General features: G+C 47.8%; 7 protein-coding genes and 1 long non-coding RNA gene across 9 annotated transcripts; 4 read left to right on the top strand and 4 right to left on the bottom strand.

Annotated features, from left to right (window-relative positions):
- Positions 1 to 823: 823 nt before the first annotated feature.
- On the top strand, positions 824 to 4,801 carry LOC101766659 (ketol-acid reductoisomerase, chloroplastic). Its single transcript, XM_004969278.3, has 10 exons — positions 824 to 1,166; positions 1,266 to 1,358; positions 2,049 to 2,114; positions 2,360 to 2,500; positions 2,936 to 3,163; positions 3,303 to 3,420; positions 3,487 to 3,626; positions 3,709 to 3,876; positions 4,000 to 4,155; positions 4,248 to 4,801. Exons 1-10 carry the CDS (start codon positions 897 to 899, stop codon positions 4,611 to 4,613), a joined length of 1,746 nt encoding a protein of 581 aa, XP_004969335.1. The 5' UTR covers positions 824 to 896; the 3' UTR covers positions 4,614 to 4,801.
- Positions 4,802 to 5,010: 209 nt separating this feature from the next.
- On the top strand, positions 5,011 to 6,013 carry LOC101767073. The gene has a single exon (XM_004969279.4). It carries the CDS (start codon positions 5,422 to 5,424, stop codon positions 5,830 to 5,832), a length of 411 nt encoding a protein of 136 aa, XP_004969336.1. The 5' UTR covers positions 5,011 to 5,421; the 3' UTR covers positions 5,833 to 6,013.
- Positions 6,014 to 7,673: 1,660 nt separating this feature from the next.
- On the bottom strand, positions 7,674 to 9,460 carry LOC101767478 (protein trichome birefringence-like 19). The gene is made up of 2 exons (XM_004969280.4): positions 8,722 to 9,460; positions 7,674 to 8,589 (listed from the first exon to the last, which is right to left on the bottom strand). The coding sequence occupies exons 1-2, from the start codon at positions 9,169 to 9,171 to the stop codon at positions 7,822 to 7,824; spliced, it is 1,218 nt and encodes a 405-aa protein (XP_004969337.1). The 5' UTR covers positions 9,172 to 9,460; the 3' UTR covers positions 7,674 to 7,821.
- A 6,036-nt stretch (positions 9,461 to 15,496) lies between these two features.
- Positions 15,497 to 17,195, bottom strand: LOC111257278. The gene is made up of 2 exons (XR_002677703.1): positions 16,882 to 17,195; positions 15,497 to 16,376 (listed from the first exon to the last, which is right to left on the bottom strand). It is a non-coding gene; the product is annotated as an uncharacterized LOC111257278 (long non-coding RNA).
- Positions 17,196 to 17,383: 188 nt separating this feature from the next.
- Positions 17,384 to 19,006, bottom strand: LOC101767878 (protein trichome birefringence-like 19). The gene is made up of 2 exons (XM_004969281.2): positions 18,445 to 19,006; positions 17,384 to 18,350 (listed from the first exon to the last, which is right to left on the bottom strand). The coding sequence occupies exons 1-2, from the start codon at positions 18,883 to 18,885 to the stop codon at positions 17,595 to 17,597; spliced, it is 1,197 nt and encodes a 398-aa protein (XP_004969338.1). The 5' UTR covers positions 18,886 to 19,006; the 3' UTR covers positions 17,384 to 17,594.
- A 16,492-nt stretch (positions 19,007 to 35,498) lies between these two features.
- Positions 35,499 to 37,258, top strand: LOC101768285 (D-inositol 3-phosphate glycosyltransferase). Its single transcript, XM_004969282.2, has one exon. The coding sequence runs from the start codon at positions 35,585 to 35,587 to the stop codon at positions 37,085 to 37,087; it is 1,503 nt and encodes a 500-aa protein (XP_004969339.1). The 5' UTR covers positions 35,499 to 35,584; the 3' UTR covers positions 37,088 to 37,258.
- Positions 37,259 to 39,527: 2,269 nt separating this feature from the next.
- On the bottom strand, positions 39,528 to 52,107 carry LOC101769092. 2 transcript variants are annotated; one of them, XM_012846317.2, is made up of 21 exons: positions 51,796 to 52,107; positions 51,596 to 51,677; positions 50,880 to 50,919; positions 50,540 to 50,778; positions 49,465 to 49,564; positions 49,311 to 49,385; positions 49,004 to 49,102; positions 48,748 to 48,864; positions 48,552 to 48,667; positions 48,351 to 48,450; positions 47,078 to 47,436; positions 45,919 to 46,249; positions 44,906 to 45,102; positions 44,478 to 44,696; positions 43,796 to 43,982; positions 42,468 to 42,715; positions 42,226 to 42,318; positions 42,049 to 42,150; positions 41,498 to 41,876; positions 40,789 to 40,926; positions 39,528 to 40,570 (listed from the first exon to the last, which is right to left on the bottom strand). In XM_012846317.2, the coding sequence occupies exons 4-21, from the start codon at positions 50,590 to 50,592 to the stop codon at positions 39,791 to 39,793; spliced, it is 3,693 nt and encodes a 1,230-aa protein (XP_012701771.1). In that variant the 5' UTR covers positions 50,593 to 50,778; positions 50,880 to 50,919; positions 51,596 to 51,677; positions 51,796 to 52,107; the 3' UTR covers positions 39,528 to 39,790. The 2 variants fall into 2 exon arrangements, with proteins under 2 accessions (XP_012701771.1, XP_004969341.1); XM_004969284.3 differs by having other exon boundaries at positions 50,540 to 50,788.
- A 191-nt stretch (positions 52,108 to 52,298) lies between these two features.
- On the top strand, positions 52,299 to 53,710 carry LOC101763148 (oryzain alpha chain-like). The gene is made up of 2 exons (XM_012846015.1): positions 52,299 to 52,901; positions 53,672 to 53,710. Exons 1-2 carry the CDS (start codon positions 52,299 to 52,301, stop codon positions 53,708 to 53,710), a joined length of 642 nt encoding a protein of 213 aa, XP_012701469.1.
- Positions 53,711 to 60,948: the final 7,238 nt, after the last annotated feature.

Genomic DNA, 60,948 nt, shown 5'->3' on the forward strand with positions numbered 1-60,948 from the left:
AGTGTACAGTCAAATACTCCAATCGATGTTGTTGGAAATAAAATAAATAAATATAATCATCGACTCTAGCTTAGGTTTTTTTCTTCATACATTATTGTTTCATTTTAATGAGAGGAAGGTTCTGCCAATCATACCATTTCTACATAGGAGGGTGTGATCATATAATTTTTTATCCACATTTGTGTTGTGCCGCCAAGGGCATATAGAACAGCAAAAGAGCATCTACCCTAGTGGTTGGAGCACCTGAGTAGCACTCAGCAAGTTTGGATTCGACTTACTGTGAAAGCTAATTAAATAGGTCTGGAATAAAAAATTACACAAAAAATAGGTAGAAGCTTCCCCTGCTGACTTTGGTAAAAAAAAGACATATAGAAACAGTTTTATACATTTAATCATAGATATTGCATATGAATACAATACTAGCATTAAAACTTTCGCCAACACACACACAGTTTACATACGGCTTCAACGAAAAGTTACAAGATATGCCGGGATCTTTACTCTTTGCAGAACAATGCATATAATATTGATTTCTCACTGAATTTTTAAAACATGCCGGGGTAGCTGCCCGACTAGAATAAATAATTTTAGAGCACAACACTTACATAGTAATATTTCTAGGAAGAAATCTCCATTACAATAATCAATGGAATGTTTGACGGGAACAAATGGATTTTACTCCCCAAAATGGAATTTTTTTTAGATCGCTAAAACAACCATCATGCTGACTTGTCGGTAGCCATAGCAATAGCGATGCGACTTTCCTACTGTCGCCACCTTTCAGCCCTACAGACCCACACATAAAAAGCCCACAGACGCATCTCCAAGAATCCCCTCTTTCCAGCCACCCTCACGCAGTCACGCTTCACCCTAGTCCCTCCCTCCCAAGTCCCAAAATGGCGGCGGCCACCTCCTCCACCACCTACCTCGCCATCACCCGCAAAACCCTAAACCCCGCCGCCTCCGGAGCCCCAGGCGCCGCCGCTGCCTCCGTCTCCTTCCCCACCGCGCAGGCCCCATGCCCCCTCGCCGCCTCCGCGGGCCGCCGCCGCGCCATGACCGCGAAGGTTTCGTCGCCGTCGGTCGTCGGCACCGCCATGCCCTCGCTCGACTTCGAGACCTCCGTCTTCAAGAAGGAGAAGGTGTCCCTTGCGGGCCATGAGGAGGTCTGATTTGTGCCCCGTGCTGTTGTCTTCCGTAGTCCTTCTGTGATTGGTTCGTGCGAACCCGCACCTGGTGCTGATTTTGGGGGCTTTATGTTGCAGTATATTGTGAGAGGTGGGAGGGATCTGTTCCCGCTGCTGCCAACGGCGTTCAAGGGGATCAAACAGATCGGTGTGATCGGCTGGGGCTCGCAGGTTAAAATTCTGCAAACTCTGTTCTCTGACGGAATGAACCTCGTTGCCACCTTCGTTTATTTCTGTTGTCTGTATTGGGATATTCTGCTTGAATATAGATAGAATTCGTTATAAGTGCCCAAGTGATTGTGTATCCTTGGAGACAACATCCCTGCTGCCTGATGGCATATTTAGATTAAGTCTGTTAATATTTTTGGCCGAGCGCTCCTTGGTCAGCAGATGAAAAATGGTAGGGCCAATTTGCTTGATGGTGTTTTTCACTTTGGGCAAATAGTAGCCTAGTATTACTTGCTTCCAATTACTAATGTCAGGCTGACACATCACCACAGCACACATGATCTGACTTGGCCCCTGCTTTTGGGCTCCAGTGTTGCAGGGATACTGTTATAGTGTTAGTGCTACTCAATATTAGATATAGTTTGGTTTAGTATGAAGAAATATTGATGTTGCTATGTTTGTTGGAGTGGGATGCAGCGAATGCCTCTGTTACAGAAAGAAGACAGGAGCATCAATAGAATTATCCACTTTGCCACTTTGCGTAGATGTTAATGCACAATCTCTATTTGCTTGATATTTCCTGTTTATAAGTAGATTTCCCCATCAAGATTTTTCCTACTGACCTTTGTACATGATCTTTTCCATCAATAAAACAATGTGCAGGCAATAACATAGCTGATGTATATTTTGCAGGGTCCAGCACAAGCTCAGAACTTGAGAGACTCACTTGTTGAGGCAAAGTCAGACATTGTTGTTAAGGTTAGGCCTTGTGCATTCTGCCAGTACAGCATATCTTAGCCCTGATAGATAAGGTTAAATGTTCTCACGGACCTTAGCTCTAAATCATTGCTTGAATGGTCCATCAAATGTTCTTTCATTTCTTCTTGACTCAACTGTCATGGTGGCTAAAATATCTGCTGGTCTGTTCCCTTGGGATTATGGGTTTATCAAAAGTACTTAAGTACTAAGCACTACTTACCTCTCTGATTCTGTTTTGATTTCAGATTGGTCTCCGGAAAGGTTCCAAATCTTTCGAAGAAGCCCGTGCAGCTGGATTCACTGAAGAGAGTGGGACACTGGGTGATATATGGGAGACTGTATCAGGCAGTGATCTTGTGCTGCTTCTGATATCAGATTCTGCTCAGGTTTGCTTCTGGTGATTCATATGCTTATATACGTACTTTCTATGATCATTCACTGGCGTAGTGTTGTACCTTGTATTGATTTAAACTATTATTATTTAACTTATATTACTTTGAAATGAGACCAGTTCTAGTTATTCATACTCTTATCTGTTTGAGATTGTTAGTGTGTTTGAAAGAGTTGTGCAGTGGCATAAATTCCTATATGACAAGCCATATTCAACGTGACATTCTCCAGCTAATTTTATGGTTCACAGTCATTTTGTCTTAACAGTGCCTTTTTTGTTTCTTCAAAAGTGATTGTTTTTGTTAGTTTATGCATATATTTTATACTTGTTTCTTTTGTTCTTGTTCCAGCAAATTTGTGCGTCCTTTTTCATTTTCATATGCAGTTTTGCTGTGAAATTTGATTCATGGTGTTTCAATGCTCTGTTACAGGCTGATAACTATGGGAAAATTTTCTCACACATGAAACCCAACAGTATTCTTGGTTTGTCTCACGGATTTCTCCTTGGACATTTGCAATCCCTGGGCCTTGATTTCCCTAAAAACATCAGTGTGATTGCTGTCTGCCCCAAGGGAATGGGCCCATCAGTTAGAAGGCTTTATGTTCAGGGCAAAGAGATAAATGGTGCTGGTATCAATGCTAGCTTTGCTGTTCACCAGGTATGCTACACATGGTATTGCCTAAACAGTTTACTATTTAACTTTTTTACTTTCATCAAGGCACATGTTTTTTTTTTCATTTTTTTTCAAGTATGTATTTTTGAATTTCTCTTGACATCCTTGTGTACTTTGTACTTAGGATGTTGATGGAAGGGCTACGGATGTAGCTTTGGGGTGGTCAGTTGCTCTAGGTTCTCCTTTCACATTTGCTACTACTCTAGAGCAGGAGTACCGGAGCGATATTTTTGGAGAGCGAGGTGATCTACTTTCCTGTTTGCCTTAATAAAGTTTTGTAGAGTGCGTGGCTAATTTTTATTATGCAGGTATTTTGCTCGGTGCTGTTCATGGCATGGTGGAGGCTCTTTTCAGGCGATACACAGAACAAGGAATGGATGAGGATTCAGCATATAAGAACACTGTGGAGAGTATCACTGGAATCATCTCTAAAACTATTTCGAAGAAGGTACCTAGAGCTTTTCTTGTCTTTCTAATGTCTCTTTTCATCTTTTCTGCTTTACACATTGCATATCTTCCCATGTTATCAGGGGATGCTTGAAGTGTACAACTCTTTGACCGAAGAGGGAAAGAAGCAGTTCCTTGAGGCGTATAGTGCGGCATATTACCCATGCATGGACATTTTGTACGAGTGCTATGAAGATGTTTCTTCTGGAAGTGAGATTAGAAGCGTAGTGTTGGCTGGGAGGAGATTTTATGTATGCTTTCCTACCCACTTAAAAATGCTAAATCATATTTCTTTCATGGAGTTTTCAAAAAAAATATTTCTACCAATGAAACAATAAAATATCTGACTCATCTTATTTTATTCCTGTTAATAGGAAAAGGAAGGGCTTCCTGCTTTCCCCATGGGCAAAATTGATCAAACACGTATGTGGAAGGTGGGTGAAAGGGTGCGTTCAACCAGGCCACAAGGTGATCTTGGACCGTTGCATCCCTTCACTGCTGGAGTGTATGTTGCATTAATGATGGCTCAGGTTGGATCCTGTACCCAAAAATGGAAAATAAGAATTGATTTTTTTTATTTGTTAGTGAAATGTTACAATTTCTTCTATTTGTGCGCTTGCAGATTGAGGTGCTTAGAAAGAAAGGCCACAGTTACTCTGAGATCATCAATGAGAGCCTGATTGAGTCTGTAGACTCATTGAACCCATTCATGCATGCTCGCGGGGTGGCCTTCATGGTTGATAACTGCTCCACTACTGCTCGCCTGGGATCAAGGAAGTGGGCGCCCCGTTTTGACTACATCCTGACTCAACAAGCTTTTGTTACTATTGATAAGAAGGCACCAATCAACCAAGACCTCATTAGCAACTTCATGTCTGATCCCGTCCATGGTGCCATTGAAGTATGTGCTCAGCTGAGGCCCACCGTTGACATCTCAGTCACTGCTGATGCAGACTTTGTGCGCCCAGAGCTGCGACAGTCTTCCTAAAGCTCATATCGATCTGCAGTGCATTAACAGCGGTTAGGTTTTAAGAAGTACTAAGTGTGGGCGTTTGAACTCTTAGGCCATGTATCGCTGCTGTTTGAGAAGAACAGTGAACTCTTGAGTGTAGGACTGGTGTGTGATGGCACTGAACTTATATTTGGCAAGAATAAAAATAAGTGGTTTGATCTAAATGTGTGTTTTGCTATGCCCGTTTCAATGTCGATGCTGTAGTAGAGCTGATGGCTGAAAGCTCGTGATCTGTCAGCTTCTGAATATCATCACGAACCCAGTCCAGGCAATTCCTGACAACCATTTCTGACTTTGGTTTCTAAGTTGAGCTGTGCTATTTGAATTCTGATGAAGCAAGGGTACATGTGGTCTAAGGTACTTTTCTATAACAATATCGGTGATAATTTTGTGACATTCTTTCATCGCTTCCAGTTGTGACGGAAGGGAAGCCTGAACTATTTGTCAACGATCACTGCAAGCTTTTCTTGGGAGCGACATGGACAAAGCATTGTACTGGCGACATTGCCGGCCTTCCGGACTAGGCTATGCAAATCCTGCGCCACGCTACCGACATGTAGCATCGCTCGGTCATCCCGTCGTCGAGAATCCGCATGCTAAGCTCCTAAAAACCCAACGATCAATTCGAGGCCTGCATCCTTCAAAAGAAAAAAAAATTCGTTTGGCGTTTCCTGATTCGCCTGCTTATATAAGCTCCCAACAAGCACTCGCAAATCACACCGCGCCAAGCGATCCAATCCATCATCTCAGCAGGTAACTGAGCTACCGAGCCGATCAACAACTGATGGCGGACAGGGAGGGCGCCGTGGTGAAGAAGGGGCACGAGGAGGGCCTGAAGATGGCGGTGTCGCTGCTGGAGGAGTTCGGGCTGCCGCTGGGCCTGCTGCCGCTGGCGGACGTGATCGAGGTCGGGTTCGTGCGCGCCACGGGGTACATGTGGATCAACCAGCGCAAGAAGGTGGAGCACCAGTTCAAGCTGGTGAGCAAGCAGGTGAGCTACGACGTGGAGGTCACCGGGTACGTCCAGGCCAAGAGGATCAAGAAGCTCAAGGGCGTCAAGGCCAAGGAGCTCATGCTGTGGCCGCCCGTCAACGAGATCATCGTCGACGACCCGCCCACGGGAAAGATCCACTTCAAGAGCCTCGCCGGCGTCACCAAGACCTTCCCCGTCGAGGCGTTCGCCGCGGGGCAGTAAGCCGCCGCGCGCGCACGAGCACGACGTTACGTGCCCTGCAGCTTGCATTGATTTGCCGCATAATTAAGAGCGCGCCGGACGGCCGGAGATAGCGCCACAAAGAAAGACGTATTTGTACTGTTTCATGAATGTCCTGCGAGGATGGATTTGGATTTGCTATACGAACTTGTTTGAGAATTGAGATGGTGTGTCATCGTGAACACTCTGCATCTGATCATCTGATGTTTCTCGCAGCCGCTTCTTCGTCGGTCGGGGAATGGATCATCCTAGGCCCATTAAGATAAGTTGGGCCTATGTGGGCTATTTATATGCAACGAGGTATGGGATCGGAGGCGCAAACAGTTCCATCCAAGAACTGACTTTGCGTGCTCCTGCAAACCGTCGTCGTGGCCCGGCAGATGATCATCATCATTAACCGAGCCGCGTGTAGTGATTAGACTCGGCGCCCGGCGCCAGTAAAGTGCCGGCCAAAAGCGTCGGTGCGCGGCAAAACCGCACATCGAGCGGACGCGAGCACTACACGGGGCGGTCCCTGCTCCTCCCACTAGCTCCATCCGGCTGCCTGCCCCGAAATGACGGAGCTAGCCCCCGCAATCGTCTCCTGCCACCAGCACCACTAGCGTCTACCGCCATGAGTCCACGACACTCTTGCTCTCGAAGTCATCGATCCATCCATTCATCCAATTATGCCACGAGCAGTACGTACTCCTGCAGGAGTAAAATCTTCAGGTTGCCCATCCTGCACTCTTTTACGCTGGCTTCTCCCTCCGTTTCTGTCGTGCACCCCAGAACCAAAATGGTCCATCCGACTTTGGCAGCCAGTGGGCCCCGATCCATCGCCGCCCATTGTGGGCAATGATCTTACATGTAGCGAGGACCCCACGCCTGTCGGCGTGTGTATGTTTTGAAATCGAGAGATCCGGAGCTGCCACTCTGAAAGGAATGGAGCGGCAGGACTCAGGAGTACGGGCTAGCCTCCGCTTGATTTGATTTTGTAGGTGGCACGTCAGCCGCCGAGAGTAGACAGACGATCGGAGCCGGTCGTGCGTCCCCCGCCGTGAGAACTGAGAAGCGATCCTGCCAGGCCTGCTTCTAGAACGCCGCCGGACAGCAGCGGCCAGCACTGGGCTGTGGGCTGTGCCTCAGTGCGGCGTGCGGGCGTCACCCATCACTGGCATGCACACGCGCACGGCACGCCAACCAACCCACCCCCGCACATCCTCGCTCAGGACTCAGGAGCAGTCAGGAGTCACACGGCTCACGCGCACCCCATTCACTGTCTCCAGCCAGCAGCGTGGGGCGTGCGGTGGTCGTCGCTCCGCTCGCTAGCCACCAGCCACCCTTGCGGGCGTCGCGCTAGGCTGGGGTCCTCTTTCGCGTCGTGCCGTCGTGCGGTCCAGGAGCCATCAGTGCTGCGATCCACCGCTCCCTACTCCCGGTCCCAGATGCGGACGCCGTACACCATCACCACCGCACCGCCGCGACGCGATGGAGGAAGGGTTACGCCGCGCGGCGCTTTTACTCCCTGGTCTCGTACGCGCCCCAGATCTGGAACTGCGACGGTGGCAGGAACCCGATCCGGCACCCGGACGTGATGTTTTTAAAGGCGGGCGGGAGTAGCTTTGGTTTCAATTGGATTCGAATATGGCCGTGTGCCTTTTCGACCGCTTGCGTGCGCCAGCCATGTACAGAATCAGAGGCGCGCACCAGCACTCCCACTTCTGGTCTGCTGCTGCGGCCTTCTCTTTCTCGATTGTTCCTTTTCACGGCGCCGACCGACGAAGAGGAGAGGGGAAAAAAAAATCACGCCGACCGACAACACAGGAAGACAGACAGAGAGGTGCGATCTCGGCTTCCGGGAGGAACGAAAATCCTTTGCTTGTCAAAATTTTCCCCTTTTTTTAAACAAAAACAGAGCAAAACAAAACGAATCTGTGCACGGTTACCGGCGATTTTGAGATGTCCATCTTGCTATGCTGCCTGCGCTAGCTAGGCGAGGAGCATCTGGAAGAGCATGTCGTTCCAGATGTCGATGGGCCCGGGCAGGCACCAGTGGATGCAGTCGTTGTAGAGCTGCACCTTCTCGTTGGGCCAGTGCCCGTACCGGCTGGGGTGGCCGTCGGGCCGCATCAACATGGCCGCCGTCGCGTCCATGAGCATCAGCCGCCGCCCCTTCTCCCGGGCGGCCTTCTCCGCCGCGCGGAACTCCTCCATCTGCGCGGTGTAGAAGTGCAGGTCCCGCCCCTCCATGGCCGTTTCGTTCGCCCGCAGCGGCTGCGTGCGCCGGCAGTCGCCGCCCTGGTCCCACGTCCCGTTCTCGAAGTGCGACATCGGGGAGAGCATCCGCACGATGACGCGCCCGCGGAGGTGCTCCAGGTCGTTGATGGCGCGCAGCGCCACGCGCCACGCGCGGCGCTGCGAGTAGTAGAGCGTCAGGTCTGGGACGCCGTACTGCCGGCTGCAGAAGCTGCACCCGATCAGCCGCCGCTTCTCGTAGAAGAGGGAGGGGCGGGAGAACCAGTTGGCCGCCGACACCAGCACGTAGTCGAAGCGGGAGATCTGGGACACCCAGCTCTCGTCGGGCTCGTCGAGGTAGAGGCTCCAGTGCCCCATGTGCGCCGGCCCGTCGTTGTCCGGCGCCCGCGTGCGCACCAGGAACGGCGACCAGAACATGCTGATGGTGAAGTTGTACGCCCGGTAGTGGTACACCTTGTTCTGGTCCGTCGGGTTCGCCGACACGTCCTTGGGATACGCCACCTGCGGATATACAGGTGGTTCTTTAGCGAATTCAGTCGCTGCTGTTGCGAATTCTATCTAATCCCAAAGAGGATGAGAGGAAATTGAAATCGGGAAAACCACCACAAGTCCACAATACGATACAAGACGCACCTGGGAGAGGAGGCAGAGCAGCGACTGCATGTGGTTCCTGGCGAGCGAGTCCCCGACGAAGGCGAGCGACTTGCCGCGGGCGAACTGCAGGAACTGGAGCGGGTCGAAGCGCGGGAGCTCGCAGCCGGAGGGCCGCCACCGCCACTTGAGGAACCCGAGGTCGGGGCGCCCGTACTTGAGGCAGTTCTGGTGCTCCTGGATCATGTGGCACGTCTTGTGGTTGTAGTAGGGCGCCTCCGTGTCCGGCACCCACTCCCCGCGGAAGATGTCGCAGTACTTCATGACGCTCACCACGGGGGTGGTGGAGGCGAGCTTGGCGGCGCGCGGCGCCACGCCGACGCCCACCAGCCCGAAGTACTGCGCGTTGGTGAGCACGATGAGGATGGCCAGCGCCGAGAAGTAGACCGGCACCGGCCCGAACAGGAACCGCAGCATCCAGTGGAGCTTCATCCTAACAGTCCCAATCTATCCGCCAGAGCTGAGCCCTCCAACTCAATCGATCCCCTCCAATATATCTTCTAGCTACTACCTGCTAGCAATCTCTCATGCGCCCGCTCTCCGTTAGCAATCCTGCAGGGAGCAGGACGAGCATCGGCACGCCGGCAAGCAAGAAGAGGACGACGGCCCCCGGCGCCGCTCCCTTTGCTATCTGAACGCGCTATCCATCCACGCCGAGGCCGAGGCCCCTTTTGCTCCTCTTGAATACGGCGGTGGGCACGCGAAAGCGAGTAGGTGCGCGGCCGGTTTCAATAATACTGCCAAGTGGGGCTGGCTCGCAAGCGAACATGTCTGTCCCTGTCAAATATTTATCGCCTGCCTAGGCTAAGCATAAGCACCCCCCGCATGACCTCTGTTAGAGTGGGTCCATCTCCCGCCACTTGCCGAGCTGTAATGTAATCGAGCTGTCTTTCGACGAGAGTGATCGGGTCGTGCCCCTGCACCAACACGGCACCGGGGCCTGCAGATCTGAAAACGATTGTGTTATACGCGGCTTCGTTTTATAAGCGTTTTTGGTTGTACAACCGCAGAGGAATCGACGAATGGGAACCCAACGTTTTGAGGTCGATAAACAAAGGGAGAAGAACAGTGGTCGATGATGCGCACGCCCACCGATGAAAAACAGCGGTTAGTTTTTGTGTTTACGGGACTACGGGAGTGGGCGCCATGCGCGCGCGCGCGGTTTGAGAGGCATGTAGTAGCATGTTTGTCCGGGTGGAGTTTGAGGGAGATGCTTCCGGTCGGCCGCGGCCTGGGCTACCGACCACAACAGAAAGAGTGGTAATCGGCGCCGTGACACGCGATTAGCTCCGAGCTGCCATCACGGGGACGCGCGTCGCCATCCGTTCCGTTGCAAGCCGGCCGGCTGTTTAGTTCGGCGCGGTAGCGGACGTCGCCATGTGGAGGCGAGGCATGGAGCAAGCGATCAGCTCCGCGAGCTGTGTTGTTGCTTGGAATGGGCGGAACCAGATGAGCAACCGTGCATGTGCTGATCAAGCTGATGTGCAAGTTTGTGCAACGGCAAAAACCGTGTGAGATGGGAGCAACCACTCCACACCGGAAAGAGTGACGCGGGACGAGAGGAGCAAGTATCACATGCCCTAGGCTAAAGGTAAAAACACAAAGACAAACACACATCCGTCGGAGAAAGGGAAATGGCTCCTCCTGCGCCGTGCTCACGACGCCTCGCCGAGATTGTTTGGCGGAACTATGCAACGAGACAAGGCTACGTGGCGTGGGTAGCCGGAACAGCTGTCGCCCGGGACCTGCCCACGGGCCGGGACCACGGGCCGGCGTCCGTCGTCCGGGCGCGTGAAACCGCCCAAGGAAGAAATTATCCCCCGCCCCCGTGAAAGAGCAGGGTGGATTCGTAGATTTGGTAACGTAAGAGCAACTCCCGTATATTATCTAAACTGGACACAATACCTAAAAAATAGTAAAAAAATTGTTTCAAAAAAATCAGCAAAAAGTTGCTTGAGCAGCAGACCTACATGGTTTGCTGTACCTAAATTTTTTAGACTACGATCTAAATTTCTCTCTCCTATATTCTCCACGCGGGAGAGGCCAACTACCCACGCACGGACATTTCCGTGCCTGTCCCGCCGCAGCACTCTCCCCCAACCGCGCCTCCCTCGGTCGTCGGATCTCGTCGCCACCATCCCCACCCCTCTGCCTCTTGGATTGACGGTCGTCGGACCTCGTCGCCGCCATCCGCATTTGTGTGCCGGTGCTCGCTTGCCCGCCCCATCGCTGGGCTGGCGGAGGTCGCTCCCATGGTGGCAAGCGCTGCTCGTCTTGTGGCTAGACCAGCGAAGCTCGCTCGCGCGGCGACGCTCGTCATCCGTCCTGTGGCTATACCGACAAAGCTCCCCGCGCGGCGATGCTTGCCCGGCCACCCCGTAGCAAGGCTGCCGGAGTTTGCCGCACGTGCTCGAGCCTCGGGAAGGAGGGGGAGAAGCGGCGAGGAGGCCAAATCGACGAGCAACGGCCCCCTCGAGCTCCTTGGGCAACCAAATCGACGAGCCGCCACTCACTCAAGCTCCCTTCGTGGCTGAATCGACGAGTGGTGGAGAGGGCGGTTGCTAGAGCTTGGGAAGAAATTCGGCAAGGGGAGCGGCGGAGCTCGCTAAGGTCGGGTCGGAGCCCGCGCGGCGGCGCTTACCCGTCATCTAGACAAGTGAGCGTTGCCGGGCGACCAGAGGGTGGCGGGGGAGGGAGCAGGGCGGTGAGGGTGGGAGTGGAGGGCGGCGTAGGGTGAGGGGAAGGAGCGGAGAAGATGAGTGAATTTTGTAGATTGACCCTATAAATAAAGTTTTACTCACAAATTAGTCCTTAAGAGAAATATAGGTCATTGGTTTTAGGTACGCTGCCGGAGAAGAGTCAAATTTGCCAATCTTTCTCTCTCCTATACCTAAAATCAGTTTTAGTTTTAGGTATTCAAATATTACAACTCTACTAAGGTGCTCTGACAGGGCCGGCCGGGTCAGCGACTCGTTTCTTGCATGCACGCTCCGTAGGGACGGCGAGGGCAGGAGCTGCCGCTGCAGGGCGGCACATGGCCGCGTGCGACCATGATGAAGATGAAGATGAACACGCACCACACGGCCCGCGCGCGCAACGCTCGCGTCGTACCATTGGATCCAGCGGTGTTTACGCCTGATAATGTTTCCACCGAGGGCTCCACGGCGATGTCGACGGCGGTGATGGTAACGCGACAAGGCGGCAGGGGGGAGCAGGTAAGTTGGTGTTCGTCGACAGGGCGGCACATGGCAGAAAAGCTGGGATCGATCGAGTCGCGGGTTGGGCAAGGGAGATCCGCTGCATCCGAAGCCGGTTCCATCGAGTGCTCCCCATTTCGGCCGGCCCAATAATTAGTGGTAGCAGCAGCAAGCAGGAAGGTGGTGAGCGGGGTAGAAAGCTCAAGGAACAAATTACCATTTCCGCCAGGGAGTGACCGAGAGGCACGTTTGATCTCCACTGGGCTGCTGGCTGCTGCGGAGTTGCTGTACAGGGGCACGGCCTAGCGAGTCCGCAGTTCTATGCGTGATCGACACCATCAATGGCTCTCGTGGGGATGTTTGTACATGGCACATGGGGGCCGGGATTCGGCAGGTGCGACATGCGTGCATGGTTGCAAAGCTAAACAATGCACATGAGCAGGAGCTAAAAATTAAAATAATCGATGATCCAACCTGTGCATGCCGAGTTTTCACTCTACGAGAGATGGGATAATCCTGCTGCTCTTTCTTCTTTTTGTTTTTGTTAATCCTAAGCAGGATCTAGATCGGGATATAAAGCCTTTAAACCCCAGAGCACCGACGATCGTGCATCAGTACAGTACGAAGCTGGCGTGGGTTTATGCTCACGAACGGTTGGGTCAAGTCAAGTGGGACGCAATGGTGAGACGAGATTCCATTGAATTGAAGTAAAATGTTCCGGTAGATTTGAAGGGAAGATAAAATTGAGGGGCCACGAGACACGCGCGTGTTACAGTAAGTGCTTAGTAGTATGCTTCTTCCACAAAGTGGAAAGGCATTGGTCACTTGGTGCAGTACTAGTGGAGTTCAGCACTTCAGCTCAATAGGGCCATTCAAAGAATAAAAAAGGGGAAAGCGAAACAAAGGGAGAAAAAAGATGATGCTCCGGGCCATCCCTGGATGTTTGAATTTCGATGGTTGGGGCGGTTGCAGCTAGCTGCCCCGGCCGGCAGCGGCGTAAATTTCCGAGCTGCTACTGTCATTGGTCACCACATGGGGGCCGCGCCCGGGGATAACTGTTCCTGCACGTGGAAGGAGGCTCCCAAGATCTGCCCACTCCTAAAGCACGGGTAAAAGGTAAACTAATCAAGTGATTAAAATTGTTAGCTTTGATGCTGTCGTCCGTACTCGTCAAGTGTGAGCACTGAGCTGAGCTGAGCTGAGCTTCACCCTGATCCACTGATCCACCCACTTGCGCGGCCGTGCCCCCCTGTTCCGAGAGCAGCCATGGCCCAGCAGCATGATCGCCCGGGCCAGCTTCCGATCCAAGAAACGGCAAGCATCGATTAACCATGATTATCTCTTACTGTTTGGTAAATATAGAAAAATATATCCAGACAACCCGCCTGAGATGTGCGTCCAAAAGAGATCGTACGTGGTGTCGCCTAGCACAGTGTGGCGCACCGACACCCTATGCGGCTATGCTGGGCCGGGTAGATTTGGAGGATGAGCCTGGCCGCCTGGCGCTGACACTGCCACGCTTGGGGTAATTGGCTCGTAGTCGCAGGATCTGGGGTAGTCTGGTAGAGTCGGGAAGTACTTACCGGTAGCAAACAAAAAAGCCCTGGACGGCTGGACCAGCACGACTGCACGAGACGAGACCGTGATTGTTCCTGTCGCATCGGCGGTGGAAACGGAGGTGGTAAAACCGAGCGGTGAAACAAAAAGCCTGAAAAAGTGACTGCCCCGGCGGCTGCATGCGGCAGAGAATGAACAGGCACCACCACTGCATGCGGCTGCCCGGCCGTGAACAAGACGATTGGCCTTGGCGTCCGCGGCCGCCGGCCGGCGTGGTGGAGCGCACGAAGTGCAGTGGTCGTTGGCGCGTTAAAAAGTCAACTGGGATGTACTGCGTCTGCGTGCAGGTGATCCTCCCGTGGCGTGTTGAACATGGGCACGCGATCGCGGTGTAATGGAGCTCAGCTGGCCTGTGACGACGACGCTGCTGCCTCCGTTGGTCAAGGCACACATCCGGCTGCTTTTCCGGATTTTAGTTAGTTGCCGCACCCCGCAGCCGATGGATAACGCAGATTTTGCGTTTGCGATTATTGGGACGTATGGGGCCGGTTTTCGAGCGCAATCCAATCATTTGTCCAACGTGGTTTCTATGATAGCGGTCGAGCGTGGTGCGGCGAGACTGGAGATGACGATCAAACCTAGACACTGCCTGGTTCCGAACGGCAGGCAACGGAAGCAAAGGTTCGTCCTACCTACCTGCCCGCTGTCCTGAGAAGTCGTGGCGTGCGACTTGAGCTCCACGAGAGGGACACGATCCCTGGCGGTGGCAGCCAGCTGTTGGTTTCATCTGGAATCTTACTGGAGTCATTGTATTGTTTGCAGTGTTTCAGACCATGCAGGGTTTATCCTCAAGCCTCTGACTGTCCCCTCGTTGAAATCGGAAGGGACAATACAATACTTGCTAATAACGCTTGGAACAGCCATTGACGTCTCCTACCATCATCATGCGTAGAGATTATGATTGAATGAACTTGTGAACGGAACAAAACTATCAAGAGACTCGGAACAGCCCACCAACAGCCCACGGACCCTATACCGCCCAACTTGGCGTAACCAATGCGGCCCACATAATCATATGGGCTGCGATCAGCTTCGCTATGCACCAGAGATCCCTGTACAAGGTTTAGCTGGATCTGGAGGTTTAAAAACGTTTGAAAGATGCTATTACAGAGAATTGTGCAGCTGAAACTGAAATGAACTCACTACAGCGTCGACCAAATGCTTAAATTGCATTAAGCAGCGCACATAACATATGTTGATATGTGGCACTGCAGGTACGGGTAATGGAGAAAAACAAAGATAAGCAACATAATAACCGGAGCAACGGAGCAGGCCAAATCATGAAACTAACTTCCAAGCAAAATTTCTGTTTATCGGAGCAAAACATTTAGCGGATGGTAGACAGGATACTGTTCACTGCAGGAAAACAATTTGGAACAGCTAACAGCATCAGCCAGGATGAAACAACAGTTGATGTAAATAAGGACCATACGAGGCAAAATCATGTATAGCAATAAGCACAACTAGTGCATTGTGTCTGCATAACATGTAAGCACCAAAACAGCCAAAAAAACATTGCAGTAACAATGAAGAAACAACAGGGGAGAAACAGAACTTTGATACGAAACTGGAAGCAAGATGCAGAGGATTCAGATCTATCCTAACTAATAAAACGACCTATACAAAAGCATAGCAATGTAAAACGGATAATCCAGATGGTACTTACCCAATTTAAAACTAGCACCAATATGGATGGAATAACAGTTCTTCAATCAATCTATAGCCATAATCAAACAATTTCATTATTTTGCTAAGCAGGAAGAAGGGATCCAACCATCCACAGCATTAATACAGTTGCCAAGGCTGTCACAATGCTACACAAAAGAGAGGGCACGCGTGAAAAACTTATAAACTATGTCCTCACCGCTGCATCCATACTCCATAGAGACATATAACACCCTCCACTGCGCGCATCGATTTCACAACAATTTGGAGTGAGCCACTAGGAAACAATGTTTTCATTATTTAAGCAGGAGCTCTACTATTAAGTAGTAGAAAGCAATGGAGTTACACGACCTAAGGATTTCAAAAGGAAACTGAAGACAGCTAGGGGTAGAATATTGACAAAACCCCACAAGCAGACCAGCATATAGAACTCCTGGCTGCACACCATATCAAAAGAAGCTGAGGATTAAATTGATATAAAAGATAGAGGCCTTCTAGCTTAATTTTGCGAGATGGTAAGACTAAGACCCAACAGAATAAGAAGATACAGTCCTAACTCAACACCGGTGGCTCATCAGATTTAAGATCTTGAGAAATGAAGGCCCAATTGTCACTGCATTTTCTCACAGTTATGATAGAAACATTGCACAGGATGGCAAAGCGGTCATCCTTAAGGTACTCCGATTTCTCCAATTGTTTCCTACAGATGAAATCATGGAAGCCCCAGGAATCTCCATGTGTAAACTTGTGCATCCCAACGTCACGCAGTAACACTGGCTTACCGAGCTGATCGAGTAGACTGAACTGGGATTATGCTCGGACAGGTTCATCCTCAGTATCACTGACAAGCTTGAGGTAGACAGCGAAGTGGCGCCTGCACTTGGAGTTGCTTCCATTAGGATAACACAGGAGACGCCAGGTGTGGTCACCAACATTGAAGTCGCACGATTCAGTGCCTTCACCATGGCGGATCGCCTCTTTCAAGTGTGAGCAGCCATCGATCCTGAGGATGTGGGAACCACTTAATGGCCTGGAGACAATAGCAGATGCAGAACGCAACACTTGTCCAACCGACAACCTCAACAGGGGGGTTGCCATGGATGAAGTACGGCTGTGCGTGCTTCTTGGCTAGTGAAATGTTTTCTTGTCAGATTTTCCCTGCAAGAGGTAACATGTTTCTCAAAATTTATTATCGCACCAACAAACTTTCTAGCAAGCAATAGATACTATATACTTATCTCAGGAAATCTGAATTCAGACAAATTGCTGCAGGTCTAATTTTTGAAATGAAAGGCCAGAATACAGCCTCATCTGTTAAGATGATGGACAGAGCTTTTGTAGCTTCACAGCTCAAGGGCTAGAAACGGCCTTGCTTCGATTGCACAAGGCCAAATTAGAAGAATACTTGCCAATTATATATTATGAAAATTCGAATTCCACTTCTCGCATACCACCTCAAACAATCACCCACATAAATGTGGCCGACCTAACCATCTGAGATGGAATCGAGTAATTTAGGCACATTGTCAATTCTCAAGCGATTAGCCGTCAAATGTATCCTCTGGTTTGGAAGTTCCCGATACCAATCAACCAGAGATTCCAAGAAAAACAGGAAATCCAAGAACAGGATCAGGAATTTAGGATGATCATGAGTAGCACACACAGGGCACAGCACGAGCTCCGTAGATGACGTCACCGGCGTCCAGGGAGTCAACGATGAGGTGCTGCCTAGGCAAGGACAACGGCGGCAACACGGCTGCAGGGGCTTCTGCTTCCCTTGCCGCGGACGGCGGCGGTTCAGAGGTACCTGGATGGAGGGACGGGGATGGCGTTGCTGTTGGGGGCCGGAGTAGCCGTAGGCGAGGACACCGGCGGCTGTGGAGCCGCCGATGGCAGGACGCCGGCTGCCGGGAGCCCGGAACCCTATGCGAGACGGCCGGCTGCCGCCGACCAGAAACCCCACGGCGAGGGACGAAGAAGAAGGAAACCCCCCCACTGTCCAGAGGCCCAATACGAGCCCACTATTTTCTGGTCCAGCGGGCCGAGAAAAAAAGGTGGACGGTGTGATCGCAGAGTGACGTCGGAAAGCATCAACAACAAATGGCCTAAACAACTGCGGTAAGAAAATTATTGTATGTATCCTTTTACATACAATCCGATATAATTACGGTGTTTGATGCTCCAAATTACAATTGGAGCAACTTTGACCAACGCCCATACAAAAGAGTACAAAAAAAAAATCTAAGGGGGTAAACATGTGCTCAGTCCAGCATCATATCATGCAGAGATAAGAGGACACTGTATGTATACATCAAGGCAAAACTAAACTAAACCAAATTAATGGACGCAAGCAAAACCACCTTAAAATTGTGCGTGTTAATTAGAATCTGACAGCATGTGGAGAAGCATGTCGTTCCAGGCGTCGATGGGCCCTGGCAGGCACCAGTGGATGCAGTCGTTGTACAGCGTCCGCTTCTCGTCCGGCCAGTGCCCGTACCGGCTGGGGTGCCCGTCGGGCCGCATCAGCATCGCCGCCGTGGGGTCCATGAGCGCCACGTCCAGTACCCTGGCCTCCGCCGCCTCCCTGAACTCCTCCAGCTGCGACGTGTAGAACTCCAGCTCCACGCCCCCCATGGGCGCCGTCTCGTTGTCCCTGTTCGGCCGCGTGCGCCGGCAGTCCCCGCCGGCGTTGTACGCGCCGCCCTCGAAGTGCGACATGGGCGAGAGCGTCCGCAGGATCACCTTGCCCCGGAACCGGGCGACGGCGAGCGCCCGGAGCGCCGTCCGGAACGCCATCCGGTGGGAGTACTGGTTGGTGAGGCTGCTGGTGAAGTTGAGCGGGACGTACATGCCGCCGACGAGCTGCCCGCGCTCGTAGAAGTAGGACTCGCGCGTGAACCAGTTGGCCCCCGAGAGGAGCACGTAGTCGAACCGGGAGGAGGCGGACAGCCACCTGTCGTCGGGCTCGTCCAGGTACAGCCTGAACACGCCGGGGCGGTCGCCGCCGACCTCCTCCGATCGCACCAGGAACGGCGACCAGAAGAGGTAGATGGTGAAGTTGTAGCCCTCGTAGTGCAGGATCTTGTTCGGGTCCGTCTTGTCCGTCACCGACACGTCCTTGGGCGACACCACCTGCAAATAAAATCCATGGCATGAGCCAGCTTCCAACCTTGCCCATGCTCAAGAATCAACTAACTAAAGTTGTAATTAGCTGCTAATAACTCACCTTGGACAGGAGGCAGAGGAGGGACTGCATGTGGTTCCTGGCCAGCGAGTCGCCGACGAACGCGATCGTCTTGTTCCCGACGACGGCGAGGAACCTGTGCGGGTCGAAGCGCGGGAGGTCGCAGCCGTGCGGCTTCCATCGCCACCTGAGGAAGTCGAGGTCCGGGCGGCCGTAGAACATGCAGTTCTGGTGCTCCTGGATGAAGGCGCACGTCTCGTTGGTGTAGTGCGGCGCGTCCGGGTCCGGCACCCACTCGCCCCGGAAGATGTCGCACTTGGGCGGCGGAGCCGGCGCCGCGAGGTAGGACGAGTGGCGGAGGTCGTCGTCGTCGGTGTAGCTCAGCTGCAGGTACGGCACGTTGGTGAAGCAGGAGAGGATGACGACGGCCGAGAGGAAGATGGCGGCCGTGGGGCCGAAGAGGAGCTTGAAGCACAGAACCATGGCTAGGTCTGCTCAGTGCTCACTCACTACACACCAGACCGCAGTGCACTGGAGAGTGTGAGCGAGCGTCGGGATCGGAGTGGCATTTGGCCTTTGCTTAATAATGAATCAGAGAGGCGGCCCAAAATCTTTCAACGTTCAACGCCGGATCGGAGCTGAGGTCACAAAGAATTCGGAGTGCTTTGCAAATGGAGGAGATCGATCGGTCGCATGCCTGCAAACAATTATATATTTGCTGCTGCTCAACATCATGACTCGTTACTCGATATCACATCATCTTTATTTTCTTCTGGTGTCAGTGCTATTAATGCCCAAATTGCCCTATTCTATAACCCTTGATCTCTGGATTACTACTGTTCAACGATGTCGTTACTCGCAATTTCGCACTATTCCGAATCATAAAACATTGAATCAGATTTAATCGTGGTGTCAGGATTCAGAACTTTCGGGAAAGAGAATAAAATCCTAAAACGCCTTGCCCTGCACGTCGATCGTCTGCGCCAATCGTCAATCGATCTAAGCGCACATCACACGAAACGCTTGCGAGGTTGCAAGAAAATTACAAATTTACAAGGAGGGATCAACGTTTGATTTGAGGCCAATAAGGTTTTAAAAGCTTGTTTAATCTTTCCGAGGAGTTGAACTTGGCATCGGGGGAGGCCGCGGCGTTTGCGGCGGGGAGAGATGATGAGTCGATCGAGACTCACGTTGAGGAACGCTAGTTTTATCCCCTCGAGGAATCTGACTGATCGAGTTGGGCGATGCAATTTTTTCTTTCTTCATTTCAATAGTAGCATTATCGAAACACAACAGGGAAGAACCAGTAGACATCGCCTGCCTTGTCTCGTACTATATTCTTCACTGCGCGAGCTGTTAGAAGTTCAGAGTTTCGTCAGGAATCGGACGTGCATTCTCAATCCAGAAACGGCAGTGCGGCATTCCCATCGGATCCAAGCAGCCATACGGTTAACGATGTCAAACACACACGGCTTTTATCACCCGCCCATGTGGATTTCGGAAGTCCCTATTGTTTTTTGCTTTCCATGCATCCAACAAGTTGGAGCTTGGTAAAAGTCTAGCTTCTCTCTGAAATGATCTGGAAGCAACGTTAATATAATGCAACTGCTTCTCCTGTCATACCCCTTGTTACAACTCTATGTGCATCTTGATTGTTACAACAACTACTAATTAAACATTCTTTTTGAAATCTTCCACGAGATGCGCTAAAATATAAATCTTAGAAGTTTTTTTTATAAGAATCTACTAACTGTAGAATCCTTTTGAAACATTCATATTAATTCTCAAGATACATGCTAGAAAAAAAATCTTAGTGATCCTCATAATTTTTCCAAAATACCATCAATCGATTCAATAGAATCTAATTGTACGTAGTCGATAATAATAGCCATTACACACACACGTTTCCTAAAAAATTACCAAACTTTACCATCTTGAAAAATAATCTAAAGGCATCCCTTAATCTTCATCTAAATAACCTACCTATATCATTATAAAAAATTGAAATGGTTCCTTCAATTATCATCTAAATTACCAATCTATGCTATTATTAAAAGTAACCTAATTAATCCTCGACGAAAGGGTCTCTGGCATAGTAGTTAGAGCACATGAGTAGCACCTAGCAGGTCTAGGTTCGACTTATTATGGGAGCGAAATAAACGGGTCTGGAATAAAAAAATTATAAAAAAAATAGGTAGAGACTTCCCCTGCTAACTTTGATAAAAAATCCCCAACTTATGTCATTATGGAAAACAATATAGAGTTGTTAGCGCTAGAAATCGGTCAACCGAATCCCAGCGGCCGACACACGACCCGGGAGAATCTGCTTAGCTCCTGTTCGGGTGAATGCCCTGGTGCGGTTCGCGCGGCGTGCCAGCCAATCTGACCTGTTGATTGGCAAGGAAGAACACGTGTCAAATTCAGTAACTACGATCGGCTAAGTTTCCGATCGAAAGAGCTTATCGGCAGATCGGCCGATTTACTGTGGTGAAGAAATCGGCTGTAAGACAGCACGATCCCTGTAGCCTTGTAGATAGAAAAATATTAAAGTAATCGGTACAAGGTACGTAGTGACAGTACTAGGAAAAGATCTGATCGGCAATAGATAGATCTAACAACAGAAAGTAATGAAAGCCGATACTACCGATTCCTAGTAGGGTAACTGGTGATAAAAACTAGAAAAAACAGGTAAAAACCTACGAATCTAGTTGATATCGATAACTGATGAATAAATCTAAACGGAACAACAGCGATGCGCCGGAAGTTAAAGCTTAGATATTACTCGATAAACGGTACTTACAGAATCGGCCGGAGATCAAAATGATGCAGCCCTGCCAACCCGCACGAACTCGTGAGAAGGAAAAGTGATGGCGAAGTCGCCTGCTCGAAAGTAAGTATAAAGAATAAAGTAACTTGTTGTATTGATTGATTGTTATCTTACAGATTTACAAAGGTAGCTATTTATAGCCCCGTACAAATAATCTTTCTTAACCGAGTAGGACTCTATCTCTAATTCAAACAGAAAACGAATATCTACAAGCACAATCCGTGTTAAACTAACTACCCCACGTTTCGTGGGCTGAACTCCATCTTATCTTTCCACCTAACCAAGCCCATACAGGCCCACCTTAGTCCTCCTTCCTGATCGGCCGATTTCTTACCAGCAAAGGGCTGCCGATTGGGAACCTGAAGCGAAGTAAAAGCCACTTGACCGATTCCACACTGTAGCACCTTTTGACCGATTCCCATCTGTATTCCTTCGATCTCTTTCCTCTTTGACGCCGATTCTACTGATGACGAAATCCGGCGTCAACACATGCCCCCCAGTTTCGGAGTAAAACATAGTCTTTTACTTCGAAATTCTTTATAGCTTCTCCCCCGAAACGGCCGCAATGAAAATATCCTTCCGTTTCGCGATCTCCCGGCTGATCATTGCAATTTTTTGAAACGGGCGCCCACGACGGCCACTACCCTGAAAACTCGACGCGCCGGCGCGGTGAAAATTCCATTTTTACCCTTCTTTCAGGCACCCTATAAATATCATTTCACCGCAACTCATCTTCAAGCTCACATCTCTTCTCCAGCGCACACACCTCCTTCTTTCTTCAATCTTGCCACCGAAGTCTTCCAGTTTCAGCTTCCAATCAGTTCTTCCTTTTTCCCTTCAATGGCGACCCCTTCCGGCAACTCCCCAGCACGCGACGCTGCAGGGACAACTCCTCCGGTGGAGATAGCGACGGTCATCACTTCTTCAACAGATGCAAGGGCTTCATCAGAAATCCCAATGGCGGTTCCCCTCACAGCCCCATCATCTGCGCCAACGTCGGCGGCTACGCCGATTACTCAGAACTTTATCCCGGAGGTAAACACCGAATCCTCCCCTTATCGGCAATATTTTAGATCTACTCCTTATATTCATATGCCCTCCTTTCCCTTTTTTAGGCGGTTAGAGATAGAATTACCATTCACCTCACGGATAGTCCCGGCCTTGTTTGTCTCGGTCCTATGGGAAACCCAGATAAGGTGATTCTTATAGATTCAGAAACCGACCGGATACCTTTCAAACGGTCCGATATGAACTTGAATCAATGGGCTAGTACTTTTAGATCCTGGCCGAATGAAACCCCTGGTTGGAGGGAATGGTACCAACGGATGGCCGCATCAAAGAGCGTTTCATGGGATGAGCTTAAAATCGGCCAATGCATCAACCTTTCTCTGTCGCAAATGGAGAAAAATGAGCCGCTAGTGATGGCAGCTTCCTATTTCTGGTCTGATGCCCTTAATGCATTTTTATTTGGTCATGGTCCTATGACCCCCACTCTGGCCGATGTGATCCTCTTGACTGGCTTAGATGTATCCTCCCCTGACACGCCTTATCAACTTCTGAACGTTCCGTCGCATCGGCTGGACACAAGAGGAATCGGCGGCTGGAAGGGCTTTCTTAGTGATAACAAGAAGATCGGTACTGTTGATAACAGGGAGCACACCGCTTTCCTGTTAATGTGGCTCGAAAAACACTTCTTCTGTGGAAGAGCCGCCGGCCCAACAACCAACACCCAACCTTTAGCCGAGGCACTGTCCAAAGGAAACCGCATTCCTCTCGGGAAACATCTTCTGGGTGCCGTGTACCACATGCTCCACCAAATCCCTCTCGGGAAACATCTTCTGGGTGCCGTGTACCACATGCTCCACCAAATCGGCACAAAACTTTCCAAAGGGGAACCAATCGGCAACCCAGGTGGGCCTTGGTGGTTCGTCAATTTATGGTTGAACCTCTATATGAGCAGGATCACTCGGCAGCCAGTGGATCGTATGTCATTTCCCAATATTGAATCGGCAGAAGACCCTACCGAGCGTCGCCGATGTATGTCTTATGGCGAGGCAGCATCAGCTTTTCCAGGTTGTGCATATTCTGCTACGAAAGTAGCCGAATACTTTCGGTGCTTTTACAACGGATTTAATGAGGACGCCACCATCTGGTTCCCATACCAGCGAGACATCCCAGTCTTTGAGCTCCCCTCCTGCTTTGACTCGATTTCTGGCCGATTTGATGAAGGTCTTTATGAAGAATTGATCAAACCAGGAATCTTACCGGCTAACTTCTTCTCTGGGAAAAATGCCCCCACATATGAGTTCTACAACCCATCTACTGCTGCTCGGCAATTCGGCATGGGTCAACTGCCGATACGGGTGTATTTCGCTGGCCAAATCAAGTTCAGAGAAGCGCTCAAATCTGGCCTGGACTATTGTCGGCTGCGAGACCGAATTCCGGATTCCAGTACGATCAACTTGAATGAATGGCTATTATATCCATTTGCAACCCAGCCTTTCAAGCTTTGGTGGGCCGAATGGAAGCAATTTTTATTCTGCAACTCAGCATCGGCGTACTGCAACCTTCTGGATCCATCCAACTTCGACCCCAACGCCGAGGTATTTCTGATTACCGACTGTACTCTTTTCACCATAATTGAGCACTTAATGATTTCATTTTTCCTTTAGGCTGGGAATCAAGCCCCTCCTACGCACAGCCGCAGTGGCCGGCTAATAGAAAGTTATCCGTACACCACTTACCCTCTCATCGGCTATGACGCTCCATCGGTTGATGTGATTGCTGGCCGATCGAAGAGAGTTCAGAAGAAGGTCGTCAAGAAAACAAGTCGCCGAGTTCGGGCTCGTACAGAATCGGCGGACCCTCCTGTACCCGCATCGGCAGAAATCTTGACTGCACCGCTCCCGGCCACGCAAAGTACTGACACTCAAGCCATTACACAAGCCGGAGCGGCAGCCGCCTCACTATTGCTGGAAGCTTTACAAGTGAGTTCAAGCTTTTATCTCTTCCGATTTGTCAACTCGGTAATCACTCTTGTTAACTCTTTGTGCTTCTCAGGATTCTTCTATGGAGATACCACAGTCAGCAACAATTCGACCGGAGGCCAACACGCCCCTGCCTTCATCCATTGAGGTACAGTACTTGTCTTATGGTCTTCCTTCAAGTATTTGCATAACATGTTTAACCGATCCTTCGACGCAGACCATCGGTACACCAAGTGTCTCTCGACAACCGATTCCTTCCCAGGGAGCTGGTCCGAGCACAGTGCCGATTGTCGTAGAGTCTTCTTCATCGGATGAACCTATGACTCAGGTCACTGAACAAGGTACAACGGCTCTACCAGCGCGGCACGAGGAAATCCGTTTTAAGATGGTAAGTTCTTGAACTAGCCTCATCAGCCGATTTACTCTGCCCCCCCTGCCGATTTACCTTTTTTTTTTCTTTATTCTTTTCAGGAACAAGATTCTCCCAACAACAGTCTCTTCTCTTTCGCGGTCGCTCTCTCTGATGATGAGGAGACTTCTTCTCGCCAAGTCGCCTTAAGCTCCGTCCCTGACGATGTCCGGGCTAAGCTTATCAACATCCGATCCCTCCTTCAAGGGGATATCGGCCGATTGGTAGAAGATGCTTCGCCGATTCGGCAGCTTTTTAGTGACGTCAGCGGACGCGTGCCAGAGGAAGCGGAAGAGGCGTTGGCACCGGCGGCTTTTATTGAATCTATGAGGATTCCCGTTTTTAGAGCCCTTCGTCATATGGCCGATCGCGCGAAACTGTCCAAGATCCGTGAAGATGAAAATGCTTTCAAGCACCAGGCTCAAGAAGCGAATCGGCGGATCCATGTCTTGGAAGATTCACGGCCGGCGATCATTAGTGAAATAGATCGCCTCAAACGACGGAGGGCGGACCTTGCCAAAGAGATGGAACAAGTGACCAAGGCCATCAGCGCTGAAGAGAGCAGACTTCAAGAATTACCTTCGGCTATTGCCGATTTGACACGGGAGAGGCAGCGTCTTGCTCAGGAGGCTCTGAGGCTCCACCGCACCGCATCGGAAGTCCCTGGATCGGCAGAAGAAGACCAACGGGTTCTTGACTCTGCCGATCAGATCCGACGTCGGGCCGTCACGGCTATCGATACCCTTTTGGGTAATCTGTAAAACACTGACCGTTTTGTACGAACATTTACTGCCGTCTTTGACTGACCCTTCGTGATCCCTTCTATTCACTGCCTTCTTTATCGCCGATGGGACGTGGCCTCATCAGATTTTACTGTATTCCCCCATAAATATCGACCCCGACGTTTCCTCTCCGATAGCACTGATTTGGCTTCTATCTCATTTCTCCTCTTCCTCTCATCGGCACAACTACTTCGTTATGGCTTCCTCGTCGTCTTCTTCTGTCAACCAGGTGACGCTTCGCCTTCTCCTTTCAGATCTTAGGAAGTGAATGTGCTAACTCGTTTCCTCTCTGTTTCAGCCTCAACGCCTTAGCCCGGAACTTGTGCGCGCCATCGAGTGCCTACATTCCGAAGACCCTCTGACCCCGGAGGACAAAGCTTTGATTTTAGCTCATCGGGCGGAGCTTCATATCACCGCAGACGCTCGAGTGGTCCTGGAGGCCGTGGCGGACGAGCACCATCATATGCTTCGAGTTATGAGAGGTCGTCGCCGCAACGTTCTTGGTGGTGACATCACCTCATCGACCTGCACGATCCTGGACTTCCTGGAAAAGAACGGCAATCCGCGGCTTCCTGCCGATATGGCTCGTCCGTTCCCTCGGAACCCGCGGCCCTCCACTGACAGGGTCCGCATGCTTCCTCGGCCCGTCGCTCTGGCGGCGGCGGAGGCCTCGCGTCTTCCCGTGGATCTCCCTCGTCAAGTCGAAGCAGAAAGTTCAATGAAGGCCGTAGAAGAAGAATACATTCGACTCATGATAGAGTTGGGTCGGGCTGAGAGGGAGCGTAAGAACAAGAATAATTAGTTGCTGTATTTTTATTCTAAGGGCGACTTAGTGTTTTGTCGGCCATGTAATCGGTCGCCCGTACCGAACGAATGTAATCGGCCCGAATGAATATAATCGGCCATTATGAATGTAATCGGCCGTTCTGGTCGATTTTATATGAATCTTAAAACCGAGTTGTGTCGGTCATATTTGACTGTGTTTATTCTTTTAGGCCCCGACCCATATACTCGGGTAATATCTTTTTAAATATCTCCCATTCAGGGCCCTAGTGAATTCTTCCCCCTCTGTTGTTTCCAAAATATACGCGTTCCCTGGGGCGCATCTACCGATTTTATACGGCCCTTCCCAGGTAGGAGACCATTTGCCGAATTTAGGATCTTTCGACCCGATCGGTAGTACCAACTTCCATACTAAATCTCCAGGGGAGAACTGTTTGACTCTGACCTTTTTATCGTACCACCTGGCCACTCTCTTTTTATTCTCTTCGATGCTTATTAGAGCTCTCAGTCGTTGGCCGGCTAAGTCATCAAGTTCTTCCTTCATCAGAGCCGAGTAGTCGTCGGCCGACAACTGGTCTTGCAGTGAAATGCGCCTTGATCCTGCCCTTGATTCCCATGGAAGTACTGCATCGTGACCGTATACCAACTGATAGGGGGATAACTTGGTGGCTCCATGACAGGCCATTCTGTACGCCCACAGGGCCTCGGTCAAACATAGGTGCCACTTCTTCGGGCATTCTTCAATCTTTCTTTTGATTAACTTGATTATTCCTTTGTTAGAGGATTCTGCTTGACCATTGGCTTGAGCGTAATACGGAGAAGAATTTAGCAATTTGATGCCCATATCGGTCGTGAATTCCTCAAATTCTCCCGATGTGAACATTGTTCCTTGATCGGTTGTTATAGTTTGAGGGATACCGAATCGGTAGACGATGTGATCCCTTACGAAGTCGGCCATGATAGCCGAAGTCACATTTCTTAGTGGGATGGCCTCCACCCATTTGGTGAAATAATCGGTAGCGACCAGAATAAACTTGTGCCCCTTGCTCGATGGTGGATAAATTTGGCCGATAAGGTCTATTCCCCACCCTCTGAACGGCCATGGTTTGATGATGGGATTCATGGCCGATGCGGGTGCACGTTGGACATTTCCAAACTTTTGACATTCCTGACAACCCTTATAGTATTTGAAACAATCTTCGAGGATCGTGGGCCAATAGTACCCGTTGTTTCTGATCATCCACTTCATCTTATGTGCCGATTGGTGAGCGCCGCATACCCCTTCATGGATTTCTCCCATCAGAGTCTTGGCTTCTTCTGTCCCAAGGCATTTAAGAAGAACACCATCGATCGTTCGGTAGAACAGATCATCTTCGAGCAGCACGTACTTGGTAGCATGAAAGCGCACTCGTCGCTCCACCTTTTTGGAAGGATTTTTTAGGTAATCGGCAATTTCCTTCCGCCAATCGTCAGCTGCAAGCTCTAGGGCCATGGCGCCCGAAATTGGCCGATACCCAGATGCATGTTGAGCGAGTTTGTTTGCTTCTTCGTTGCGGTCTCTTGGGATATGCTCGATTACCGCCGATCTGAATTCTTTCAACAGTTGTACGCAATCTTCGTGATGGAGTCGCAATATGTCATCTTTGCACTCAGCTCTTCCGGTTAGCTGATCCACAATTAGCATCGAATCTCCGAAGACCTCGACAGAATCGGCCTTGATTTCTCTCAATAATCGTAAGCCTTTTAATACAGCTCTGTATTCTGCTTGATTGTTTGTGGCGGCGGTTTCTATCGGCAGAGAAAAATCATATCTTGCCCCCCGAGGCGATATGAGGACGATGCCGATTCCCGATCCGGCTCCGCATGATGACCCATCGAAAAACAACTGCCAAGGCGCTGGTTCCACGAAGGCGATCTCTGGCCCACAGTGCTGGGCAACGAAATCGGCCATGACTTGACCCTTGACGGCTTTTGCCGATTCGTATCGTAGGTCAAATTCTGATAAAGCCAAAATCCATTTGCCGATTCTCCCTTTCAATATCGGCAGTGACAGCATGTATTTCACTACATCATCTTTGCATACGACTATACATTCTGCCGACAGTAGATAGTGTCTGAGTTTGGTGCATGAGAAGTAAAGACACAAACACAAACGCTCTACTGGAGGATATCTTGTTTCGGCATCCAGGAGTCTTCTACTAACGTAATAAATCACCCGTTCTTTGCCTTCAAACTCTTGGACTAGAGCCGACCCAATAGCTTTTTCATCGGCTGATAGATATAGTTTAAACGGCTTACCCGTTTGAGGGGGAACCAGGACTGGGGGTGAGACCAGGTATCGCTTGATGTCCTCCAACGCTTTGCGCTGTTCTTCTCCCCAAATAAATTCTTGGTCTGGCTTCAACTTCAGAAGTGGTGTGAACGCCTGGATTCGCCCAGATAGATTAGATATAAATCTTCTGATGAAGTTTACCTTGCCGATTAAAGACTGTAGCTCAGTTTTGTTCTGCGGGGCGATGACTTTGTTGATAGCTGCTATGGTCTTCTGGTTGACTTCTATACCTCGTTCGTGCACCATAAATCCCAAGAACTGTCCGGCGGAGACGCCGAAAGCGCATTTGTTGGGATTCATCTTGAGGCCATGCTTTTTGGTACACTCTAGCACCTGCCGTAAATCGGCTAGGTGTTCTTCGTGGCTCTTGGACTTGACCACAACGTCATCAATGTAGATCTCCACCAAGAGGCCAATGAGTTTGTGGAAGATATAGTTCATAGCTCTCTGATATGTAGCACCAGCATTCTTCAAACCAAAGGTCATCACCACCCACTCGAATAGACCAAGATGTCCTGGACATCTGAAGGCCGTTTTGGGTATATCTTCTTCGGCCATAAGTATTTGATTGTATCCGGCGTTTCCATCTATGAAGCTAATAATTTTGTGCCCCGCGGCAGCGTCGATCAGTACATCGGCCGTAGGCATGGGGTAGCCATCCATCGGTGTGGCCTGATTAAGATTTCTGAAATCGACGCAAACGCGTAGCTTCCCGTTTTTCTTATATACCGGTACGATATTAGAAATCCACTCGGCGTAACGACATTGCCGAATAAATTTCGCTTCAATCAGCCGAGTTATTTCGGCTTTTATGTCTGGTAAAATTTTAGGATTGCATCGCCGTGCGGGTTGTTGGTACGGCCGATACCCTGGTTTTATGGGTAGCCGATGTTCAACAATAGATCGATCTAATCCGGGCATCTCGTGATACTCCCACGCAAAACAATCCTTGAATTCTCTTAATAAATTTGTCAATTTACACTTGAACTCTGGATCTAAATTTGCACTAATAAAAGTCGGCCTTGGTTTGGTCCCGTCACCTAAATCTACCATCTCTAATGAATCGGCCGACGTGAATCCGTGCCCCAGCTTTCCGTCTTCTCGGGCGAACTGATCCATTTATTGCGCTTCTTCGGAGCCGACTGCTCGGATCGGCTGCAGGCCAAAATCGGTGACCTTCAGGAAATCGGTTTCCCACACCCTACCTGATATGCACCTGACGGTTTCGCAGCTCCATTGTTGTGCGTCGGCTGCTGCGATGCTGTACGCGGAGTCGGCTTTGACCACCTCGACGTTATCGCCGACCCATTGTACAAGGCATTGATGCATAGTTGACGGGATGCAGCAGTTTGCGTGTATCCAGTCTCGTCCAAGAAGCATATTATAGGACCCTTTGCCATTAATGATGAAAAACGTGGTAGGAAGGGTCTTACTTCCAATGGTGAGGTCGACGCAGAAGGCACCGCGAGCGTTTGACACCTTGCCTTCGAAGTCCTTGAGCATCATGTCCGTCCTGGTCAAGTCGTCGTCGCTCTTTCCTAGTTTCCGAAGTACGGCATACGGCATGATATTGACGGCGGCCCCCCCGTCGACCATCAATTTAGTGAGGGGGCGTCCGTCAACATGCCCTTTAAGGAACAATGCCTTCATATGTTGTCGTTCGTCGTCTTCGGGCTTTTCGAACGTGGCCATCATCGGTTCTAAAGTCAACCGTGCTGTTTGTTCCTCTATCGCCGATACATCCTGTTGATCGGCAGGGGTCATAAATTCCATCGGCAATATGAAAACCATACCGATTTCAGCTGCCGATTCGTCGCCCGCCGACTCGTCGTTGCCCTTGTCGTTTCTTTTGGGGCGCCACACCCGAGGCCTCTCTTGCTTTTTGTCCATTGTGCCCTCTTCTTCTTGCTGCTCCCATTGGCGGAGGCGTTGGACTCTTCGTTTTTGTGATTTGGTCAATCCATCGGGACACCATCTGGGGTTTATTGGCCTCCCTTCTTTCCTGGCGCGTTCCCATTCTGGTTCGCGTCCTAACGGGTTCTCGTCTATTACCCGAGCATTGGCCATGTCTTCGAGCCGGCTATGAACGCTGGCTTTGCTATTTGATCGATCGTGCTGATCGGACCTGCCCCCCTGCCTATTATAGCTTCTGCCTTCTGACCGATCATATCGGTCACTTCTGCCCCCCAGCCGATCACGCATGGAAGGGCGTTGATCATCTGGATTTCGCCGATTCCTGCTGATCGGTTCTGGCCTTCCGTCTCTAGAGCGAGACCTTGTGAACGGCCGATTGTTTCGATAGGGGCCGTTGCACTCTGGGCAAGTATCGGCTGATGGAAGTCTGAGGTTATTTTCCCAACAATGGATGAAGAACGGGCATCTCCAGTGTTCTTCGTGCCGACGCATTGCTTCTTCTCGGGACCTCGATCGTTCATGTTGGCGTTGGTACTTTTGGAGCAGGAACTGGGAAGTAATACGTGGTTTATCAGACTCACCATCGTCATCCTCCATTCGCCGTTTCCCTTTGACGTCTTCGGGCGTAATTTGATTTCTAGGGTCGACAGAGCCGCTCCTTTTTGCCGATTCGGACGTCAGCACTTTTGTTTGGAGGGGATTCTTACCCGTATCCACCATGTTGGTAGGAAACGGATGCTGATCAATCTTCATTGGTTTGGCCGGTTTTGCCGGCACTTCAAACTTGAGTCTGCCCTGTTCAATGGCCGACTGTATTTGTTGTCTGAAGATTTTGCACTCATTGGTATCATGCGACGTGGCATTGTGCCATTTGCAATACTTCATCTTCTTCAATTGTTCGGCAGAAGGTATCGTGTGGTAAGGCGAGAGTTTAATCTGTCCTTCCTGGAGTAGAAGGTCGAATATTTTGTCAGCTTTGGTAATATCAAAACCGAACGCTTCCGGTTCCTTTTTGCCGAACGGGCATGATATCGGCTTCTTTCCCTTAATCCACTCTGCAAGTCCGATTTCGGCGTCTTCCTCATCCTCTACTTCTTCCAGGAATGCTAACTTCTTCTGGAAATTCCTCCTTGGATCAAATGGACGCACCTCTTGCCCGGACAATCGGTGGACAATCTGGCTCAGGCTCTCGAATTCTTGTGAAGCATATTTCTCTTTAATGTGTGGCAGCAGGCCTTGGAAGGCTATGTCGGCCAACTGTGCATCGGTTAGAGCCAGGGAGTAGCATTTGTTTCTGATTTCCCGAAACCTCTGTATGTATGAGGGTATCGGCTCATCACTCCGTTGCCGGAGGCTAGTTAAATCAGACAACTTCATTTCGTGGACTCCAGCATAGAAGTACTTGTGGAACTGCCTCTCTAGATCGGCCCATGTGATAATCGAGTTTGGTGGCAAAGTAGTGAACCACTGGAAAGCCGATCCAGATAAAGATGATGAGAACAACCGTACCCGCAGAGCATCTTGCGTAGCTGCTTCTCCGCATTGTATGATGAATCTATTCACATGTTCCACGGTAGAAGTATCATCCATTCCGGAAAATTTAGTGAAATCCGGAACTTTGTACCGATGGGGAAACGGCAACGAGTCATACGTAGATGGGTATGGTGTTCTGTAGGTATAAGTTTGCACCTTCGGCTTCAGGCCGAATTGCTCTTGCATAACCTCCGCGATTTGCGCCGCCCAATCTGGTTGTTGTTGGGGAATAATTGGCGGCGGAATCGGTACATGTTGATAAGTCGGAGGTTGAATAAAAGGGGATTGGTGAAAAGGTGGTATCTGAGTATAAGCCGGCGGCGTAGTAAAGGACGGCTGCTTGTAGGCGCCACTCGTCTCATCATATAGCATGAGCTCTGACGTCTTGTTGACCTCCGGAGCGATAGGTTGGTATGGTGGTATGATCGGCCGAGCGGCCGTTTGGGAGGGTGTCTGGAACGGAGGATTTCCTTGGCTGACTGATCGATTCAAACCGGTCGTGTTTAAGGGTGCCCCCCAGGGTAAAGGGATGACTGGAGGGAGTGGTGCAGTGGAGCCGTATCCCAAAGGGGTTGATGACGTAGAAGCACCAGATCCTCCGACAGAGGATTGGATCGGCTGTGAAGCCTGATAAGCCTGATTTGGTGGAATCGGCTGAAAATACGTAGGCCCCCTGTACCCCTGTGGTATACCTCCGGCGAAGGAGTTGACAACAGCGTTGTGCACCATGTTTGAAAGCACCGGGGATTGGTTGATGAAGGCGTGATGAAGAGATTGCTGAATCATATCGGACATTTTGTCCGAATCTTCTGAAATCGTGATCTGGCGGGGAGTAGGGAAAGGAGACTTTTTAACAGTTTCCCCGCTCCTGGAACGACTGAAGGATTTCAAGCAAGTTTTCCGGACTTGCTCCAAATATTGATTTAGATCTTCTTTTTGGTCGTCCTTTAGATCTGCTTCTGTCACTTCGATGACGTTATCTTCGGAGACCTCAGCAGTTTTCGACATGACAGCGGTTGTAATGGTCCCACCGGGCGTGCCAAAAGTGTGTTAGCGCTAGAAATCGGTCAACCGAATCCCAGCGGCCGACACACGACCCGGGAGAATCTGCTTAGCTCCTGTTCGGGTGAATGCCCTGGTGCGGTTCGCGCGGCGTGCCAGCCAATCTGACCTGTTGATTGGCAAGGAAGAACACGTGTCAAATTCAGTAACTACGATCGGCTAAGTTTCCGATCGAAAGAGCTTATCGGCAGATCGGCCGATTTACTGTGGTGAAGAAATCGGCTGTAAGACAGCACGATCCCTGTAGCCTTGTAGATAGAAAAATATTAAAGTAATCGGTACAAGGTACGTAGTGACAGTACTAGGAAAAGATCTGATCGGCAATAGATAGATCTAACAACAGAAAGTAATGAAAGCCGATACTACCGATTCCTAGTAGGGTAACTGGTGATAAAAACTAGAAAAAACAGGTAAAAACCTACGAATCTAGTTGATATCGATAACTGATGAATAAATCTAAACGGAACAACAGCGATGCGCCGGAAGTTAAAGCTTAGATATTACTCGATAAACGGTACTTACAGAATCGGCCGGAGATCAAAATGATGCAGCCCTGCCAACCCGCACGAACTCGTGAGAAGGAAAAGTGATGGCGAAGTCGCCTGCTCGAAAGTAAGTATAAAGAATAAAGTAACTTGTTGTATTGATTGATTGTTATCTTACAGATTTACAAAGGTAGCTATTTATAGCCCCGTACAAATAATCTTTCTTAACCGAGTAGGACTCTATCTCTAATTCAAACAGAAAACGAATATCTACAAGCACAATCCGTGTTAAACTAACTACCCCACGTTTCGTGGGCTGAACTCCATCTTATCTTTCCACCTAACCAAGCCCATACAGGCCCACCTTAGTCCTCCTTCCTGATCGGCCGATTTCTTACCAGCAAAGGGCTGCCGATTGGGAACCTGAAGCGAAGTAAAAGCCACTTGACCGATTCCACACTGTAGCACCTTTTGACCGATTCCCATCTGTATTCCTTCGATCTCTTTCCTCTTTGACGCCGATTCTACTGATGACGAAATCCGGCGTCAACAAGAGTATTCCATTTTGATCAAAAATCTCGAATTATGTCATTATGAAAAACAATCTAGAATAATCCATAAATCTGCATCTAAACGACCCACATCCACCATTTGAACTCCGAAATCTGCAGCAATATTACCTACCTCCGTCATTTAAAAAAAATACCAAATATCCACTTCTGACATTGTTAATATAAAAAAAACTAATTCATGGTATAAACACATTATGGGCATCACCATTCGCACTACATATGTACACATATATAAAGGAAACGATGTATACATATATTTATTTTCACGTGAAACATATAGTTTAAACTATGGTCTCGACTAATTAACCACAAGCCAAAGAATGTGCTATGCAAGTGGGAAAACTTTGAGTGTGATAAAAAAAATACATATAGCAATTTGTATTTTTCTTTCAGCACTAGATGACGTGCCCGTTGATAATAAGGTGTATGTGTTGACTTTGCCAACCTCAAGATCTGCCGGATCAGTCTTTCAAGGATGTTAAAATTAAAATCTATCATAACCGAACAAAAGATAAGAAAGTATCATAAACTTCTATGAATAAATTAGAGAGAGCTAAGACAATCGGTATTGGAGGGTTGTTTGACAAGCGAAGAATACTAGAATGTTGAATGCGTGTGATACGTACGATAGCTCGAGGACAGTAGTATGGAATGTTATGGTAAGATTCTACTGTCAGAGATGAAATGAGATGAAATGGGCCGGTATTTGGAAAGCCTGAAACTTTGAACTATTTGAGATCTGAACTTTTTGCCACTCCTATGGTCCTACCCTCCAGGCGCATAGATACTCCCTTTCTTCAAATAAGAAAAATAGAATAAGCTCTGAAGCTTGATGGTATGACCTTTTTTAACCTTGTAGTAAGTTGCACTGATCAGCCCTTTTGTTTGAGAAAATTTTAAACCAAACCGTCTTGTTTATACAAGGGGAGTAAACCAAACAGGGGAGAGCTTGTTGATATGCTTGCAAACAAAACTAAACTGGGCAGGCCCATTGTCACAGATGGAGGAGAACCACTCGGGTTCAAGCCCAATTTGATCTCCTGCACCTTTATTTTTTGTTGGGCCATAGCCCTCTTAAAAACATGGAAAGGAAACTCTGTTTTGGTCGACACAACGCCACAGCGGTGATAACTGAAACCGGTGAGCTTACGCGTAGGTCAAGTAGCACTGTACACTGCCGAAGACCGAAGTGAATGGAATTCTGCATGCATCGATCACGGCTGATCGATCACAGCCCTCGCATGCATCGCCGCCTCCCTAAGTAACTTCAGCCATGGAAAGCAGCCATGAATGATGCAGCTAGCAAGCTCCCAAGTGAAGTCAAATGCCTGCAAAGCACTCCACCTCCACTGCTCCTCCTCCAAAAGCCGTGCTGAATTCTGAACCGCTCCCAAATCCTGCCCGTCTCCCCTTGCCGCCATTTCGCCCCGCACCCCGTGCATGCGTCGTCCATGCACGCCTAGCCAGAGGTAAGCTCGCGCGAGGCGGCGTGGTCGATGGCCCTGCTCGCCTCCCCGCCGAGGCCCAGGAAGCAGCGGTGCCCGCCCCACCCGATGCTGCCCATCTCGCCTTCCCTCCTCTCCCTCATCCTGCTCGTACCCTTCCTCTCCCTTCTCCTCCTCCACCGCTCCTCCTTCCCGGGCTCCTCCTGCTCCCCGGGCCTGGCGGGTCCCGCCTCGCGCCGGGCCAGCGCGGCCGGCTTCTCGGGGGACCTGCGCGACATCGAGTTCTCGTGGAACCACCTGCCGTTCTCGGCGTTCAGGCCGCCCCCCGCCAAGCTCAAGATCGCCGTGTTCTCCCGGAAGTGGCCCGTGGCGTCGGCGCCCGGCGGCATGGAGCGGCACGCGCACACGCTACACACGGCGCTCGCGGCGCGTGGCCACCGCGTGCACGTGTTCACCTCCCCGCCGCCGCACACCGAGGCGGCGCCCTCGCCGTCCCCCGACGGCCCCCAGCTCCACTTCCTGGACGGCGAGCCCGGGCAGTGGCGCTGCGACGAGGCGTGGAAGCTGTACGAGGCCGAGGGCGAGAACGACCCCTTCGACGTGATCCACTCGGAGAGCGTGGCCGTGTTCCACCGGTGGGCGCGGGGCGTGGAAAACCTCGTGGTCTCGTGGCACGGCATCTCGCTGGAGGCCCTGCACTCGGGCATCTTCCAGGACCTGGCCCGCGGCGAGGACGAGCCCATGTCGCCGGCGCTGAACCAGAGCCTGGGCCAGTCCGTGTTCCGCGTGCTCTCCGAGGTGCGCTTCTTCCGGAGCTACGCGCACCAGGTGGCCATCAGCGACTCGACGGGGGAGATGCTGCGGGACGTGTACCAGATCCCGTCCCGGCGCGTGCACGTCATCCTCAACGGCGTGGACGAGGCGGTGTTCGAACCGGACCCCGCGCTGGGGCGCGCGTTCCGGGAGGAGGCCGGGGTGCCCAGGGGCGCCGACCTGGTGCTGGGCGTGTCGGGGCGGCTGGTCAAGGACAAGGGCCACCCGCTGCTGTACGAGGCCTTCTCCAAGCTGGTGCTGCGCCACCCCAACGTGTACCTGCTCATTGCCGGCAAGGGGCCCTGGGAGAACCGGTACATGGACCTGGGCCGGAACGCCAAGGTGCTGGGCGCCGTGCCTCCAGGGAAGCTCAAGGCGTTCTACAACGCGCTGGACGTGTTCGTGGACCCGACGCTGCGGCCGCAGGGGCTGGACCTGACGCTCATGGAGGCGATGCAGTGCGGGAAGCCGGTGGTGGCGACGCGGTTCCCGAGCATCAAGGGGAGCATCGTGGTGGAGGAGGAGTTCGGGTACATGTTCGCGCCCAACGTGGAGTCGCTGCTGGAGAGCCTGGAGGCCGTGGTGGCGGAGGGCGCCCGCCGCGCCGCGCGGAGGGGGCGCGCGTGCCGGGAGTACGCCAGGTCCATGTTCGCGGCCACCAAGATGGCGCTCGCGTACGAGAGGCTCTTCCTCTGCGTCAAGAACGAGACCTTCTGCGCATACCCCGCCGAGTTCGATTGATTAGCAAGTTTTTATTTTCTCACTACATAAATGTGCATGCGTTTTATTACTTCTATTCTAATAATCCTACGAATGTTATAAGGTGTGCTCTCTCGTTTTTTGCATTGAACTCCCAGCTATAGATGTTTGGAAGTGATTTCTTGTATGAATATATAGATGAACAAATCTACATTTTTTTGGGTGATGTCAACATACATTCTGAATCCAATAATACGAACTAGCATTTGATGTTGACGTACTCTACTTAGGTTCTATTTGTTTGGGATTGTAATCTACCTAGATTATATAAATTGGATTATGGACTATAGATACTATAGGTAAAATATCACTTTGGGATCACATATAATCTGAAATAAATTACCCAAGGCTAGCTTATTTTAGATTATTTGTGGTTCCATAGTGGTTCCACGATAATCTTTTACCTTCCTATCCTTAACCATATCCAACTTTTAGGAGGGTAAACAAACATGCCTTTAGTTGGAGTATAGCCCTCTTCGTACAATCGTACGTCTTTTGTATGGACCTCATGAGTATACGCAAAGTACTTCGGAAACCTTAGGATGTAGGTTGAAGTGTGCGCCGTACGGAAGTTATTGGGCTTTCTTGGGTGACGAATGCTTATGGGGCAAGCAAGCAAATAAAGCACCACGCTGCATGGACCTGCCGCATGTTAGAACTGCCCACTTCCAGGGATGTCTCAGCTGGACTGGCCTTGCTAGTACTAGCGTGTTTGATCCTTGACTAAAGTTTAACTTTTGTCACATCGAATGTTCGGTTGCTAATTAGAAGGACTAAACATGAGCTAATTATAAAACTAATTGCAGAAGTCATGAGCTAATTCGTGAGATGAATCTATTAAACCTAATTAATCCATCATTAGCAAATGGTTACTGTAGCACCACATTGTCAAATCATGAATTAATTAGGCTTAATAGATTCATCTCGCGAATTAACCTCCATCTGTGCAATTAGTTTTGTAATTAGTCTGTATTTGATATTTATAATTAGTAAACCATATCCGATGTGACAGGGGTTAGAATTTAGTCGCTAGGAAACGAACGCCCCCTAGTATCTGTTCTCCCTTGCACGCCTTCACGGCATCCATTTCAGAAGTACATTTCTGGTACTATTTGGACGACTTTGACTGAGTCGCAGGCTTGCAGCTTGCAGGCACGGATTGTCAATGCTCCGTGCTTTGTGTATAGGCTATAACTAGGTAGGAACTTTTCGGTCCACTTATCCATATCAAAATGTTTACTTTATACGTCCTCAGAAGAAAGATTGCGAAGTAAAAGAGAAATCAAAACGTACAATTCTGCATGTTTGGATCCATGTGTCAAGGTAAATAGACTCTTTCTTTTGCAATGAAGCAAACAGACAAATTTGGCAGCCGCAGTAAGCCATGTGGCCCATGTTCTATAAATTCGCGTAAAAAACATGTTATACATAACAGTAGCACCAAATACAGAGGCGATCGCTTATTGGATTGCCGGTATAGAGTATAGACAGATGCTATCAACTGCTCTCTTCTTTGCACGAGTGGTGGTGATCGGCAAAGGACTTGCTCGCTTGTCTGTCCACATATCCAGCCCCCTGCGCCGCCGCTTCGTTCGATCTACGCGCGGACGACCCGTCCGACCAGTCGCTGGCCACCGCGTCCCTCCCGGTGAGCCTCTGCACGACCGACTTGAAGCTGGACCGGTCCGCCTCGACGTGCACCGTCTCGATGATCTTCACTGCCGGCGGCCTCGCCTCGCCCGCTCTCGTCGCCATGGAAGGGAACCCAAGAACACAAGAGTTCTTTTTCACGTCGAAGAGAGCAAAAATGAAATGCCTGTGCAATCTCCGAACCCCCAGTCGCGCAAGCAAGCCCGTGCGGCGATCTGCCTCTTCTTATAGCCGGTCAGGGAGAGTTCGGTGGCAGATGAGAAAAAGATCAGCCGGCATCGCTAAAAAACTAGATGAGGTCGGATGAGACGTGCAGCCACCCTCCGTGAACTGGAGCTGCCTGACGGCGGCACGAGCGGCGACCGTACGGTGGCAGATACGTGACAGCTGACCGGGACAGTGAGGGAGGGGGACGTCACGGCAGCTGCACCGCGCCGCGGCTGCTGTTGCGCCACATATTTCCTCGTGTCAAAGTCAGCAATACCGGGCCGTCCGGCCGAGGAGGCTGCCGTCCTATTCGCCAGTCAGAATAGTGCTCTTGATGTTGCCTACTTGGCCTTTGACATGCCTCGCTCGACCAGTGATAGCTAACCGATGGGCGATCGCCCAAAACGTGGGTATTTGAGCGTTTTTTGCTCTCGCAGACCGGGCCGACATGGAGCTTTCGGTACGCAGAGATTCTCAAGTTAGATGACCCAGCAAGACATTTGCATATCTCAGCACTTACGTTACATCGGCTAAGGAATAAGATGCCAAAGGACGAATCAGTCGTGCAGGAAGGGTTAACTCATCAAGCAAAAGTTGAACTGTGGTCCTCTCGGCTGGTCACAAACACAAGCTATGCTCACACAATGGTGGTAAGTTCTCGTGAGACGCAGACAGCAGATGTACAAGGCTACTCACATACTGCCTGCGTCTACTGGAATCAGAATACCAGACAACAAATACCTATACCAGTATGGGGAAAAATTACAGTGGAACGAACGCACACGCATACAAAAAAATTGGCACACTGCCAAAAGTCTCAAAAATATTTTATACAACAGATTCATAGGCTGGAGGTGGAGGTGGCGGCGATGCCTCAGTTGACGATGGCTTATCCGTTGCCTCGGGTGTCTCTGTTGAGGGGGCAGAGGTCGCAGCTTCAACGGGTGTAGCATCAGGTGCACCAGTGCTATTGGTATCCGCTGCAGGAGCTGGAGCAGCAGCAGCAGCAGGATCAGTGTTGCTTGCTGCATCTATAACTGGTGCTGCTGTGGCTTCCTCGTTGCCTGGAGCTGCTGTGGCTTCCTCGTTGCCAGGTGCTGCTTTAGCTTCATCACTGCTGGGAGCTGCAGCAGCTTCTGCAGACGGGGGAGCTGCATCGGCAGCTGTAGCTTCCGACGGCTTTGCCTCATCAGTGCCCTGCGATGGAGCAGGAGCACTTTGATTCATGGGAACTCCTTGCGCCGCAGGAGCGCCTTGAGCCATGGGAGCACCCTGAACCATTGGGGTGCCTTGAGGCGCAGTGGCACCCTGAACCATCGGAGCACCTATAGGTCCATTTGAGGCCGGTGCTGCATTAGGTAGGCCAGGTTTTGTGGCAGACTTTTTAATCACGATCGGAGGTGCAGATAGGGGAGGCATCCCAGGAGGAAGTATTTCAATGGGAGGCTTTTTCTCAGTTTCCCCCAAGCTGGTGAGCTTTGGATCCTCAAGAGAAGCCAAGAAAGCTGCTGCGGCATCGGTTTTCACTGTTGGTGTGTGATCCAGCTCCTTCTGTAGCATCTTGTTCCATGCTATAACCAAGCTCCTTAATGATGGACGACCATGGGCCTGGAGAATCAATTATGCTAGTAAGCATTTAACAATCATACTAACTGTGGATTAATTTAAGAAAAATAAATAAATAATGAATACTACAATAACAGTAATGGAACAGAATGGAAGGACAAGAGACTGCTTTATTACGCAAAGGGTAAAACCCATAATGGTCCATATCTCTTGATAGGAATGGTAATGCATGAAAAAATTCAATTCAACAGAGAACTTACTTGAGAATGTAAAACGGCCTCAGCCAACATTCCTGTGTCCTGCCATGCTTTCTCCATTAGGGCATTATCTCCCAGAACTGCAGCAGCAAATGCTGCTTCGCGTCCATGGCCAGCTGCGATCAAATTGGTTACCAAACCCTGGGCAAGTACACTGGTGTTAGTGGTTATTCCTATGAATTTGTGACAACTCACAGATAGCAATGTACTCCCTCCGTCCCAAATTATAGGTCGTTTTGGCTTTTCTAGGTGCATAAATGTTTGTATGCATCTAGACATACACTATATCTAGGTGCATACAAACATCTATGAACCTAGAAAAGTCAAAACGACCTATAATTTGAAACGGAGGGAGTATTGTATTTCCAACAGGTAAGGTCAAGCGTGTCCCTCAAACCATGTTCATGCACATACATGGAGTGTGTGCATGGCAGTGTCTTCCAGCATTGAGATCGAAAGGAAAGGCACAATGCAACACCAAAACAGAAAGAGCAAAATCAGGCCTCAGTACGCACTTGCACATGAACTCTGTTTCATCTTATATTGTACCATAAAGCTGTACTAGTCTACTAGAAATGTTCTCAACTGTATAATGACATTTTAGCCACCAAACCTTGTTGCCACTATGTTCTTAATCACCAATAATCATCATGGATAAGGATAAGTTTCCAATGTAAATTATTAGCCATAAATTGTGGTCAAAGTAACATACCGACAATCTAGTAAGCTCCCCATGGTTTGCAAGACGGAGTGCCAAGCCTCTTAGCATCTGTCCATGCAGAGCTCCCTTTACAGAAGCTGCAGCAGCTAATCTCTTTAGAACTTCACGAGCAATGTCAGATTGTCCAGTGGCATCTGCTGCATCAATAAGGTCAAAAAACTCCTTGACAAATTTCACTATTCCCTGAACGGCATCTGCAAGACTTTCTTGCTTAGCTTGTTTAGCTACCGCCAAATTAAGAATCTGTGTAACATCAGTGACGTCAGCAGCAGCTGTTTCTTGTCCCACATCTCGGCTATTGCTCATGGTCAATAAACAGGCAAGTGCTCTTTTGAGGTCATTGCTCTGCATCGCAAGGTCGAACTCCAGCCTGAGGGATATCAACACAAATTCAATTAAAGAAAAAGTCTGTAAATGCCCAGCAATAGTTCTTAAATCTTAACATCCTTACTCTGACAGTACAGTTAACTCGAGGCACGTCCTAGCATGTTACAATGCCATCTAAAACACAAGGCTCAAATCAGCGAAAACAAAGGTCTTACCTCTTAGATATTCCAGGCAAATGAAGAGCTTCAGTGGCATAGCCCATACCCAGCATAAACTGAGCCAGGTCATCATGATGCTCTCGGCCAAGTCTAGTTGCCCTGCATGATTGGATATAATATAATTATTATTCTTAGATCCTAAAGACAGCAAGAGGCAATGCACTACACACATACCATTTCACAGCACTAACAGGATCTCCATATGCTGCAAGGCAACGGCATCTTATACCAGGATGGCTGAGTGATAAGGCATGTGCACACATATACCTTTTAAGGAACATGGAACATTTCAGAGTCACATCCAGGTAAGCATGTCAAAAGGAGTAACAAAAGGCAACAATTTGTAATTTATTTGTATAATTCAACAGCATCTTATTGTGCATGAAATGTTCCATGTTCAGGAGGGCATATATTACCTGTCAACAAGCCAGAGAACTCCATCTCTGACACCAACCACAACAAGAGGTCCAATAGGTCTCTTCTGCTCGGGAGGGAAGCGAGTTACCGCAACAGACACCCCTCCTCCAGCAACAGCAACTTCAGCATATCTTCTGTCATCCAGTTCTTTCTGATATACTGAATCATCTCCATCTAACTTGGATTGTTTTGGCACTATAAATGGTGGTATTGATGGAGAATGCTGAAAGGAGGCTAAACGAACAACCTGGAATAACAGTGAAGGATGTAAGAAGAATACATTATGCACATCATTCACCAGTATACAAATGGATTGGCAATTTTCCTAAAAAATAACATTGACACTGCAGCTCATTAACGGAGAATGCATTACCGCATTAGCTAAATGTATTCTGAAGAGATAGATTACTACTCAAATTAAAATTCTCTGGTCCTGATTTTTCAAGATGGCTTTGGTTCACAGAAGATTTGACAATAACTTGTGGCCGTGGAGAACTTTCATCTTCAATTTGCAAAGGGGTAGAATAGTTACAACAATAAAATATTTTTTCTCAGCCGATATTCTCTGCATTACGCAAATATAAGCACTCAAGATACAATACTCTGTTTCTCAAACAGAGACGGCAGCCTAAAAATTTGAAGTATTATTCCATACATTTTTATCTAGTGATATAGGAGTGTGAAACTACCCGTTTTGCAAATTTCTTTTTCAAGTGCAAAACGATGAAAGGATCAAGGTCTCTTTCTTTAATGATTGTGGCCTTTTTTAACTAATCTGCGGAGTTCTATACATGTCAAATTTTCTTTTAGAAAAAACTCATCTTCATATAGCTGGAAAATCAAGTGCAAATAACTCCGCCATCAACGGTTCCTTCCTCGGCTAAGAATAATGCTATCCAGAATTGCAATTATATAGTTGTAGATAAGGTAAGGCCCTTCCCCTCTAATGTAGGATTTCAAAAATAAGTACAGCCAGCTACATATATCTGAAGTGCTGCCCCTTACTCATTTAGTGTATGTTACATTTTACAAGGTTCGATGTCTTCGTTCATTGATCACTAAGGTGAAGGGTTGGTGCCTCAGAAACAAAGCTAATGATGCGGGTCGTCTTTTTTTTTACAAGTGTGACAAATCCAAAACACCAAAAAGAAAAGAACTGTGTACGTGTGTATAAAGAATTTGCACATACAGGAAAGTACATATCGATTACATCAGTTCAGAATTTCTTATTATTTGGACTAACTTTGGATAACACTCATGAAAACAGATGTCAGTATATCGACAAAGAAAATGAGCACTAAAGCATGCAGTATACTGAATGTTGTACCTGCAACATTGGTGGTCTTAATGATATTTTTTCACTTGCAGTAACCTGGGGAGCTTCAACTGTGATAAGAGCCAAATCTCCATGCTCTGCAACTGCCTGACTCTGAGCTTCTCTTGCTTTCATTTCTTCTTTTCTCTTTTTTGTTTCAATGTCAATAGCTGCAACTCCAGCGTCAACAAAGACACACCTGGGAAACATTGTTTACAATATCAAGGGACAACGCATGTTGCATGAGCCATAAAAAATTGAAAAATACTGTTTTCTTAACACAAGTCTACCTAGACTACACATTCCACTAAATATGCAATTCAAATCACAGAAATAACAAAATCTCTTCAAGATTTATTATTTATGGAAGTAATCAGAACAAATCAACTGCATGCTCAATAACTTAGCACTATCATTTTCAGTACCATTGAATGCATTTCAAATTTTAAAATGTCCTAAAAAGTGTCTCCAAAAAAATTGAAATTCTTTGTTACAAGCGGCCAACAGGCTACAGCAACTCTAATTATTGAAGGAATCATAAGCATCGTATGTCATCATCCATTTCTATTTACAAGCTTGCATCACAAAGGCATAGCACTGACATATCTGCCTTAAAGAGGCCTTGTATACCATGGGAACGCAAAAAAGGAACATTATGATTGAAGTTATTATATGCAGAAGATCAATATCTTACTCGATTGTTGTTGGTGTAGCCACAAATAACTGTCTTCGATGCCAAACAGCACCAGTTGCAAAGGGAATTGAAACATCTCCAAGGTATCTGAATTGGGGCCTCAAGGACGAAATTACAATATACTGCTGATAAGCGAATGCACAATACTCAACAGTTTGGTCCCACACTGTCCACTCAGGTTGTGCAAGTAAGCCACTTACAGGCTGATAGGTCTCCCAGCTGCACCAAACAATGCAACTTTAGTCTAACAAAGATGTTAGCTGCAAAGATCATTGTCTAAGAAAGCAAGTGTTATACAATAAACTAATTCTACAGGTACATCAGACAATGTATCAGCCAGAATAAATTATATGGATAGCAAGGGAACCAGGAAGCACCAAGCTCTAGAAAAAAAAAAAAGAACAAAAGAACAACATGCAAATGTATACCTGTATAGCTGGAAATTTTGTGGAGGCCCTTCTTTAGAGGAAAATGGATCATCAGAAGCAAAAGATGATCCACTTCCACCAAAACCTGATAAGGGCATCGATTGAACAGTTGATATAGCTGTTGCTGTCAGAGGACTGATTCTACGAGATGTACGGTATGTGACACCAAGCAAAGCACCACCATGCAAACCAATAACCTGAAATACCACAATTATTAAACTAGACAGAAAAGTTTCTGCTGCTGAATTTCTGGCAATGGCCAGAAAGTTAATGGTTTCTATTTCACTAGTCCATCAAAGTTATTTACAAGTGGAAGCAAGAAACTCAAACTAGCAAACGCCTATGTTGCTATTGTTGTTGCTGATACACAATGCAAGTACCGCATGATATGAAAGGAGACAGCAGGTTTCCAAATGAAACCAACACGACGATACAAGGTAAGCATAAAGATGAAATAAGATTCGATACAAAGAATTGTCAGCACGTTATCTCACTATCCACCAATCAGAACTTTTTTTGCAATCGAGCAAGCATAAAAAAAAATGAACCAATGATATAAATCACAAACTGTAACTTTGACAATATCGCTCATCAACATTAAACTAATTCCTTTGGAGGATAATGGCATTAAACTGCTGAACTTCTAAACCACGTAGATTAGGAGAAAACAATTTATTATGTCACATAAGTAGGTAACCAGAGCTCAGCAGTTCCCAAGGAAAAAAAAGCACTGTGTTGCTGTTCCCAAAGAAATGCAAGCTAAGTTTGTTAGAAATTAGAACAATGTATGAAATGTAATTTAACTTCTTTAAGCTGAAGATCTTCCATCACAGGCTGCTACTGCAGCATATTTTGGACATAATATAAGGGTAACTACAAATGATGGTGCTTCATAAGTTCAGATTTCCATCAAGATATAAATAAAAAAAGCCGTTGAAATTGAAAATCAACTTGGTGCTAAAATATTAAAACTTCAAATGAAAAGGGGGCAAGGAGGGAGGGAGATCACTGACCGGTTCACTACGACCATCAATTGATCTCTGCAAAACATGTGCTGTTCCGTCATCTAATAAGATACGCACTTGTACTGTGGCAGCAGAAGCAGCACTAGCTGCAGCTGCTGCTGCTTGAGCTGCTGCTGCAGCTGCTTCTTTTGCCTTTTTAGAAGAACCGCCCTTCACAACAAGAGGCATTCTTGGAGCCAATGCGCTCTCTACCAAAGCGTATCTGTCACGACAGGTGTCCCAGGCAAAAAGCTTCCCTGTGCCTGAATCAACAACTGACCAATCACTTGCTTTGTATACAGCAAAAGAAGGAATGTCTGGCCATACAATTGCTACATACCTGCAAGGAAAGTATAACATTTATCATTAGAAAACTCATTTTAATCTGGGAAGCAACTAACGATGTTACAGGTACGCAAGAAATAGGATTTTGAAGAACTGAAGTAGGTCACAAACCAGACTAATGGTGATGGGTTCCAGCTTAGCTCATTCAATGAAAAATTGTTTTCTCATGATTTGATCCCTAAACCATAACAAGTAGTAATAAAAAATTAAAATATTCAAATAAATCAGGGATCTTGTTTTAGGGCCTAAATCATTTGCTTTTCAGAAAATTTGTTCCAGATAAATTCAGGATGAAACCGGTGGGAACCAAACGACTCGCCAAGTTTCCAACAACACTAATGGTAAATGCAAAGCAGATTAAACATAAGCAGCATTTACTTCTAAGCTGACAGGTTGGACCAAAATAACACAGCTCATAACAGCCAGTGGCTACCTTTGTACTACTAGAAAATACATGAGGTTAAAGACTAGTGCAACGATAACCAGATGGATTCAAATTCAGATGAGGCCAATATGTTGCGTAGCAACCACAATCTGGTTGGAATGGGTAAACAAAATACAGCATCTAGTTTTATCCTAAGTCAACCTTTTCTACCTTTGACTATCAGTATCTGAAATTTATATAAATTAACAGCGCGATACTGGCATTACTAGATTGATTATGAACAGTACTTTAAAAATATATAACTCTTTCATTTAATACAATACATTTTTATAGGTATAGCTAGTCAAAGTGTCATATTGGAGATCATGGCGATGTCCTAATTGCCTTACATTTATGATTGGGGGAAGTAGATGACAAGATGGCATGCATATCACTTACTTTCCAGAACTGCTAACTGAAAGGACCGAATAGGAATCATGGGGAGCAGGAGTGCTGATATGCTTCTTGGTCTGCTTTACTATCAACTGATCTATTGATTCATTCCTTGATCTTCCTGTATCAGATGCAACACCAGCATTCCCAAGGGATGGATTTGCTGTGTTTGACAATTGGAAATTCAGTAACTTAAGTTCTCTTTCCACTATGTAAACAGCAGAATGTTCCTTGTTTCCTGTCGGTGTTGGTAAAGGAGCAATAGCTGGAAGTGCTCTTGGATCAAACTCGCTTAATATGATACCAATATTAGTTCCAGTAGCAACAAGATGGGGTTGCAAGGGGTGTGCCACCATGCAATAAACCTAGAACACAAAATACAGTCAGTTAGCAACACACTTGAGGAAAATGCATATATAGATCAGCACTTGCACAATCTGTATATAGAAACCAGCAGCCAGCAGTTACACAATCGAAAACAAGATTCAGTTTGAAGAAATAGATCAAGCAAAGATTATATCAAGTGTTATACCACTCCAGTCTCTGGGTATATCCAGTTGACATCCACACTTCAATATTATACCAGCACCACACATCCTCTTGAATGAGAGGGCTTTTTTTTTCTCGAACTACGCAGGAGAGCTGCGCGTCATTTCATTAAGGTAGAAGAAATAGTACACAAGTCTGGAATTGAATGAGAGGGCTGACCTAAAAAACATGGGTACAGGTGGTTCCTCACTTTGTGCTGAAAGGTTACCTTGCTGGTATGCATGATTTCTAGAGGTTTACCCACAACCAATCAAGCCATATGAGACCAAAGTCACCAAAACATCATTATCAGCTTGAACTGTGGCTAATCATCCTTAAAAGATTAAATTAACTCTATGAAATTTTAGGCGTAGTTTACTTTAATAAGCAAACCTTTGGAACAGTACATGCCACTTCCATTTTCTCTTTTTATTATATAATGATATTTGAGATGAGTTCATGTCCCACAGACACTCAGTATCAATGTTGAGATTTTCCTTGCAAGGGCACAGCAATCAATCTCTTGAAGTATAGCAAAAGAGAGGGGGGGGGGGGGGGGGGGGGTCAAACTATGCATGGCCTAACCCAGAACATTGCAGTTAATAAGGCAAAGATAAGCGAATAGAAATATTGTATATTTTCAGAATGTGTTAAATGCAAGATCAGAGACAAGAGCTTAACCACATCTAATTAAAGCCGCTGAAATGGCAAATTAGCATGCTCCATTAAAGGAATAAGAACAGAAGAATACCCTCAGTTTCTTATGCTGTGCAAGGACCTGTGGAGGAACCAATGATGACAATTCACAGAGTGGTCTTGTTAAAGCAGAATAAGTTGGGTGTTCAATGGCCCTGTAACAATACAGAGTGCACAACAGTGTAGATAAACCATGATTAGGATCATTACAGAAAATCTGCAACTAATACTTCTTTAAACAGGCAGAAATATGTACCAAATATGAGAGTCCTTCACACAAGTTAGAATATCAAGGTTTGGTGCACGAGGATGACACCATGATGCAACACTATGACAAGCAAGTTTAGGTACTGGTTTAATGCGCCTTATTTCCTGCACAGCAAATGTGATACTGTAAGCTCTACCTGAAATATGAAATAATACAATCGCATGCAAATATCTAATATGAGTACCTTGAAAGTAACAGTATCCCATATGGCTAAAGTTTTATCAGCCCCTATTGTAATGAGCTGTGGAGCACTCCCCATCACCCTTGAAAGTTCAACTGCAACCACACCTCCATCATGGGCCTTGACAAATACACATATAAAAAAAGAGTATTAACCAACCCACATGCTAGGTAAAGTTTTTTACAAGTTATATACAAATGTTCTGTGCCATTTCATTTTTCGTTGATCCATAAACAACTCAGTGTACCAAAATTGGTACCTTCATACTAATCTTAGGCACAAGCTCACGCGAGTCATGGATATGATCAGCGCTCCATAATATCAGCAGGCCGTCGCTTCCTCCAGAAACTAAATGAACCTGAAGAGAATGCAATTATTGTTAATGGAAAGATATAACAGTACTATCTGAAGAAACGAAATCGGAATTAACAGCAATGAAATGTCAAAAAAGCAAAACATGCAAATAGAAGTTTGCTGTATATGAAAGCAACAGAAAGAACATACTTGTAACCACTGAAATAAAGCAAACAGAGTCAAAGACAATACATAGTTATGCAAAAAGTTACCTCACCGGCTGCAGACATGTATGTCATTAAGCAAGCTATAGCTCCTTTATGTCCACCTGTATACCTTCGCACAAGCTGCAAGGATCAAAACGCTCAGTTTAAACTCCAGTAAGCCAGTAAGGAAGAAATGGGGATAGGGTAAAGCATGTTTAACCTTCCATGTCAACATTGAAAGAACTCTGATAACGCCATCAGATGACCCGAAGGCAACGAGTGGGGCATCACTTGAAGATGATCTGGAGAGGAACTCCATACTGCAAAAATGAAAGTATAAGGCTTCAAATTACATGCTACACAACAGATAGATGTTGAGTGAATACAGCATAAGCCATTTGCATCATACTCAGTCCCAAATTACGATTCGTTTTAGCTTTTCTAGATACATAGCTTTAGCTACGTATCTAGACATACATATATCTAGATCCATAGCAAAAACTATGTATCTAGAAAAGCTAAAATGAATAGTAATTTGGGACGGAGGGAGTACAAACAAAGAATAAGGGCAAACAGGAGCTACTTTTGATCTAGTATTGGTGGTAATTGATTTATCACAAGGTCTCAGGTGGTCAAAATGTAGCAGAGAATCCAACAGCGGCAGCATAAAGTTGCATTGACATAAGGAACAGGCTTAAGATTAAAATGGTCTAGACTCTAGACTACAAAAGTGCTATGCAAAATGCCATTAAAGGTCAAGGGCAACTGAACCATTCGTCCATGGATGTTAGAATTCATCCAAGTTCAGGTCCAGGTTACAGTTGATAAAGAATTGCTTTAGTTTTAACAGTACCAAATGCAGTCATGCAAATGTTTGTTAGCAATACCCAGTGCAATCAATATCTATAATATCATAACGTTAATAATGGAAAACGATTGTTTATCTTCCATGCCTAATGATCCAGGATATCGAAAGAAGTACACTGGTGCTGACCAATCAGAGTATCTTATTAGGTGACTTTATGATACGTAAGATAAATGGTGTGAAGGAGCCAAATTGCAGGAAGTGGCTTATAGGCCTAAAGCGATGGTGATGTAGGTTAAACCCTCAACATCAGAAATCATATAATAGGTTTGCTTATTGTGCTCCTTGGATCAACAACCCAAAACTGACATATTAGAGAAAACCAATCCAATATTCATAATTCAATTAGGCTCACCTAAATGCCATGAACAAATGAACAAAGATGTGTAGAAATAAACATATCTTATTAGAGAAAAAAAAGTATCTGCACCATAGAAGTGATCTGTTGTCAAGCTCTTGTTTAGGAACATCACGACCCCGCATAGTCACCAAATCCAAAAATATGACTTTGTTCTCACAGCAAATGACAACAAAGTGTCTTCCTCGTGTCGACGGTGCAGGCGCACTGAATGTGGAAGCTTGTTGATTGACTGCAGTTGGGGCCTCAGCAGCAGCAGAACAATTGCGCCAATGTTGCCAAAAGCGAACATCGTCATCATAAAAGGAAACCTGCTTTACACTTGGGGAAGAACAGTAGGCCCATAGGGAGTCAGGTACAGGTATTATGCACATGATCATCATATTATCAGACAGAAAACTCAAATCGATACCTTCCCCCTCGAATGGCCTCTGTGGGTTTCCCTTTTGAATCTGCACAAAACATTGCAAATGGGTGCGGTAAGCAAAAAAGACATTTGTCCGGCTTGAAAAAGGGTAATGAACAAAATGAAGATAACAACTAAATGACATATATAAGAAAAGTGGAAGGGATGGCAAACATGTGAAAGCAGAAATGACTAAAACAACAGTACAACTAGAATCAACAAGGATCTCGAGGTCAAGGGTTTGGCATGTTGCAGATAAGTAAGTTTTGCAAATGACATTTGAAACATAAAGTTTGGTGGTTATATCAGAACAGTACTTAATACAAATTCTTGCTGCATTCGAACATAAGTGCAAGCCCAAGTACAAGTTGAATGAAATCATACACTACCAATACACTATACAGTAATCTCAGGGTGTTGTTCCAACTAGCGATGAGTACATGAGAAGAAGGTTATTGACCTAATTTACAGTTTATCCATCACTATGGGATCACGTTACTACAGGAAATTAATCAAAGTTATCTTCTACAAGGGCAGAGCAATGACATGTCTGACAGACCTAACTCGTGGTAACTAGTAGTTAAACAAACGCCCATTTTAACAAATTAAGCACCCATCCATCACAATTCAGCGGGTGAATAGCATTACCACTGAGCATAGAGACCCACTGGCATGCCCAAACCACCAATTACAATCGAAACGAGAATTAGTGCGCCACATACCATCTCCCTCAGCGAGCTTCTCAAGCTTCGCACCAACCAAGCGCCGCTCGTCAACGCCACCCGCCTTCAGTTCATAGATCACCTATGGAATTCCAAAGCACCGTGAGATCAAATGAGCCACAAACAAAGCTTCAAAGCGGGCTCTGTATAGCGAGATCAAATTGGCCGAGCGCTAGAGAGTCCCTAGAAGAAAGCTGAACCTGGCGGTGCTCCCAGTCCCAGACGGAGACGCGGTCGTTGGCGTCGGCGGTGACGAGCCAGGGGTGTGTGGGGTGGAGCTGGATCTTCACGACCTTGTCGCTCGTCGGCCGGAACGCCCGGAGGCGGAGCATCTCGCCGCGGCCGCCGCGTGCGGCGGCGGGGTCGTCGCGGGCGAGAGGCGGGCGGGGGCGGGAGCAGAGATCTGGAGTCTGGAGATCTGGGGAGGGAGCAAGGAGGAGGCAGTGATGTTTGGGGAGCTCGGGGGTGGTGGCAGGTCGGGAGATCTGAGTTGGGACCTGCAACGGTGAGAGGGGAGAAAGAAGGAAAGAGAAGAAGAGCGAGCGAGATGAGCTGGGTGAATGGGCTGGTAGTGGGCCTTTTAGCTCCGGCCATGACTATTACAAGTTGAAATAGATGGGCCGAAATGTTAATGGGCCTATTCTCCCGTCGTTGGCCTCGTGGTTGCGGGCTTGCGGCGACGAGGGGCTCCACGGCTGCTCTCATGGCGGCGGCGCTGCTGATGCTGCTGCTGGTGTCGCCGGCGCTGCTGATGCTGCTGGTGTCGCCGGCTGCCCCGGACACGTACGAGCAGGAGACCCACCGTATGTTCGTGGAGTGGAAGGCCAAGTACAAGAAGAGCTATAAATACGCCGGCGAAGAGGAGTGCCGGTACGCGGTGTTCAAGAACAGCCGCCGCCGCGTCGCCCGGGCCAACGTCGCCGGGGTGACCTCATCCGGCCTCAACGGTCTCAACGGCCACGCCAGCTTCGGTGGGCGCGGGGTCCGGATGGGGGAGAAATCGTACGAGGAGGAGGCCCGCCGGATGTTCGTTGGGTGGAAGGCCAAGTACGGGAAGACCTACAGAGACGTCGGCGAGGAGGAGTGCTGGTACAAGTTGTTCAAGGCCAATCGCCGCGTCGTCGTCAAGCTCAACGCCGCAGCCGCTGGGGAAACAGCATACGGCATCAACCAATTCGGCGACCTCACCAACGAGGAGGTCCGCGAATGCTGCGACGGGCGCGGCGGGGAGATGGAGGGAAAGCTCAGTGCCAGGTGCCAGGCCGCCGTCGCAGGGGACAGCGTCGAGAGGCTGATTCGGTCCCAGGTAATCATCTTGCTCGTTTTAGTTTCTTTATCATTGTTTCTTGGGGTTAAAAGAAAGAAATTGTCTCGTGTGGTTGATTGTACACATTTGCAACAAATGGGGATTATGGATTTTGTGCGAATAGTATATCCCGCTCCAACGTACTAGTCCTGTAATTATGGATGTTTCACAATCGTATTGGTAGCAGCACAATACGAAGCACACGTGCGGATCTGGGCGTCACTTCCGTTTGTTGCCGGAGAATTTTAGAATAAAAATGTTGCTAATGTAATACGGTAAATTTGAGATGAAAATGTATGCATTTCTAACTTATGATAAAGATTGTTCTGATGTGTCTTTTCGGCTATTTGCTATGTCAAACTGGCGGGCCTCCTAGGCCAGCTGTTCCATCCATGTTGACGTGATGACACTTGGGAAGACCTCTCCCGCAGTTGTAAAAATGTCATGGGCCTGTTTGAAAGAATTGCTGTCTAATTTAATTTGCAACTCATAGTAGTATATTCTTCTTTGATTGTTGGTGTGGCTAAATAAATCATTTCTTGGGCACTGCTATATTGAGATACTATTAAATTTCGAGAAATTTGTCAAGACCGCAGAGATCACAAAAGAATTTTCTCCACTGTTTCAAAGGTAGCACCTACTTCTCTGCAGACGGGTTCCATAGTATCCATAGTATTATTGTACACTAGGAATGGATATCGTTTTGTAGACTGCTGAGCAAGTACTGTACTTGAACTTCTGTGACTTTTTAAATCTGCTGTTTAACACAGGTCTTGTCATTCCTCTATGACACAGAGTCTGTTGTTTAACACAGGTCTTGCCATTGACACAGAGGTAGTAAGGTCGGGCTTTGACCCAAACCAAATACCCCAACTTCACTATTTTTTGAAGCAGCCTGACTTCATGAAGTTGGTGGAGCTCTAGTACATTTCAACCCACCGACACCAACCTTATCCTCCCAGTCTGCCGCGCCTCCCTCCTTACTCGCCTCCTGCCCACCGCGGTCGAGCCAGCCGCGCTGACCCCAACCCGCACCACTGCCGGCCGCGCCGACCCCATCCCGCACCACCTCCGGCCGAGCAGGCCGCCCTCAGCCCCCATCCGCACCCCCGCGCGGCACCCCCGCGCGGCCCTCGTCCTATGCCGCCTTCGATCGTGCAGGCCTCGTCAGCCCAATACTGCGCCGCCGCCAGTCGAGCAGTCGGCGCTAGCCCCATCCCGAGCAGCCATCGGCCGAGCAAGCCACTGCCACCACCCTAGCTCGCGCAGCAGCCCACAGGAGCAGCAACGGTCAGAATCAAGTGAGGAGCGGTCGTCGTCCCCCACCCGCTTGGATCCAAATCGTAGGAGGGCAGTGCCACCGCCTCGGTTGCCGCAGGCCCCGACGTGCATGCTGCCGGCCAGACCGCGTGCCTCGCCCCGCGCTCCGCTCCATGCCCCATGCCCCATCCTGCGGAGCAGCCACCAAGGAAGAAGAAGATTACCGGTGAAAAAAGAAAACAGAGGATACAAAATGACATGTGGGGCCATGAGCTGGGGGTGCAATAATGGGCAATCCATCTTGAAAAAACTCTTATTTGGAGATGCAGCATCCTCCTAACCAAACACCTCCAGCGAGATAGCTCCAACTCCACGTAGTGCAAGCTGCATCTGGAGTTTGGAGTTCGAGTAAAAAATGGTGGAGTTGGAGCATGCCAAAAATGGTGGTGGAGTTTGGACTTCTTTTTGGAAAGAGAAGGCATGCCAAAAATGGTGGTGGAGTTTGGACTTCTTTTTGGAAAGAGAAGGCTTGTGATGTTACCGCCGTTGTTGTAACAAACTCAAAGCTAGTATAGCCTGTCTATTCTCTACAGGAACGAACATTTCAGATTTCAGATATGAAACCATTTTCAGCTTGGAGCCGAGTGAAGGCGGCCAGCATGCCTGGGAGCAGGGACGGAGGAAGGCCTAGGGCCATGGCCTTAGGCGTTGGGCTGTTTTTTCTATACTGTTGACTACTGCAGGAAGAAGGTCCAATACAACCAGCCTATTAACTCTATTGAGTGGCCCTATGCCTGTATTTGGCCCAGCTTTGCCCCTGCCTGGGAGCTGCGTGGCATCTGGTGGAGCGAAGCCCCACCTCCCGTCCGATCTCCACGTGGCAGCGATCGAGATCAGGGCCGCACAACTCGGCTGGGCGCAGCCGCACCAAATGTTAGCCAAGCCAACTCCTCACCCGTACGTCCATGCGCCCCTTTCAACGCGCTCACATGTACCACACCCTCGGTCTGGGCAGCAGGTCGCAGGCCACCCCGTGCACCGTGGCCCCGGTCCGCCCGCCACTGCTACCAGCCCCCGCTCATGAGTCAGCCCAACCTCGAGCCAGTGAGCTAGGATTAGGCATTGATAAAAAGGAGGGCCTTGAAGAGTAGAGAGAGCATTGACAAACCAGAGAGAGACTAGTGCTAGGTCGAGAGAGAGTAGTGCTAGGCTGATCAAGACCATGGTGAAGAAGAAGCTCGCCGCGCTAAGCTTGGGTGGCACGCATATGGACAGGAAGTAACAGTACCCTCATGAACACCTAGGGCTCGATGACATGTTCAGCTCTGTTGCGCTAATGAAACTACTAAGATGATGGCAGGTAGCTTTCAATGCGTTCCTGCAAAAGTATCTTTCGCGGAGCAGTAAACCCGTGAACTGCAAATGACGATAAGTGTTCATCATATCATTGTGTTATGGCAGCTGGAAATGTTACCGTGGCCAGAGGATGTCGTTATGGCGGCTGGAAATGTTACCGTGGCCAAAGGATGTCATTATTGGCTCTTTAATCGACTACGAACTAGTTGGTTTCAAGCTTGGGCTATGGGACACGTGTGCATTTAAAAGTTTTATGGGATTATCTGTAAAAGACTCGTTGAAGATCAAGAATTACATAAAGAACCTCAAGCTCTTTTTTGCAAAACAACATGAGGCTATGGGGCTACACCCAATGGGTGCACTTTTTTCAAAGTGCACATCATTCGAGGATGGTTAGGATTTACATGAAGACCCTTGACCAGATCGTGTGGATCAGATCAAGGCTCGGGGGCTACATCCACTGGGTCCACCGTGAAGGTGCACACCAATGAAATTTTGAAGACTAATAAGCACTCCATGGTTTCTCTAGATGGTTGAAGACAACTCGAGAAGGACTTGAAACTACTCGGTGTATGCTCGAAGGGTCAAGCAAGACACGAGATCAACCATGAAGAGCTTGGGAGCTTGACGGACCATGATCCATAGGACTCCCGAGATGGGCTGGGCTACTCGGCCAGAAGATGGGCTGCCCAAAGACTACCTTAGGGGCCACGGGACAAGGTGGTGTGGTCACCAAGCAAGGTGAGGATGACTAGTCAGATGTTAGGAAAGTCTATCTTTATAATAAGAGTAGGACTCCCTTATCTTAACCGACTAGGAATCTAGACTCGTACGCCTACCCTCTGGACTATATAAAGAGAGGCACGGGTACACCTCTTGTAACCAATCACACACATCAATCCAACGCAAGGCACTCCACACATGACGTAGGGTATCACGCTAAATTGATGTCTCATGTTCACCATTGAGCTTTAAGATCTCGGCGAAGTCTACGAAACTCTACTCCGGGGATACCCGTAGTAGGTTGCATGTCCTAAAACACCGACAATGTGTATCTATGACTTCTATAATTTGTTTGATGCGTATAGTTATTTTATTCCGCAAGTTTATATAATTTGTTTGAGAAGTACAAACCTTTATTCTGTGACTTTATATGATTTGTTCTAGAGGTATATATCTTTATTTAGTGAATACGTATAGTCTGTTTGATGTGTATTATTCTTTTGTTCAGTGACTTCATAGAATTTATTCTAGATATATGTATCTCAGAAAATCTTCCAACTCAATTAAAAATATTGATAGAAAAATCATCCAATATAATTAAGTAGGGGTGCAATCAAATTTAAAACTTTGTTTTGCATGGGATGATGCCATCAATTTTATATTATCTTACACGCATGCATGCATCAGGAGGTCTATAGCCTATATGATATTGATCACCAACACGTAAATTAACTTTAGCAGTATACTTTTATTTTTTTTCATTCGGGTATCCTTTTTAGCTTTTTAAACTATCTTGTCGACTTTGATACATTATTACTCCCTCCGCACCAAATTACTATTCGTTTTGATTTTTCCAGGTACATAGCTTTTGATATGCACATAAATATATACTCATGTCTAGATACATAGTAAAAGTAATGTATATAGAAAAGTCAAAATGAATTGTAATTTGTGACCGATGGAGTATTTAATTGGCTCGAAGTGCTATAAGAGAGATGAATGTAATGTCTTGGAAGCAGGTAACTAGCAAATATGCCCGTGCGTTACAACGGGTGAGAGAAAAACATGCACACCCACCCCTCGTCCAATAAATAAATATGTCCCAAAACTCATGTGGTAACTTATTTATGACCTACTCCCTCCGTCCCAAAAATAATACAACTCTCACTTCTCGAGGAGTCAAACGGTTTTAAGTTTGACTAAATTTATATAAAAAGTACTAACATTCATGTCTCCAAATAGATTTAGTATGGAAATATATTACATGATTAATCTATTGATATATTTTGTACCATAAATGTTAGTACTATTTTGTATAAATTTGATCAAATTTAAAATTCGTTGACTTTTCAGGAAGCGAGAGTTGCAGTTTTTTTGGATAGAGGGAGTACATCAACAAAAATGGACTACAAATTTATGTATGCGCTCATTATACTTCTAAAAAAATATCCATCCAAATAGTAGTGTATCACTTGGTAGTGAAAACAAGCTTTATCAAATCTTTATTTGCATATATGCCAAACCTAGGAACAATCCCCAAGCTTAGCATCGATTCCTATCTTAAACTATTCTTTTATTCTATTGAACAAGAAACAAATCCTTGTTTGCTAACCATATTATTTTACAGCTCTGCCAATTAATCCTATTGATATCTAATTCGATTAATAATATTCTATTTTTATTTCAACTCCATCTCTTACCAAATCTAACATAGCTACCATTTCCTTAATCTAAAAAATATAGCTACCATTACTTAATCCCAAAATTGCCGCTCATTTCTTTCCCTTCCTAGCAGGCTGCCGCACCCCAGCATGCTCGTCTCTTTCTCCCGCTTCTCTTTTACACGAAGCTATTCAACAGAAACATAGCTACTTCTCCTTGCTATAAGATTTGAGCTGATTCTCTTTGCTATAATCTTTCTTCCCCAATTAAAATCACCATCTCATCTCCTTTGGTTGATCCCCACTCGTGCAGCAACAGTAGGCACCAAATTCACTCCAATTTTCCTCAGCTCTCATCCTCTCGATCTCTCTTCTTTCTCACAAAAATCCACGAGCAAGCAAAACTGCAACACTTTCTATCCTCTTCTCGTTACTCCAATATTCCAAGGAGCTTCTCTTCGAACCGAAGCACCTTCACTTTCTATCCTTTCTCCTCTATTCTTTAACCTCCACGACCAAAGCAATCACACGCAAGCACCTAAGCCACCGCCACCTTCCTCCTTGAGCTTGAACCAGCAACTCGGCAGCATTTTCTTTTCTACACGCCTCCTCAAAATCCATGCAGTCAAGCACCAATCATCGGTGGCTGCACGGCTCCCTCGGAAACCCAGTGCAGGTGACATGCGCAGCGTCACCGCACCTGCCGTGCGCGCCTTTTTCTACGACGGAGAGAACAACGAACGGAGGTACGGACCCTTGACTGCGTTTCTGAGCTGCGGCACTCTCGAAGAAGGCGCGAGGTGGTGGTGATGTAGCATATCTAGTCGCCGACAGCAGAGCAGACGGCTGAGGGGCATTGAAGCACGGACGCTGACTATGTAAGACGCAATGTAGCGTAAAAATGAGAAGATGAGTAGTGAGCGATACGACTGCCAGATCGCGGGTCACGCTGGCATTTTGATTTGATCGGCCTCGACGACAGGCGGCCTAGGGTTACCGATGGACCAGAGCTAGCAAACCCTCCTTCCCTTACGTTCCCGTGCGTGGTGTTGTAGTTGCGGCTCGGGTGCTCCGTGCTCGGCGACACCGATGTCATTCGCGACATCCTCTTCAGTCTAGACTCCCGCACATGCTTCCTCCATGCTGTCATAGTCTCCAAGTGCTAGCTCTCAATTGGCATGCCCTCTCAACTTATATGGGCGGTGGATGGATCAGGAAGGAAAAAAAAGGTGGGAGGGCGGACCTACGCACAAGCGAGTGAGGGCACAGGCCCTCGCTCAAAATCTTAAAGCAAATGCAATTGATATTCTTTTCACCATGTACAAGCTTCACAAATCTAAGTTTTCTTAAGTTGTGCCCCCGCTCAAATCCTAGCCTGGGTCCGCCCCTGGCAAGGAGACCTGACGTGCGACCGGGAAAAGAAAGAAAATATGGAGACGATATGTTAACGTATATACATGGGAAACCAATCCGTCTCCGGCTAGTACTCAGCTGCGCGTGACATTGGACCAAAAATCTGGTGAAAAAAAAGATTTTAGAATTGAGGGTTTAATTATGAAAAATGCGAGGAACTTTTTTTAAAAACATCCATGACGGTTGGCGTGTGTTGCTACGATTTCTTACCTACTCCCAAGTTATCATCCGCTAACTTCTAGTTTGCTTACTTCACTTCCTAATCTAGTTTAGGATGTTTCATAATACATCTCTGATAATAATAAGCGGACAACTCTTTTTAAATTCTACATGGCCTATTTGAACGGTGAAATCTCAATTTTTATACATATGTAATGTGTCCTATATTTGGTTCAAACATGCATTAAACTTCTGGTAAGATTCAGTACTAATGCAACTCCTGTCTTAGTTTTTAATGATATGCAAGTTATTATGAACATAAGAGATTGTCCACAAAACTTTCAACCTATAAAAAGTAAAAAAACTGCAAGGCTAAAATAAATGCTCAGTCCTTGATTATAATATGCTCAACAATTCATGCCTGAATGTATACACACTAACAGCCTGACATCATGACCTAGTTGCTCCAAGAAACATGAGCAATCAAACAATGCAAGTATCCTGCTACAATTTGCTCCTCATAATATAGTCAATGATAACCAAATGTTCTACCTATAAATTAATTTTCAGATTTAGATAGTAAAGGCATAGCAGTCAACCTACTATCTTGCGGCGGAAAATTCCATAATATAAGGACAAATCATATTTAAAATTTGATTCTCCATCAATTGGGCTAAATCCTTCATAAAAATCATGATTATTGTTAGGCATCTGAGAGAGGGCGTTGTACTAAGACGAACACAAATTGTAGAAGAGAAGGCACTGCACCTGAGTGACTATGAAGTGTGCCCCCAAGAAGTACCATAGTATCCAAGTGACCCACGATAAGCTTCTCAATCATATTAAAAATAAGTGGAGCAAGAAGATCCCTCTTATCATTAATTTACCTCTCTTGTCATTAATTCTTGTGACTTAAAAAGTACCCTGCAGATTAACAGGGACGTGCTCCAGTGAATTTTTCCTCATCATCCTACGCATATGGTTCCTAGTTGTGGATTGCCCTCCTAATGATGCAGCAATGGGCATTGGAGCTTCTTACTGAGGCTGAAGCGGCAGCCCCTATGGCAGGTGGCGATGAGTATTGCCGACGAAGACGACATTAGCTAGCGCTGCCTCTAGTTGAGGACTATTGCTGGGAATGCCAGCGAATCCACACTAGTGGGTGGTACCATACATCACTATGACCATGCGAGATCTGCTGCACGTCATAGGGAGCTCCTCCACCACTATGCTATACCGGTGACGCCTCCCCCGCTAGGATTAGCTTCAAGTTTCGGCAAAGGGTAATGGCGATGCGACACGCCGCCACTGCGGGGAGTCCCAGCACCACCGCTGGGAAAGCCGCCAGTTCGCCCTCGTCAAAAGCCGCGGCACCTCCATCCCCCATGTGGGGTGGCGTAGCTACGCCAGGACCATCCCTCGGGCCTAGCACCGACCATGCCCGCGCTTGTTGGGGCGAAATATTAACGACCTCC

The sequence above is a fragment of the Setaria italica genome, chromosome V (assembly GCF_000263155.2).
Source record: "Setaria italica strain Yugu1 chromosome V, Setaria_italica_v2.0, whole genome shotgun sequence".
In the NCBI taxonomy this organism is placed as follows: Eukaryota; Viridiplantae; Streptophyta; class Magnoliopsida; order Poales; family Poaceae; genus Setaria; species Setaria italica.

Coding starts and splice junctions, on each gene's coding strand:
- LOC101767073 (XM_004969279.4), top strand. CDS start 5,422: ATGGCGGACAGGGAGGGCGCCGTGGTGAAGAAGGGGCACGAGGAGGGC.
- LOC101769092 (XM_004969284.3), bottom strand. CDS start 51,927: ATGCTCCGCCTCCGGGCGTTCCGGCCGACGAGCGACAAGGTCGTGAAG. Junction 44,697..44,905: donor CAAAATTTCCAGCTATACAG/GTATACATTTGC, acceptor TGTTTGGTGCAG/CTGGGAGACCTATCAGCCTG. Junction 43,983..44,477: donor GCTACACCAACAACAATCGA/GTAAGATATTGA, acceptor AATGTTTCCCAG/GTGTGTCTTTGTTGACGCTG.
- LOC101768285 (XM_004969282.2), top strand. CDS start 35,585: ATGGCCCTGCTCGCCTCCCCGCCGAGGCCCAGGAAGCAGCGGTGCCCG.
- LOC101767478 (XM_004969280.4), bottom strand. CDS start 9,171: ATGAAGCTCCACTGGATGCTGCGGTTCCTGTTCGGGCCGGTGCCGGTC. Junction 8,590..8,721: donor TGCTCTGCCTCCTCTCCCAG/GTGCGTCTTGTA, acceptor GTATATCCGCAG/GTGGCGTATCCCAAGGACGT.
- LOC101763148 (XM_012846015.1), top strand. CDS start 52,299: ATGGCGGCGGCGCTGCTGATGCTGCTGCTGGTGTCGCCGGCGCTGCTG. Junction 52,902..53,671: donor AGAGGCTGATTCGGTCCCAG/GTAATCATCTTG, acceptor TGTTTAACACAG/GTCTTGTCATTCCTCTATGA.
- LOC101767878 (XM_004969281.2), bottom strand. CDS start 18,885: ATGGTTCTGTGCTTCAAGCTCCTCTTCGGCCCCACGGCCGCCATCTTC. Junction 18,351..18,444: donor TCCTCTGCCTCCTGTCCAAG/GTGAGTTATTAG, acceptor TTTTATTTGCAG/GTGGTGTCGCCCAAGGACGT.
- LOC101766659 (XM_004969278.3), top strand. CDS start 897: ATGGCGGCGGCCACCTCCTCCACCACCTACCTCGCCATCACCCGCAAA. Junction 1,167..1,265: donor CCCTTGCGGGCCATGAGGAG/GTCTGATTTGTG, acceptor TTTATGTTGCAG/TATATTGTGAGAGGTGGGAG. Junction 3,164..3,302: donor CTAGCTTTGCTGTTCACCAG/GTATGCTACACA, acceptor CTTTGTACTTAG/GATGTTGATGGAAGGGCTAC.